The following is a 72089-nucleotide window of genomic DNA, read 5'->3' as shown; positions in this document are numbered from 1 at the left end:
GAGGTCGTTGTAAAGCCGTTCGAATAGGGTGGTCAGCGAGAATGAGAAAGTGAGAGAAAGGATCAAGAGGGAGGTAGTTGCAGCTAGAGAATGAGAGCGAGAGAGAATGAAAGAGTGAGAGAGAGGGTCGAGAGAGACAAGAGTTCTACTCTCTGTTTTTTTTTTTTTAAATTGAATATAAGGAGGTAGCATTAATTATTAAAAAGATGAAGGATGGTGCTGTAAATATCATTTAAGTTATAACTTAAATGCAACTTTTAATCTCAAGCATCCGTGTGCGTCATATCCAACATTTTGAAACCGTTTGTTAAAACGTCTATTAAAAATGTGAGGCGCCGAACGCCTCCATATATATATATAGGGTCCCGTTCCCCACCCTAAGCTTTACCCTACACTTTAACAAACGTGTTTTGTCCTACATGCGTTAGAAGTTTTGGAATGGGCTGAGTTTTGGTGAGGATGATCTCTATGGTGAGGAGATCATCCTCACCAAAAATCAGCTCATTCCAAAACTTCTAACCCCATCAAAAATGGTTTACAAAAAATGGACGGTCCACAATTTTTCAACTTGTAAACATGGGGCTAAAAATTTCAGAATGGGCTGATTTTTGGTGATGACGATCTCCTCACCATAGAGATCATCCTCACCAAAAATCAGCCCATTCCAAAACTTCTAACCCCATCAAAAATGGTTTACAAAAAATGGACGGTTCACGATTTTTCAACTTGTAAACTAGGGCTAGAAGTTTTGAAATGGGTTGATTTTTGGTGAGGATGATCTCCTCACCGTAGAGATCATCCTCACCAAAAATCAGCCCATTCAAAACCTCTAACCCATGTTTTGAAAAATGTTTTGCCAAAATGTTTGTTGCTGAATATTTCCCATATATATATATAGGGAAATGTTCAGCAACAAACATTTTGACAAACATTTTGGCAAAACATTTTTCAAAATATGGGTTAGAGGTTTTGGAATGGGCTGATTTTTGGTGAGGATGATCTCTACGGTGAGGAGATCATCATCACCAAAAATCAGCCCATTCCAAAACATCTTACCCATCAAAAATGGCTTACAAAAAATGGACGGTCCACGATTTCCCAACTTGTAAACATGGGGCTAGAAGTTTTGGAATGGGCTGATTTTTGATGAGGATGATCTCCTCACCATAGAGATCATCCTCACCAAAAATCAGCCCATTCCAAAACCTCTAACCTATGTTTTGAAAAATGTTTTGCCAAAAGTTTGCCAAAATGTTTGTTGCTGAAAGGGACCCATATATATATATATATATATATATATAGGGGGGCGTTCAATGGCCAACGTTTTAGCAAACTTTTTGGCAAAACATTTTTCAAAACATGAGTTAGAGGTTTTGGAATGGGCTGATTTTTGGTGAGGATGATCTCTATGGTGAGGAGATCATCATCACCAAAAATCCGCCCATTCCAAAACTTCTAACCCCATCAAAAACAGTTTACAAAAAATGGACGGTCCATGATTTTTCAACTGGTAAACATGGGTTAGAAGTTTTGGAATGGGCTGATTTTTGGTGAGGATGATCTACTCACCGTAGAGATCATCCTCACCAAAAATCAGCCCATTCCAAAACCTCTAACCCATGTTTTGAAAAATGTTTTGCCAAAAAGTTTGCTAAAAAGTTTGCCCTTGAACGCTACCCATATATATATATATGGGAAATGTTCAGCACCCTAAGTTTTACCACACACTTTAACAAACGTTTTTTGTCTTACATGGGTTAGAAGTTTTGGAATGGGCTGATTTTTGGTGAGGATGATCTCTATGATTAGAAGATCATCCTCCCCCCAAAATCAGCCCATTCCGAAATGTTTAGCCTCATGTTTACACGTTGAAAAATCGTGGACCGTCCATTTTTTGTAAACCATTTTTGATGGGGTTAGAAGTTTTGGAATGAACTGATTTTTGGTGAGGATGATCTCCTCACCATAGAGATCATCCTCACCAAAAATCAGCCCATTCCAAAACTTCTAACCCATATAAGACAAACACGTTTGTTAAAGTGTGTGGTAAAACTTAGGGTGCTGAACGGGACCCTATATATATATATATGGGTCAGGTTCAAACGACAACCATTTCAACACACATATAGACAACGCGTTTTGTCTTATATGGGCAAAAATGTTTGGAATGGGCTGATTTTTTGTGAGGATGATCTCTGTGGTGAGGAGATCATCCTTGCCAAAAATCAGCTCATTATGAAACTTCTAGACTGTCCAATTTTTGTTGAAAAATTATAGACCGTCCAATTTTTGTAAATCAATTTTGATGGGGTTATAAGTTTTGGAATGGGATGATTTTTTGCTAGGATGATCCCCTCATCACAGAGATCATCCTCACAAAAAATCAGCCCATTCCAAACATTTTTGCCCATATAAGACAAACACGTTGTCTATATGTGTGTCGCAATGTGTGTTGCAGGAACCCGACCCTATATATATATATAATATATATATATAGGGGGGCGTTCAATGGCCAACGTTTTAGCAAACTTTTTGGCAAAACATTTTTCAAAACATGAGTTAGAGGTTTTGGAATGGGCTGATTTTTGGTGAGGATGATCTCTATGGTGAGGAGATCATCATCACCAAAAATCCGCCCATTCCAAAACTTCTAACCCCATCAAAAACAGTTTACAAAAAATGGACGGTCCATGATTTTTCAACTGGTAAACATGGGTTAGAAGTTTTGGAATGGGCTGATTTTTGGTGAGGATGATCTACTCACCGTAGAGATCATCCTCACCAAAAATCAGCCCATTCCAAAACCTCTAACCCATGTTTTGAAAAATGTTTTGCCAAAAAGTTTGCTAAAAAGTTTGCCCTTGAACGCTACCCATATATATATATATGGGAAATGTTCAGCACCCTAAGTTTTACCACACACTTTAACAAACGTTTTTTGTCTTACATGGGTTAGAAGTTTTGGAATGGGCTGATTTTTGGTGAGGATGATCTCTATGATTAGAAGATCATCCTCCCCAAAAATCAGCCCATTCCGAAATGTTTAGCCTCATGTTTACACGTTGAAAAATCGTGGACCGTCCATTTTTTGTAAACCTTTTGATGGGGTTAGAAGTTTTGGAATGAACTGATTTTTGGTGAGGATGATCTCCTCACCATAGAGATCATCCTCACCAAAAATCAGCCCATTCCAAAACTTCTAACCCATATAAGACAAAACACGTTTGTTAAAGTGTGTGGTAAAACTTAGGGTGCTGAACGGGACCCTATATATATATATATGGGTCAGGTTCAAACGACAACCATTTCAACACACATATAGACAACGCGTTTTGTCTTATATGGGCAAAAATGTTTGGAATGGGCTGATTTTTTGTGAGGATGATCTCTGTGGTGAGGAGATCATCCTTGCCAAAAATCAGCTCATTATGAAACTTCTAGACTGTCCAATTTTTGTTGAAAAATTATAGACCGTCCAATTTTTGTAAATCAATTTTGATGGGGTTATAAGTTTTGGAATGGGATGATTTTTTGCTAGGATGATCCCCTCATCACAGAGATCATCCTCACAAAAAATCAGCCCATTCCAAACATTTTTGCCCATATAAGACAAACACGTTGTCTATATGTGTGTCGCAATGTGTGTTGCAGGAACCCGACCCTATATATATATATATATATTATATATATTATATATATATATATATATATGGATTAGGATCCGTATACACATAAAGCTACTTATAAAGCTACAACGTGTTTTGTCTTATATGGGCAAAAATGTTTGGAATGGGCTGATTTTTTGTGAAGATGATCTCTATGGTGAGGAGATCATCCTTGCCAAAAATCAGCCCATTATAAAATTTCTAGCCCCATGTTTACAAGTTGAAAAATTTTAGACCGTCCAATTTTTGTAAATCACATTTGATGGGGTTACAAGTTTTGGAATGTAATGATTTTTTACAATGATGATCCCCTCACCACAGAGATCATCCTAATAAAAAAAATCAGCTCATTATGAACCTTTTTAACCATATAAGACAAGCGTTGTAACTTTATGGTAGCTTTATATATATATATATGGTTCCGTTCAGCACCAAACATTTTGGCAAAACATTTTTCAAAACATGGGTTAGAGGTTTTGGAATAGGCTGATTTTTGGTGAGGATGATCTCTACGGTGAGGAGATCTTCATCACCAAAAATCCATTCCAAAACTTCTAGCCCCATAAAAAATGATTTACAAAAAGTGGACGGTCCACGATTTTTCAACTTGTAAACATGGGGCTAGAAGTTTTGGAATGGCCTGATTTTTTGTGAGGATGATCTCCTCACCGTAGAGATCATCCTCACCAAAAATTGGCCCATTCCAAAACTTCTAACCCGTGTAGGACAAAAAATGGTTGGCTAAAATGTTGGCCAACTATATTGGTCTCGTTCAACACCAAACATTTTGGCCAACATTTTAGCTAACCATTTTTGTCCTACACGGGTCAGAAATTTTGGAATGGGCCGATTTTTGGTGAGGATGATCTCTATGATGAGGAGATATTCCTCATCAAAAATCATCTCATTCCAAAACTTCTAGCCCCATGTTTACAAGTTGAAAAATCGTGGACCGTCCATTTTTTGTAAATCATTTTTTATGGGGTTAGAAGTTTTGGAATGGGCTGATTTTTGGTGATGAAGATCTCCTCACAGTAGAGATCATTCTCACCAAAAATCAGCCCATTCCAAAAATTTTAACCCATGTTTTGAAAAATGTTTTGCCAAAATGTTTGGTGCTAAACATTTCTCTATATATATGGTTCCGTTCAGCACCAAACATTTTGACCAACATTTTAGCCAACCATTTTTGTCCTGCATGGGTTAGAAGTTTTGGAATGGGCTGATTTTTGGTGATGATGATCTCCTCACCGTAGAGATCATCTTCACCAAAAATCAGCCCATTCCAAAACTTATAACCCATATTTTGAAAAATGTTTTGCCAAAATGTTGGGTACTGAACATTTCCCATATATATATATATATGGGTCAGGTTCAAGGGCCATATGAGAAAACATATGTAAAAACTTTCGCTTTTAATAAAATTTTAAAATATGGGTTAGAAATTTTGGATTGAGCTGATTTTTTGTGAGGATGATCTCTATGATGGGAAGATCATCCAAAAAAAAAATCAGCCCAATCTGAAACTTCTAACCCCATTAAAAGTGATTTAGAATGTGGACCGTCGATTTTTTATCAATTTTTATTACTAATTTGTAAATCACTTTTGATGGATTTAGAAGTTTCTGATTGAGCTGATTTTTTGTGAGGATGATCTTTTCATCATAGTGACCATCCTAGCAAAAAATCAGCTAAATCCAAAACCTCTAACTCTTATTTTGAAAAACGAAAGTTTTTTCATATGTTTTCTCATATGGCCCTTGTACCGCCCCCCTATATATATATATATAGGGTCAGAATCAAGGGACATATGAAAAAACATATGTAAAAACAATGTACCATTAATAAATTTTCAAAATATAGGTTAGAAGTTTCGGAATGAGCTGATTTTTTGTGAGGATGATCGCTATGATGGGAAGATCATCTGGAAAAAAAATCAGTCCAATCTAAAACTTCTAACCCCATTAAAAGTGATTTAGAATGTGGACCGTCGACTTTTTGCCAATTTTTTTCAATAATTTGTAAATCACTTTTGATGAATTTAGAAATTTCAGATTGAACTGATTTTTTGTGAGGATGATCTTCTCATCATAGTGACCAAACTCACAAAAAATCAACTCAATCCAAAACCTCTAACCCACATTTTGAAAAACCATTGTTTTTACATATGATTTTTCATATGACCCTTGAACCTCCCCCATATATATATATAGGGGACGGTTCAGCAGCCCTAAAGTTTGTCAAGTTTGGTGCCAAATATTTTTTAAAATATGGGTTAGAAGCTTTGGAATGAGCTGATTTTTTGTGAGGATGATCTCTATGATGACGAGATCATCCTCACCAAAATCAACTTATTACAAAACTTCTAACCCCATTAAAAGTGTTTTACAAAAATTGAACGGTCCACGATTCTGCAACTTGTAAACTAGGGTTAGAAGTTTCAAAATGAGCTGATTTTTTGTGAGAATGATCTCTTCACCATAGAGATCATCCTCACAAAAAATCAGCCTATTCCAAAACTTCTGACCCCATAAAAAGTGATTTACAAAAAATGTTTGACACCAAACTTGGCAAACTTTAGGGCTGTCGAACCGCTCCCATATATATAAATTTATTATGAATTATTTTAGATTGTTCATTCAAAAGTCTAACTAAATTTTTTTGTTTGAAACTCAATATGGCTCCTTTTGAATATGTGAAACCCCGAATTTCTGATTTGTATCTCGAGGAAAAATAAATAGTGAAATTTTGAAAAAATATTGAAAGTGGGACTTAGGGGTAAAATTTTAGGATGTTTCTGATCATTTTTAATGGAATCTGACCTCACCATTAGATTCAAAATGATCGAAAAACATAGTTTAGCCTGTAACCACGCTCAAATGCGAGTCCGAATATAAAAGTTGCAAAATCCTCGATTACCGGGTCGGACCAGGCTAAAACAATGACTTTTTGTTAGAGGAATAATTTTTAAAATTCGATCATACCATTGGGTTCATAACGAAAAATTATTCAATATGGACTATTTATTTGTCATTTTTGGAGATCAGGAAGTCGAATTATCGCCAAAAAACGAAAACGACATCAAGTTTAGGGGTCACGTCAGGCCAAAAATGTAAATTTCTGTTAGAGAGAAGATTTGTAGAAATTGGCTATACCATTAGATCCGGAACGAAAAATTAGACGAAATAGAATATTCATTTGTCAGTTTTGGAGTCCGGATGATCAAGTTATCATCGATCAAAACAATAGGCGAAATACCGATTTCGTCCTAACTTTTATATAAAAAAAAAATTTTAATTTTTTTATATAACTCATCTTCCCCAAGTCGTCCTTACAGCATAATAAACGAAAAAAAAAAAAAATTTGTTTTTTCCTCCGATTCTTCCACCTTAGATCTCTCACAAACAGCTCGCCGTCGACGATCGACGCAGAAGGGAGAAATGTCCGCAGCTACGTTCTCTACAAAACCCACCCAACCTTTCTTCGTTTCACTTTCTATTTCATCCAATATCGTAAAAAAATCAGTCGTATTTGGATACGGAAATTTTGAAACTTTGACCTCGGATTTCGTCCATTTCGGGGTCAAACCGTCTTTCGACGCAGAAGGGAGAAACGTCCGCAGCCTCATTCTCTACATAACCCAATCAAATTCCTTCCGTTTTCTCGTATTTTTCACCCCGTATAGTCAAAAATCAGCCGTATTTTTATACGGAGATTTTCGTAACTTCGACCTCGATTTTCATCGATTTTGGGGTCAAACCGTCTTTCGCCGTAGAAGGGAGAAGAGACGAGTACATCGAGATCTTCGAAACCACCAAGCCAGTTTCGAAAATCAGCCGCTTCGAAGTTCGGTCCGCCTCGATTTTCGCGCCAATCGTCTCGATTTCCGCGCACGTGCTTCAATTCCGTCGCCTAGTGATTGTAAGGAACTCTGAATTTCTATTAATAATCATAGATTGTGAAAATTGCATTTAGGATTTTATTGGAAAATTTTGGATGTACTTTCGAAATATAGAATTCTTTGTTTATTTCAAAATTCACGCCAGAAATTGCATGTTTGATATGTTTAATTGTATTTTAAACAAATTATACGTGGGTAGAGTATTTTAACGGGTTATTGCCATAAATTGGGTCTTGTGCACTGCTCGGACCCCGTTTTGATATGAAATTTGTATTTTTTTTCAATATTATTGATAGAAATAAATTGTATAGTTGAAAAATGTGATTTAATATTCAATGAACTCATATTGAGTTGATGAATATCAGAAAATGGATATTTTATGAAGAGATTGAAAACTGTAAAAGTCGAAAAAAAAAAGGAAAAAGGATATGAAATGGTAAAATGTCAGAGTCACACCCGAGGGGTGATGTCTGCATTTTACGTTGTTGTGTTGTATGCAGGTTGGTGAACGGATATCCAGGGATAATGTTACTGGTTGCATGTTTATTTACTTTCTGTTAGCGCGAGGCGCTCTGTTATGTTATTTATTTTAGGCCGGGTGGCCACACTTGCATGGTAGGAAACTGGATATCTATTCTCAACCTTGTATTGTTAATTTCTCTTTTGTTTTCAAATGAAAATAATATATATAAGTAGCTATTTTGTGAGCTGTTAAAGAGTTTGTGAATGCCTGAAGGGATAGTGCATCATATCATCCGGAGTGGTGTACTATCCTGGGATGTACGGTAGGGACCACCAAACTCATACGTGGTATGGGACGCGTATGAGAGTGGAGTCACAACTGGAATCCGGGTTTATTCCTCTCTATCTTTACCAGTAAACTTGTAATGTAAAAGTGGTCGTATACGAATGGTTTGTATCTTTGGGAATCACATGTACGCCTGATAGGCATAGACGAAGATGATTAGTCAGTGATCACTAACAATCTATAGTAGTCGAACGTTCTGACACATCGAAAAGAGACCCATTGCTTACGGTCACGTCAAGCGGCCAGCCTGAGCCAGATAAATGGTCAACCAAGCGTGGTAAACAGCGACCAGCCACAAAATCAGGAACTAAAAGCCCGAGAAGAATTGTAACATCATGTCCCAACTGGGAGCGATCCAGTCGTGAATCCCAACTCTCTAATTCCAATACTCCACCATTGTGTATTATGTATCTGTTGCTTATTTTGATATATAAGATGAAATGAATGTTTATTGTTTCCATTTGATCAATTAGATTTGTATAAAAAGAGAATGTTATAGTGAGTACTGCTGATCGATGTAATGTGAGTTTTAAAATGTTTAGTTGCTCATCCCTGACTATATGTACCAGTTAATCGTAGTTTTCTTCTGTAAAATTTTGTTTATTTTAAAATGATTCAGTATGTTTATTCGTTCATGTTAGGAGAGGTTATTGGCAGAAATTGTTGCTTCCTTACTGGGTAACCCTTGTTACTCACCCTTTCCTTCTCTATTTTTTTTAGTTTCAGATCTAAAGCTTGGCGAGACAAGTATAGAGCACGAGTGATAATCATCTGGGGTCAAATAGATAGCCAGACTTTGTCACTTGGTAAGTATTGGAGTTATACTCCATTTGTCTAGGAGTATTATAGATTTGTATTGAGCGTTAGGATTCTTGTTAGAGTGAGAAAATTTTGTATATCCCGTAAATTTTCTTCTTCCGCACTCTGATATTCGTACGTTATTAGATTTATATAGGCTTCCGCTAGTATTATATTTTGTATATGTATGCAGGATTTATGTCGTTTATTAGGTGCAGGTTGAACGCCTTGGAATGCTAACATAAACAGAGGAGACCATGCCGAAATTTCGAGGTGCTACATAATACCTCGAGATCTGACATGGGGATTTGTGTTAGCGTTCGGCGGGGCGCCACAGAATAAGTTACATAAAGTGATCTCTACATTTGAGGATTTTTTTTTTTCCTTAAAAGAACGTTTGAGTTTTGATGGATAGATTAATGACTTATTTTATGAAAATTCATGTTTACTATTTCATTAAAAATATGTTGCTTCCAACCATTTTTATAGGATATTGGAAACCCATAGAACCAAACTGAACTAACGTCAGTTTGGTTTGGTTCTATGACCATTTGGTTCAGTTATGATTCTTATTTAGTGGAACTGACCTATATTGATTCACTTCTGATTTGAGCCCAAACCAAACCAAGTTGCACCCCTATCCTATAGTACATGAATTGGAATGAGTCATAATATTATGACACTGATCTGTATAGCTTTGTTCGAGACCCACTTAAGATCGGATCAGGTATCTCAGTTTCGCTTGCAGTCCCAAGGTTGACTGTAGACACATATGCTGGTTAGATAGAGGTCCATCATTCCCAACAAAACCTAACCTTTGGATGGTGAAGATAGTTCCATAGCTTATCAATTTCCAATATGTGGCATTAGGTCACATAACTAACTAATTAGAAGATGTTAATCATTATTTTAATAGTAAACATACTCATAATGATTGAATAAGACACACTCTAATTTATCTCTTTGTTGGTAGCCTTTATACATATATATATATGGGAAATGTTCAGCACCCTAAGTTTTACCACACACTTTAACAAACGTTTTTTGTCTTACATGGGTTAGAAGTTTTGGAATGGGCTGATTTTTGGTGAGGATGATCTTTATGATTAGAAGATCATCCTCCCCAAAAATCAGCCCATTCCGAAATGTTTAGCCCCATGTTTACAAGTTGAAAAATCGTGGACCGTCCATTTTTTATAAATCATTTTTGATGGGGTTAGAAGTTTTGGAATGAGCTGATTTTTGGTGAGGATGATCTCCTCACTATAGAGATCATCCTCACCAAAAATCAGTCCATTCCGAAACTTCTAACCCATGTAGGACAAAACACGTTTGTTAAAGTGTGTGGTAAAACTTAGGGTGCCAAACGGGACCTATATATATATATAATAATGTCTTAAGGACAACATAGGTCCATGAGAGCGACAACACGCTTTGGCTGGCAAAGTGGCAAACGAGTGATCAAGTTGATAATCGACAAGATCAATAACTCTTGCATTTCCAATTTATAAGTTTAGATTCATGAGGAAGGTCCCCGACACATGAAGCGATGACTTAGCGATTGGGTGTATAAGGCTGACCATCTGCACGAATTGGACCTGTGATAGTATGATGAGATCATGTGTGTGGAACTGACAAGCTAATTGAATTAATGTGATTCCAACTTATCACATTTTGTACCACTAATTATTCAATTAAAGTTAATTTTATGGTTTTAATAAAGGAAGCATATAAGAAGACCCGTATCTTCGTCTCTAAAGTCAAAAGTAGGAGGACCCCCTTTTTCCATTCACATTCACATGGTCTAAGGTCAGGATATAACATCCCAGCTTTTCTTACAATCTCTTTATCAGCTTTTTTTTTTTTTTCCTTTGAGGACTGCCACATTCTTTTCAAAGGCCTTTTAATTTTTGGTTGCCCCTAGTGGGTTATGGACCCATATTATATTTTTATTACTAAAATACATATTATAGATATAGGTTACAAGAAAATTCTCCAACATCTTAAACAGAAGTTCCTTTGCTGGCAAGCCAATCAAAGGCTTCACAATGTATTTCTACTAAGAATTCCTATAATTTTCATGGTAGTTATAAGAAGAATGGATTTTATAATGTAATAATGCAATCTAGTCACTTTAAAAAACCCTACTTCAATAGGTGGTTTAGACATACACCTCAATGTCTTGCTGAATATATGGGAAATTCTGTATTTCACCATTGACATTTCCCCACTTCAATTTTATCTCATCTTCTAATAAAACTGATCTAAATGTCTTCATTTCCAATTCGATTTGTCTTTCTTATATCAATCATCTTTAAGTTATTTGATAAAATATAATTTATCCTCGTCTTCAACCTTAAAACTGTGTTTGGATTGAGAGAAATGGAGAGAATATAAGAGAAGGGAAAGGAAGAGAAAATAAAAGAATTTCTCTTTATTTCTCTTGTTTGGATTGTTAAGTGGGGGGAGAAAATAAAAAAGTGAGTTTTCTTTCTCTTCAAAAGTGGATAGAAGAGCAGAGAAATAGAGAGAAAGCCTTTTAAAATATTTTATAATTCTAACTCTGCCCCTAGATCTATTTTTAAGCTATTTTAAAATTTTAAAGTTGTCCCAAATTCTCTCTTGTCAATCCAAACATAGTGGAGCGAAATTGAATTTCTCTTCTCTTCTCTTCTCTTCCCTTTTCTTCTCTCAATCCAAACATAGCCTAAGTTAAGAAAAGATTTTTGGGAAAAATGAGTGAAATTAAATTTTGACTAGAAAAATAAAAGATTTTCTACCAAGGGATAAGGTGAGTTGAAAAAATGAACTAAAGGTAAGGTTGACATGGACTAAAAATAATTTACCATAAAGTTTGAAGAACTTGAAGATGATGAGCTTTTAAAGAAAAATGAAAGATTTTTTTTACTAGAAATTAAAGATGAGAGTATGTAGGTCATTTTTCATTAAATCATAAGAAAAGACCAAGGCAAAGAGGGCATGTCATCGGATTAAAAAAATAGGCATCTCAAAAGTATTTACTAAAACTTAAGTTGTATGTCTAAATCACCCATCATACGAACAATATAATTAATTGATACTATAATTTATAAAATTCCACCATGGACACTATTATTTAATACCCTTATTATTTAACTTCTTCAATAAGGTGGAATTTAAAATTTTGATTTATTTATTTATTATTATCAAAATGCTCTTCAAATATTTAAATTATTAAATCAAACTTTCAAGGTTAAATCATTGAGAAAAAGCAACATTGACTTAAGCGGGGGTTTAAATCTAATTTATATTTTGTAAAGGGATAAACTTAATATCACCAATTTAACATGGGTGCTTTTTAAATATCAAAAAACAAAAAAGAAAAAAAGAAGAAAAGAAAAAGGAGGCATGAGTTGGAAAGCACATGCACATCTCCACGTTTCTCACCAAAGAAATGAAGCTGGAACGTGGAGGTGGTCCTAGAATGCCACCGTCATATCCTTATCAAATAGCCAATTATGGACTGCCAGGTGTAAAGATACCATCCATAGCCAGTCACACACACTCACACAGGTGCACTGTTGGGAACATTCAGCAGTGGCTCTGAATTCCAACACTGATTCTCTCACTTCATTAACAAAGAATAAATCAATCCTTCATTTATAAGATTTTCATTTTCTTTCTTTCTTTCTTTTTTGGTTCAGTTATTTGTGTTTGAAGTTTTCTGTTTCCAGTCATACCAGCTCATGTGAGCAACTGTGTTCTCTGTGTTTTCTAGTTTGGTTGTATTCTCTGTGTTCCCTTTTTTGGTTGTTACAACCCACTTCACTTGTCCTACTTTTGGGCTCATTTTTTTTCCTTTCTTTGAATCTGAACTAGAAGGGTAGCTCTGATCTTGAATCCATGGCTAGTACTGAGAGTGCTATTCCAGATCAAAGCACTGATGAGGTAAATTACTCTGTTTATCATTTTTTTTTCCTTCAAAGACAACCACAAGATTTGATATTTTGAGTACCATTGTTTTGACAAGAAAGATTTTGATGGGTTTATGGCTGATAACAGTAGAAAAGGTTCAATATTTATGTGTTTTACAGTTATATTTATGGATTTTGAGCAAGACCACTTTGGATCTGATTTAAGGATCATCTGGTTTTAGTTCCCTTGATAAGCATCTATGAGTTCTGACCTTAAACAATTGTGAAAGATTTAAGCCGTTAATAGTTTCATCTCCTAAACTAAGGGTTTTCAGCAAAACCCATTTGAGATTTAGTTTGAAAATATTCCTTCTTTTTTTCAATTGCAAAAGCCTTTTTAAGATTTTGTTTGAAATTGTACCTTGAAGGCTTGAACATCTTCTTTTAGAAAATTAGTAAGATTAATATAAGATTCTCTTCATATCAGTAGCATGGTCATCTGGTTCCTGTATTTGTGATTGTTTCTTTAGTTAACCTGATAAAACTATGTAATATTGAAAACTTATAAGTTTCTTGTTATGTTAAGGATTTTCTCAAAGACCCATCTGAAAGTTGCATATGTAAATGAGCTATTCATGAGTTTCACATGAAAAGAGCCAGAGAGAATTCAAATAGTTTCCCTTCTGTTACAGATGATTATTCATCCCATCTGGTTTTGTTATCTTTCAGTCAACTAGAAAAATTCCATTTGATCCATACACTAAAGGACTTCCTTTTAGGGGCCACTTCAGATTTAGTTTAGTACGTAAACGAAGAATGTTTTTCATAGTATTCATGATAGATATGTTTATTGAGCAACCTTTAATATGTTGCTCAATTCCTCTATTCTCTTCTTGTCTATTATTTTGCTTTTAGGTGAATCCCACGATCAATTTGGGCAACGTATAGGAACTAAGGGAAAAAAAACTTACTTTATGTTTTCATTCTCAAAATTTTCGAGAACACCCGTATTTGATAGAATGGCTTGAAAGTTTGATCCATCTGCTCATACTTCCTTTCCATTTTATATTTTAAATTTGCTTAAGTATGGGTTTCTGTTGTTGTTCTTGATCCTTCTGGCTTCTAGCTGATTGCTTTTGAATTATTGCAGCAAATCGAGAAGAAAGGAAATGAAGAACTAAAAGTTGTCAAGCAAGTAGGCGTTTCTCCATCCAAGGAAGATGGTGAGTTGACAGATGCAGAACAAAAGCTCAAATCCGAGGAATTGGCTAGTCCTGAGGCTCCTGTAGTCGAATCAGAAGGAAAGATAGATGCCATTATAGAGGTTGAGAAGGCTAAAAAGGTTGATGATGCCCTTCCAGCCAAGGATGCCCCAAAAGCTACTGAAGAACCTGATGCAAAACTGGATGTTTCGTCTGTTTTAGAACCCGTTGTGGAAGTTGTTGAAAAAGAGCCACCAAAGGAACAACCAAAGATATCTGATGCTTCTGAAACAGAAGTAACTCCTATTCAAGAAACAGCACCTGAAGTAGGAAACAAACCAGAAGAAGCCTCAGAAGCAGACTCAACAATAGTAGACAAACCAGAATCAGCTGTGGAAGAACCTCAAGTAGGAAAAGAACCAGAAGTCACTGAATCAGTCTCTCAAATAGTTGAAGAACCAGAACCAGTTGTGGAAGAACCTCAAGTAGGAAAAGAACCAGAAGAAGTCACTGAATCAGTCTATCAAATAGTTGAAGAACCAGAACCAGTTGTGGAAGAATCTCAAGTAGCAAAAGAATCAGAAGAAGTCTCAGAATTAGAGAGTAAGTTAATAGAAAAACTAGAATCAGCTGTGGAAGAACCTCAAGTAGTAAAAGAATCAGAATCAGAATCTACATTAGTAGAAGAACCAAAATCAGCTGTGGTAGTGGAGGAGAAACTACATGAGAAATCAGAAGTTGTTGAAGAAGTTGAGAAAAAATCTGAGATGCTTGAGTGTAAGGAAAGTGATGAGGGTGAAATACTTGCAAAAGAACCTGATGTAAGAAAAGAACCAGAACAAGTCTCGGATTTAGAGTCTAAAGAAGTAGAAAAACCAGAATCAGTTGTGGAAGTGAAGGAGAAACCACAAGAGCAAACTGATGTTGTTGAAGAAGCTGAGACAAAATCCGAGGTGCTTGAACCTAAGAAAAGTGAGGATGCTGAACATATGAAAGATGAAGGCGTCGTGGTTGATAAGGCCAAGGAAATTATGGAAAGCAAGGAGGGTGAATTTGTGAAAGATGAAGGAGTCGGGGTTGATAAGGTCGAGGAGGTTACTGACTCCTTGAAGGATTCGGAGACTGTTCTTTCCACCAATCAGGAAATTCCATCTGATCCGAAAGATGGAGTGTCTTTTGTTCTTCCTGATTTGGAAAAGGTCGATGTGGAAGATACAAAGAAAGATGAAAGTGGGGTTGATGTCATTGAAGGGTTGTCAAAAGAGGCTGCTCTTGAGGTTGAAAAGGCCGAAAAACAGAATGTGAAAGTTGAGGAATCAACACAGACTGAGACTACCAAAACTGAGGATGCAAGTGATTCCATAACCGCTGAAGAAGTTGTTGAAAAGAGTTTCAAAGGAGAGAAAGCTTGTGGAGAGGTTGAAGTTGTCACTGAAGAGAAGAAAGAAGCGAATGTTGAAGATTATATATCAGCTTCAGCTGAAACCACCAAAGATAGAGATATCAAAGAACCGGTTGAAGAACCCAAGGAGTTAGAGTTGGAGGCAAAGGCGAATGACACAGTGGAAGCATTGGTTGAGGTGGACAAGGCGGTGGAAGTAGTTGAGGAAACTGTAAAATCTGATGCTCCAAATATGGAGTCACCCAAAGACGTTCAAGACTCAAAAATAGATGGGGGCCCACCTAAAGAAGTTCCAACCAAGTCAGTTCAAAAGCAATCGAATAACATCATATCAAAGGTTAAACAGTCGTTTGTTAAGGTGAAGAAAGCAATCATTGGGAAATCTCCAAGCTCGAAAACCATCACTTCAGATGTCAAGGGTGATATAAAAGTGAAGTAATGTGACGAGAGTTGAAGAAACTTTGGTTGACGGAGTTATACTTGCCGGATGTGATCTGTTTAGTTGATTGTGGTGTCATATATTTTGCAAATGTTGAGTCCTAGGATGTTTTGCTGTGTCTTCCATGGGGTGCCTTTGGTTCAGAAGATGGGTGTAAATAGAAGGTATGGATCTTGCTCTTCCCTCTACATCCTTCAGGATTTGGAGAGTAATCTTAAACCTATTTGTTTTAGTTGTAAGTATTGTTTGTGTTGGTTGAGGATTTGTTTTGGTCAGTTATTATCGATTTGTGAGATGTTTTTCATTTGATTGGGTGATGTAAGGTTTTCTGTTACAGTTATGATTATTATAATATTTTTTATGTAATTAATTCCCTTGTGACAGAAATGTTGAATATCTTCTAGGAGTTTAATTTGCATTTTGGTATCAGTTCTGCTATTATTATGTGTTTGCAGAAATGCCTTGAGTGATTGCCTGTCTTCTTGTCCTCATCAAGTCACATAGGACCTCTTGATGGGTCGTACCGTGCAAATCTATTAACTGAAAGACTCATGACCAAATGATTACAAGATTTTGATGATCGAAAAGAGTGTGTTAGATCGTTTGGATGAATAACAGTAAAAGGACCTTATACAGAGGCTGAATGATTTGTACCTCTTTATGTGCCCTACTCATGTTGACCATGTATTCGATGAACACGTACAAAAGGAGAAGATAACTACAAAAAACTATAGACACATATTGCAGAGAAGCACCAGGACAGCAAAATCTCCCTTGCAATTGTCTTGGAAGAATTGGAAGGCCAAAGTGTGGTTGTAGAGTTGAGTAATCTGTGGGTGCATGTTTTACTTGGGGAACATTGCAAAATTCTGCCTAATGCATGATACATTATGACCCATGGAAAAGGTAAGTAGAGCATTTGGGTTTTGCAACTTTCGAGATCCCATATGAGAATTTCCCATTTGAGCAAGTTTGTTTGAATGAAAAATTATCATTCCCATAATCCCATAATACTTTTTATCTGATCCTCTCTTGCCATTCCAAAACTAGTCTAAGCTCACTAAGAATACGAAATATTATATGAAAATTAAACTATGAATTTTACAAAATTTTCAAGGTCTCGTAGAAAAAACTCTTAAATTTCTTAAATTGTTTACGTTAAAAAATAACAAATCCATGATATTGGCAGTGATCTCACATATGTCCAATTCCTTTTGATCCAATATCTATGTATTTCTTTTTGTATAAATTCTCCAACATACAGCATATGAAGAACGATCTAAAAAATTAGATGTGAAGGATTTGAATCCAAGTCTTGGGAAAAAGAGAACACAAAATTATGGCGAACCCATTCAATCGTCATCCCAAAGAAAAAGTCAGATTAAATTATAAAGTCATGATAAAATGACTCGCCAGGTGGCATGCTCAATCGACTCACTGAAGTGGACAAGTTCGGGAACCGTAAATCCATATGCCTTGGTGAAAACCATAAGAACTTACAAGAAGCCTCTACACTTGACAAGTCAGCATGTGACAGCTCATCATGATGACTTGGATCTAGTTGGAGTTCTACAAGATTGTAATTAACTAATTCTGTTATAGTAGTTTGTTATGTAATTTGTTTAAGAGAAACAAAGTAGTTTATCCCCTTGTAATAAATTATATATAATGAAGTTGTTCAGAACTCTCTCACGTTTAAAGAAGAGTATTTTTCCAAAAATTTCATTTGTTTACAAAAGTTTTCTTGGTATCAGAGCGATGTTCTTTCACTTTCTCGTTATTTTTCTAGAAACCAATCACTTTTCTTCTCTCTTCCTGGTGATTCAATCACATTGACCTTTGCATCTTGATCGACCTCTTCTTTTTCCTTCTTAGAATCGATTGGAGCGTCTCAATCTTCCTCTCTTGCTCTGACTTCAGGTTCGTAGTTCTTCAATCATACTCTTCATGTAAAGCTAGATCGATCTAACTATGTCCTTTGGAGATCGCAAATGGATAATGTGATCTATGCAAATGGATTTGAGAATTTCATTGAAGGTTTATCAACTTGTCCTGAGAAAACTGTTCCTACTACTGGAGCTGTCAATCCAGAGTTTGTAACTTGGAGTCGACAGGATAAATTGATCCTAAGTTGGATCTAATCTTCTCTAACTCCTGAGATTATGGCTTAGATTGTAGACCATACCACGTCACATTTTGCCTAGAATGCTCTTGAGAAAATTTTCTCATCTTCCTCGCGAGTTCGAATTATGCAGTTGAGATTGTAGTTACAAACAACAAAGAAAAACTCAATGTCAATGATTGAGTTTATCATTAAGATTAAATGTTTCGTGGATAGGCTTGCAACAATAGGGGAACTTGTTTCAGAACAATGGGTGGATTAAGAGCTGATTATAATGTTGTGGTAACATTAATCAGTGCTAGAGACAACCAACTCTCTCTTGAAGCTATTCATAGCTTGCTTCTAACTTTTGAGCATCGTTTAGAACAACAGAACTCCTTTGATGAGACTGGAACAATGACTACAAATCTTGCTCAGAGCAACAAGTATGCAAGTGGAAAAAACTATGGCAAGAACAATCAAGGATATTAGAAACCATCAAACTAGGGTACTGTTGGGCTTTGTGGAGCCTAATTATGCTTGATCCGATTGATGACTCGACCCAAATAATATTGCGTGGTTTTTTTATGGGAGATATTTTGAGGCTTAGTCCATAGAGCGGAGGCTTAAGCTGATAGGCCTAAGTCGGAGTGCTCATAGACAAAAGCTTCCTGGGGGTCCAGGGGACAACGCCCTTGGGAAAAAAATATTGGCCCGTTTTGTAGCCCATTATGAATCCTGTGCGCAGTATATATAAACTACTTTTGGTGATTAGGTTTTTTTTTTGTCTTGGTTGTCGTTTTTGAGACTATAGCCGCACTTTTATTTTCTTCTTGATAATAGTGAAATCCCTACAACTCCGTGGACGTAGGCAAATTATCGAACCATGTAAATATTGTCTTGTGCGTGTGATTATTTTCTTTTTCGACATGTGTTTTTTTCTCTATTTTTGTTTCTCATAGGTTGGGAATTTTATGTTGAATTCCCTACAGGTACTGGACAATGAAGAAATTCGAACTATATCTATAGAGGTAGAAGTCGTGGTGGTCGTGGAGGCCAAGGTGGAAGAGACAACAACAATAATACAAAGCCTTAATGTAACTTTGTGGTAAATTTGGACACATTGTTCAAAATTGTTATCACAGGTTTGATATTACCTTTCATATTCAACAATCCACTAACAATAATCAAGCTTAGAGTCAAATGTCAGCAATGGTTGCTACTCCTAATACTGTATCAAATGATTCTTGGTACCTTGACTCTGGAGCTACCCATCACATGACCCAAAATGCAACTACTCTTTCGAATATGACTCCTTATACTGATTCAAATGCGTTACAATTGGTAATGGTAAACAGATCCCTATCTCAAATGTTGGTACTAAATCTCTAGTTTCTAATTCCACAGTTCTTTGTCTTAACAAGGTTTATCATGTGCCTTCTCTATCTAGCAATCTAATCAATGTTGCTAAACTATGTGCTGACAATAACTCTATGATTGAGTTTTATTCAAAATATTTCATTGTGAAGGATCGATATTCGAAGAAGGCTCTAGCTCAAGGCAGACTTGAGAATGGGTTGTATAAGCTTCCAGTCATCAGTTTACAAGATTCAAAAAATAATAGTGCTTTCTTTCTGAATAAAGACTCTGTATCAGCCTTTAATATTTCTACTGATAGCATTAAGTTTGGCATGATCGCCTTGGACATGTCTCACCTACTGTTGTACAAAAGATTCTGAGTGATTGTAATATTTCATGCTCAGTTAATAAGAATTTGGTTTATTCCTCTTGTCAACATGACAAAAGTCATAGATTGCCATTCCAAATATCAAATTCTCGAGCAGCTTCACCATTTGAGCTTGTCCATACTGATATCTGGGGACCAGCTCATGTTTTATCTACGTCAGGCTCCATATATTTTATCATTTTTGTTGATGATAATACAAGATTCACATGGTTTTTTTTCCTTTGCAGATTAAAGATCACACATTGCAAGTTTTTATTCATTACAAAATTCTAGTTGAAAATCAGTTTAATAATAAAATAAAAACTCTTCAGTTTGATAATGGAGGAAAATTCAAGGTATTTTCTCAATACCTTTAGTCCTATGGCATTGCTCATAGATTCTCATGTCCTTACACATCTGCTCAAAATGGGAGAGTGGAGAGGAAGCATAGACGTGTCATGGAGACGGGTTTGGCTTTTTTGGCTCGTGCATCTTTACCCTTGAGATTTTGGCTATATGTTTTTCAAACAACAATTCATTTAATCAATAAAATGCCAACAAAAGTATTGGATTTTGCCTCTCCATACTCAAGTTACAATACATATTCATAAGGGTTATTTGCGTCTAAATTACAAGTCAAGAAGAGTGTATATAACTCGCCATGTTTTTTATGAAAGCAAATTTCCTTTAACCTCTTATTCTTCTCCAATTGTTGCTGTTACACAAGAACTTGCTTAGACACCTGCTCTTATAACACTCCCATCAAAGTCCTGATCCTGAATCTTGTCATGCTCCTGTTCTTACACAATCTACTCAGCAACATGTTGCTATTCCATTAGAACAAATTGATCCACCAGCAATTTCTCTTTCATCTTCAGTTATCCAACAACCTGTTCAAACTATTCTTGTAGAATTTGTACCAAAAACAAGAAGGATGGTAACCAGGTCTCAAAATGGGATAGTAAAAAAGAAACAACTGTTTCTAGCAACACGACAAAAAGAGCCAACTATAGTCAATCAAGCTATGAAAGATCTTGATTGCATAACAGCAATGCAAAAGGGAATTAATGCATTACAAAGAAACAACACATGGGAATTGGTTGATCCTCCTTCAGATGTTAACATCATAGGATGTAAATGGGTGTTTAAGCTCAAATACAAAGCGGATGGGACTTTAGAGGGGCACAAGGCACGATTGGTGGTTGTACTACGTAATTTTCGTCATTACGATGGCCACATCTACTACGATTTGGAGTCGCCACCATTCATATTATAAGTGGGTGTGAATGGTCACCCGATGTACATTTTTCAAAAAATATCATTTTTAGCATTTTAGTGACTCACGATGGATAAGGAATTGATCAAACCTAAGGATTCAGGCAAGCGGCTCGGTTGGAGAAAAGGGAAGGTGTTAGGAACCCCTTTCTCCCCGCCACGTGGCGGTAACCTCAAATAACTCAGTCATTTTGATTTAAAATAAATAAATAAAAAAGGTGTCACGTGAGTGCATTTGTACCCTAGATAAGGATTCATTTTTGGCTTGATCATAGGGTCATTTCATTGATGGAAATGACCCTTATGAACCTTTAGCCTTGGGATCCACTCATTTAAGATAAAAATGAAATAGAAGAAGGAGATATTAAGAGAGGGAGAAGGAGAGGATAGAGAGAGTGAGAGGGGGGGTGTGCTTCAAACCCACCTTGCATTTTTTATCTCCTTATCTTCTTCTTCTTCTTCTCTTGAGTCCTTGATGAAATATGAGAGTAAACTTATTTTTTTTAGAAGATGATATGAGAGTAGTAGAGTAGAGGAAAGAGGAGTAGAGATTATATTTTTTCTTTTTTTAGTAAGACTTGGTAACCATTTTTAGAAGGAGGGGAACTGTATTTATAGGTGTTGGAAGGATGTTTGGGGGTATAATGGGGTTAAAGATTGGAAGGATGGATAATGGCATAGGTTTTAGGGGTGAAAGGTGTGAAATTTAAAGTGGAATGAAGGGTAAATGTGTAATGAAGGAAAATGGGTGAGGTTTAGATCCAAATGGGTTGGATCCTACCCAAATCCATTTGGGTAGAGTGTTTGGTGAGATGAGATGAGTGATGGTTGATGAGAGAATAGGGGTGTAAGGTGTTAGGTGTTTGATTGAGTGTTGGGTTGATGGAAGAGGTAAGGTGTTAGATTTGGGGGGATGGGTAGTGTAAGAGGTTGGTAGATTGGTTTTTGGGAGGATTAATTGGATGAAGACATGTGGCATATGATGAGAAGGTGAGGTGATGAGATTGGTTGATGGTGGTTGTTTGATTAAAGATAAGAGTATGGGTTGGTTAGTTGATGATGAGGGGAAGTATGGGTTGGTGTGATTTTGTTGGAGTGTTTTAAGGGAAAGTGATGTGTTAGGGTATGGGTGGTGATTGGTTGAGGTGTGGGTGGTTGATGGTGTTAGAGAATGAGGATAGGTTAGGGTATGTAGGATATGGGTTGTGATGTGGGTGGTTGATGAATGGGGATAGGTTAGGTTAGGGTAGGGTATGGGTTGAGATGATTTTGGAGAGAAGTGATGTAGGTTAGATGATTTGTTTAGAGAATGATGATGGGGGTAGGTGATTAGTAAAAGGGAGGTGGAAGGGGATGATGACATGTGTCATCTTTTGATGTTGTGAGGGTGATTAGTTGATGTGGGTAGTGGTTAATGGGTTAGGGTTGTGGGTTGGATAATGAAATGGGTGTGGATAGTGGTTTGTATGCTTTTAGTGTATTGGGCTTGGGTTTTAAAGATTGTTTATATGTGTTTTGGATGGGGTAGGGTTTGTTTTTTATGAGATTTTTTATGGTGGTTAGGTTTTAGGGTTTAAGGGATACGTGATAAATTTTAGGTTAGAGGGTAAGGTAGAAAATTGAATTTTGGAGAATTGCGGGTTCGTGGGCCTTTAATGGGTTTAAGGTGTCTTGTGAATTTCGAGGCGGAGCGGTGGAGGGTAGGTATCCCAAGTCTTACATTTTTCTATTTTTTATCTTTTTATGATTTTTAAAAATTATTAAATCGATTAAAATGCCACGTGTTGGCGAATTGGGCTTTTTAGGCCCGTTGGAGAATTTCACGAGCGTTCGGTTATTCTTAAATATAAAGACGGAGCAGTGATGTTGAACACGAGTAGGACGGGTCACAACCCTTTTTGTAGGTCCCCTAGACCATTGGGAGGTCTTAGGGGCCTCAGTTCAATTGAATTGCCACATTTTAACTTTTTGGGCCTTTGAGGCCCGTTGGCCTGTTTTGTTGGAAAGTCGGTGTTTCGAATGGAACGGGGTAGATGGGAGCATGCCGAATCCTTTTGGTGGACCTACTAACTCATTGAGAGGTGTTAGAGGCTTTGGTTTTGGCAAAAATGTCATATGTCGACGATTCAGGCCTTCGAGGCCCGTTGGCCAAGTTTATTGAAAAATTACTGTTTTTGGGCCCTTTCGAGTGAGGGCCCGTTCAAATTGGGGTGTCTACAGTGGTAAAGCGCTATAGTCAGGCTCAAGGGCTTGATTTTTTTGATACTTTCAACTATGTTGTTATGCCAACAACAATAAAAATAATACTAACTCTTGATCTTACTTTTGGATGGAAAGTTAGGCAACTAGATGTTCAAAATGCCTTCTTAAATAGAGATCTAAAGGAAACCGTGTTTATGTCTTAGCCACCTGGGTTTTCACATCAGTAGCTCCCACACAGAGTATGCAAACTAAATAAAGCCTTGTATGGCTTGAAGCAGGCACCAAGGGCTTGGTTTACAAAACTGAGTCAAGCTCTGTTACATTGGGGATTCACATGCTCAAGGTCAGATAGTTCAATGTTTATTCATTTTGGAAAAACAGATACTTTAGTTGTGTTGGTTTATGTTGATGATATCCTTGTCACTGGAAGATCAAAAACTCAGATTGATGCTTTAATGATGCAACTGCACTCTACTTTTGTAATAAGGGGTCTAAGTCAGTTATATTACTTTCTTGGAATAGAGGTGATTTATGATGTTCAATCTATACACATATCTCAAACCAGTATATTGCTGATTTGCTTGAGAAAACAGAGATGCTTGCCCATAAACCAGCAAAAACCCCAGGAGTTATTGTCAAAAGTTTGTCTAAGTATGATGGAGAACCATTTGAGGATCAAACCAAGTATCGAAGCAAAGTAGGAGTCTTACAATGTCACTCTAACCAGACCCGACATTGCTTTTGTTGTCAACAAAGCTTATCAATTCATGCATAACCCAACAACGACTCACTGGCTTTCTGTAAAGAGGATTCTAAGATACCTAAGGGGTACTATGCAACAAGGCTTAAGGCTTAATCCTTTTACTCGTTTTCAGATACAAACCTATAAAGATGTTGATTATGCTTCGACTCCTGATGACAAAAGAAGATCTAGTGGTTACTGTTTGTTTCTTGGAGATAATCTAGTGTCTTAGTCAACCACAAAACAGAAGGTGGTCTCTAGAAGTAGTGCTGAATCAGAGTATAGAGGACTAGCCATAGCAGCAGCTGAGATTATCTAGACTTTATCACTCTTACAAGAATTGTGTGTTCCTCAACAACAAGTACCTATTCTTTGGTTTGACAACATCAATTCCATCTATATGGCAGCAAACCCTGTGTTTCATGCTCAATTTAAAATAGTAGACTTGTTAACAAAGTATTTATCAAGCTCAAGGTTCGATTATTTGAAGTCCAGACTATGTATAGTACCTCGACCCTTCAGCTTGCGCCGAGGGGGGATGGGGGGGGGGGTGAAAGCCATAAGAACTTAGAAGAAGCTTCTACACTTAACAAGTCAGCATGTGACAACTCATCATGATGACTTGGATCCAGTTGGAGTTCTAGAAGATTGTAATTAACTAATTCTATTATAGAAGTTTATTATAGAATTTGTTATGGAATTAGTTTTAGAGAAACAAACTAGTTTATCCCCTTGTAATATGTTATATAGAGTGAAGTTGTTCAGAGCTCTCTCTCACATTTAGAGAGGAGTATTTTTCCAAAAAATTTATTTGTTTACAAAAGTTCTCTTAGGATACACATTTTTATGGGGAAGTGCAATTGTGTATACCAAGGCATGCAAATCTACAATTCCCCAACTTGCCACATTAGTGAGTCGATTGAGTATGTCACTTGACGAGTCATTTTATCATGACTCTAAATTAAATTACTCTAAAGTCTCTGTAATGCAACCCACTAAAACCCAACAAAAAACAAAAAAGAAAGCCAGTATTAAATTAATTATTACACCCCAATTAAAGACTAAAATACACCTTTCAAACATTATGATTGGGCTCATATAAAAGAGTCGTGCTGGAGTAACATTAAAATTGACTTCGATTCTCACATTGCTGATGTGGAGGGGCACACATAGCCATAGATGTTTTTCACTTGTATCCTGATGAAAAGCATCTATGGTTTTGTCAACAATATGAGAATCGATGTCAATTTTAATGTTATTTCAGCATTTTCCCACATAAGAGTGCAAAGAATAATAAACTAAACCCTCCCCCCCTCCCTCTACTATCCTGAGGGCGTGGCATGTGCATAGAATCAAAGTTTTTCCTCAAGATACACAACTGCACATCCCCATGAATATGTGAAATAATGTATCCCAACGAAAAAAATCTATGATTCTATGCACTTGCCACTTTAGGAGAGTAGAGGGGGGTAGTATGTCAGAGGGGGAGTAAGAAAATCACGACTCAATCCCAAACCCAAATATAGAAATCTAGTCAATAAAAACAACAAGAGAGCTTCTATTGGCACCCCAACTTTTACGTATTCTCAACCATTCACTTATTTAATTATTTTTAATTAGAATGTAAAAAATTAAAAGTTTGGGTGCCAATAGCTGCTCTCAAGAATAATACTGTTGAATTAAATCCAAACCCAATTTAATATGGGCCTAACCCATCATGTGAATTAAATCCATTACTAATAATTCGAGACTATTGGGCCTTTAAAATAGTATAAAACGGAAACAAATAGAAATTGGATCAATTGGATTCGGATTCACTCAAGCTCTCCTTTGTTAGGGTTTTGTTTCTTCTTTACATGTTCATCGCAAGTCTGCTTACCTGTTTTTAAGTCTTTCGCGGGAAATTTGAATTCGACGACGATTTCCACTACTCACCCTTCTCTTACCCTTTTTAATACCAACGTTCAAAATTTAAATTTTCTTGACGAAAGCATCACCTGAAGTTTCTTGATTTTCTTCATTTGAATTCGATTAGAAAAATTTGATCTTTTTGGGTATGCATGGATTCCTTGGTTGTTGAATATATAAGGCGGGAAGTGCCCGATTGGGACGATGAAGTTGTTGCGACGGCTCGATTCAAATCTTTTAGTGGACAAAGATCGGATTGGGAACCCAAGTTCTTGTTCTGGAAAGATTTGATTCTGAAAGTGGCTCGGCATCTGGGCATCTTCATCATCCAAGCATCCGAGGTTTTCAGTTCTTCCAGTTTTTCGTTAAAATGAAATACATCTGAGATTTTTTGCTACTTTGCACAACATTTTGGGCGCTATCCATTTCTTAATTTGATTGATTTGGTGTACAAATCAGTTAAGATTTGTAATTTCTGTTGATACCCAATTAGGAGTTTTTCAATTCTGTGTGCATTGAGTTTCAATTTTACTAACTAGTTTTTAATATGAGAAGTTTTTAACGTTGTTCTATTTGCAGACTAGGCATAAGTGGTGTCTTGCTTTCTTTTTGTAGGTGAAGAACAATTGGTTCAATCGAGGAGGCTTGGTACCTTTGTGCATTGATCATGTGCTGGTGAGATTGAGATTTAGAAGTTTTTTAGGTTGAATGCTTAAATCATGAAAGAATGGAAAAACTCGATTTATGTTGCCTTATCCCCAAATAATTGAGGTCTAGTTGTAACAGAAACCTGAACTATTTTAGGTAAATTGAAATGAGACTTTATAATTGATGAGTTATGAATATGTTCATACTTCCTATGTAATTTGGTTCAATGACAAGAGTGTGTCCATTGACTCACTTGTGGGAGGTATCAGCATTTTAATGCTAGCCTAAAATGTCTCTTGGACCCACAATTGGTACTTGGATCTTCAAATCCCTAATGATTACCCGTGGGCATGGGTATGGATATTTTGAGATTTCTGTTGAATACAACGTGTCCATACCCAAATATTTTACGTTACTTCAATCAGTGTATGAAAATTACAAGCTAAAATAAAAAACAATTTCTGATATTATTCAAAATAAATGGTTTTTCTATATTGTTGTGCCCCTAGATATTGGAAAAAGGTAGTCAATCAAGTCTGATACCTAGACCCATACTCATAGTATAATCACAAACAGGTTAATGCATGAATCACAGTGGTTACTGTTGTCTCTTGTGATGAAATCCCGTACAGGAGTTCTCTATGATGCATATTATCATCAACCTTTTCAAGTCAAATTATTTGTATTCATTTTTTTTTTCTCATTGTTCTTTCCTTTTCAGCTCGAAATGTATAATACTGGTGACATTTTACTAAGTGGGGATCTTGTTGATCCAACTATTGGAAACCTGTCCAAGTTGTTTAAAAGAGTAGTGCATTTGATGGGTGTTTCCAGATCATCAGCTCCTGGGCAAATTTTTGAAGGTCGTCTTATCCTAAGAACACTACTTCAGGCATGTGTTAGATAAATTTGTTTTTCTTCTTCATTTTTGACACTGTTTATTGGGTCCTTTGTTTCGTGGTTTCAATTTTTCAAAGGGGAACTTAGGGGTTCAACAGATAGGCCTTATATACAATCCATTCTAGACATGACATTGTGGTGAAAACATTCATTATTAAGTCTTAATTTTTTGTTTTTCTTGATTTCAGTATATGTACACATATTTTCTGACATACCTTCAAGGGTCTATTCAGTTTGTTTTTATTTTGTAGGAGAGAGCTGCCGAAGTTGTCAATCTTCTATCTGAAAGCCATTGGAATTCCTTTTGTATTATCACAATGGGGAAGTTTCATAGCATCTGTAATGGGTCCAATGAAGCTTCCACAATCTTGAGTTACTTATCAGGAATTGGAAAAGCACGGTTCATTTCGATCAGTAAAACAGACTTCATCGAGGTACTGGATATGGCTCTTGTGTTCCAATTTGATAATCTTAATCTATATAAAACAGGTCTGGCTCTCTGAGAAACTGAATCATTCTAATTGGAGTTGAAAAAACTTGCTTATGTTGAATTATTTTCTTGAGTGCAACAAATCAATGAAATAGCCATGGATAATGGTAGACAACCTACTTCAAATCTTGCTTAACTGATTCAGAGTTCAGAAAAAATTGTCCAAGCCAATCAATCACTAAGCCAGGTTTTTCATAGCTCTACGAGTTAATGAAAAACCAGGGTGAATCAGGTGCCTTTGACAAGTTTTGAAAAAAATCATATTTCTTGTTGAGCTTCTAAAGGTTCTGCTTGGTCAAACTAAAAGTGAGTTTCTTCCCTTCTGCCGAGTCTTCTCAGCATAAGATTGATTGTACTTACTGAATTATTTTTCCTAACACTGTCTAAATTCTACGTATTTCCTCATAATTATTTCACCAAACTTAGGTCAGTTTTTTACAGGGTGTGAAAGTTTCTCTTGTGCCAGCAGCTGTTCCCACTATCTCAAGTCTTGACTGCGATATTTTGCACTTAATTTGGACGATGGAAAAGCTTCAGCAACAACTTGATGTGATCGACAAACGTTATGAGACGTAATATTTTTCACCCTTGCTACTGGTTTCATATGCCAGGAGCTCTAGCTTGAGGCACAGGCACACATAAACATGTCTGATCCAATATTATTTAGACCCCCACGTAGTCTGAAACATTTGTAAGATGTTTAAAACAGTGTAAAAGCTCATGAGATATAACCGATTCTTTGAAAAAGGTGACTGCTTTTCACCTTATTTTCTATGGCCTTTTGTTAGAGTTATGCTCCATATTTTCATATGCTAGTGGTGGTAGGTTGTGGTAGATTAAGAAGGTAAGTTGTTATAATAATAAGCTATTCATGATTAAATATAAAACTACCTGTATGCACATATATATTCTTTAAAATTATTTGATTCTCTAGACCATGGTCTCTTTCAAACACCAGTTTCCTTTCTCCCACACCTCATGTTCTCCCTTCCCATTTCATGTCATAATCCAATTTTTTTTCAATCCAGGGGGTATGCTCCCTATCCTATTGTATTGTATCATATTTTTCCCTTCAATAGATTTTTTACGTGCTTAACTAGGAAAAACACAACAAAAAAAAAGTATATTTAATGAAGTAGGCTTCCTTTTTTTCACTGGTGGATTCTTTGTGAAGGTCAAGAAAATTGGCATTAGTTGCTGTGAAGTCAGGAAACAAACAAGTTGCGCTGAGGCATGCAAGGAAATTAAAATTGACCTCTGAAAGCAGAGAAAAATGTGTGTCTCTATTGAACCGGGTTGAGGAAGTTCTGAGTGTCATTGCAAATGCTGAATCCACAAAAAAGGTTAATCATTATTTGATCAGAACCTCGTAGAATAATTTATGCTGATGGGTATGAAACATATTATGACTTGGATGAACATGAAGTCATGCCAGAATGCCCAAAACTTACCTACCTTTTTTTTCTTTTCTGGCCCAATAAAGGTTTTACTCGGTCAAATCAGAGATTCCCTTTTCCAACTATGTATTTATCTTTAATATTCCGATCTAAATGTGGTTTTTTCCTTCAGGTCTCTGAAGCCGTCCAAATTGGAGTTCGAGCAATTAAAGAAAGTGGGATCAGTGTGGAAGAAGTCCAACTTAGTCTACAAGAGCTTGATGAGAGTGTCGCTTCTCAGAAGCAAGTGGAAGAAGCCTTAGGTACTTCTGTTACTTTTCCAGAATGATTTTACACTTACAATCTTATTATTATTATTATTATTATTATTATTTTGATAAATAAAATTTATTGATAAGATGACAAGGTCTCCTCCAGAAAAGATACAAGCTAACTTCTCTCTTCACTCACCAGATCCCCCCTAAACAGAAAATCTTCGAAAAACATCCCTTTAAATTTCTTGAATTGCTTACACCACGAAAACAACAAACCAAGAGTACCAATAATTAACTCAGGCAAAGAACTTTCCTTTCCAATCAAAGACGCGCTGTTTCTTTCTTTCCAAATGCCCCAACAAACCAACTCAGTTGCACTTCAAGTTTATGCTTAAGGTAAATTAGTAGAATGAGTTGACATTGATAATTACCACCTATAGAGAGAATGACACATGGATGCAGGTAGTTAGAACTAACTGAATGATGGCCAAGTATTTAAGTTAGAATTAATATGACCAGATGCTCAAATTATCTGATTTATTGCATTCTTTTGGACATGATTAATTACTTCTTTATGGGAGAAGTTTATTATTTTTTATTTTTATTAAGATAGCTACCAGCTTAGTGGCCTCTATATATTGAACCTTATAACGATGGCCTTCTGGGTCTTTGTGGCTCTTGTAGAATCAGCTCCAGTTCAATACACAGGTGTTGAAGATGAAGATGTTGAAGAGGAGTTCAAGCAACTGGAGTTAGAAATTGGAGATGAAATACCACAAATTGAAATCTCTGTAGCAAGGACGAAGGAGAGTGAGGAATCTGCTGAATTGGTAAGCTTAGCCTTGTCAAATCTCAAGATAGCAGATGGTGCTCTTGGGAAATCTGACAATCGAGAATCTGTCAAATCAACTAGCAATAACTCTTCAAATCTCAGGCTCGAGGCTGCTTAAATTATTTTGAATTCTCCTGCCAGTGCAATCTGACCTGGATTTTTTTTTGTTCATGATGTATGTAAAGAAACATCTGTAATTTCTTTTGTAATCAATGAAAGGCTTATGATTCTGAAAACATTTAGATCAATGTCCTTAATATCCTTTCATTGATGCCCCTTGTGCATATATAGACATTCATGCATATTTGATTGTTTATATCAGGGCCTTCAATTACATGAAGTTTTACTCGCCTTTAATCAACTAAGACTAAGAATAATTTTGCTTGGAATACGATTCTTGGTTATTTGGTTAATGGGGGGTCAGTTCAAGGAAACAATAGGATTTTTTTTTTCCGGTTATGCAAGGGACCACACAAAATGGGGAGTCAGTTCTCAGAAACAATAGGATTTTTTTATCCGATGGGAGAGAAGGATATCATAACATATGACAACATATTGATGTGCCTTCATGGACACAGACAGCGAGGGCCTTCACATTTTTTCTCTTTTGTTTTTGATAAATGCCTTCACAATTTTCAGGCAAATGAAGGATGCTGGCATTAAACCTGACAAAATCACTTCTATAGCACTGATATCTACTTGTAGTCTTGCATATCTAGTTGAAAGTGATTGGTTTGTGGATAATTCCATGATAAATAATTATGGCATTCTGCCAGGACATCAGGGTGTGCCTTGATGATAGATGAGAACTTCCAGAAAAACTGGAACATGTTTATATCCTTTTATATAATATTTAGGCTTCTTCTGGGAGATGGGAAGATGCATACAAGATCAGAAAAACAATGAAAGAGAAGAGCTCTATAATAGTTGCATTCAAGTTAATCTGTGTTCACTTGATTCATCTTAGTGTTCAGAACAATCATGAAAGAGAAGAGCTTGATGTAGAAACTCCAAAATAGTTGGCTGGATTCATGTTAATCTGTGTTCACTTGTTTCATCTTAGTGTTCAGAACCATGAAGAAAAAGAAGGGCTTGATATAGAAACTCCAAAATAGTTGGATGGATCCATGTTAATCTGTGTTTACTTATTTCATTCTAGTGTTCAGATGCATACAGAATTTAACAAGATCCAAGAGATTCCGGGATGAAAATCCACAAAGGACGCTAATTGACTAAATTGATCACCAAGACTTCGTTAAGGTTACAACAAATGAAAGAGGCGGATCATGGATTGGACAGTTTGATCATTACACACCCTCAAATATCTGAAAAGCCCAGCTTGTGGATTAGCCATCCTTATGAGTCATAAGTCATCAGTACTAGGATAATAACAATTGCATCAATTTTGGGTGTAGATGAACTTCAAAGAGAAACAAACAGAATAGTGACTCCTGTTCCATATACATGTGCCATGTCTATTTACATTCTTTGTAGACCATGGGTACGATCTATATACCATTCAAACTAGATCATCCCAGTCATAATGATTATTCGCACAGCTACAGAATTTGTTTCAAAGGCTTCAACTCCTCGACCTTTGGCACTAATTGCATGTTAGTATTAGTGCCCCCCTTCCATTAGGATACAGATATTTATTCTCAGGGTGGGTCACACCTCATGCCTTTTCTCTGGAGGTGGTAGAATTAATTTTTTCCAAGATTCTAATGAACGAATTGAATGAGTTTAGCTTCATCAAAGCCTTATTCAGAAATTTGGGGTCGGCTTAATGAACCTTGTTTCTCCATCCAATTCTATCTAGAGATGTCTTTAGTTGATCCAAGTGTGTTAATATCTGCTCTCACTACCTGAATCCACAGCCTTTATAGTCTTCCTCTTGCTTTTCTAGCCTGCATATACAATTCCAAGTTAAATTTATCATAACCAATCACTAAAAATAACAAATAAATTCAATGTTCATATGTAAATGTGGTTTTGCCAATATCCACTCACTAGTTTCTCCACTGGGTGGGGTTAATGGTTCAATCTCCGCTGACACGTGGGGTTTGATCATTTCTTTGCACCATGGCAGACTGTTCAGAACCTTCATTTGTTGCCTGGCACTGGCAGTAAGAACAGGAGAAACTTAACAGACTGGCATACAATTCTAGTATACTCTATCAAAGAAATATCACCAAGCATAGAGTCTTAAATTTAATGCGGACAAAGTTTTCGGTGAAAATGTTCTTCAGGAGACCGATATATAATTTTTAGATAGGTAAACAACTAAAGGAGGGGTCTGTGGTATTTCCACTCAAACTTTACCACCCCACTAAGGTGGCATCTTTCCTGAAATCAGGAGGCCAATGTTGTTGCCAACCTAATGCTAGATAAGTATCAAGTATCCATCTTTCCATAGTTCCTTCTTTCATCTTCAACAACAATTGTTATTTCTGAAACAGAAAATAAAAAAGGGTTTGCTCAGGAAGAGAAGTACATACCTGAGTATATGTCTGACTTCGTAAGCATTCGGTACTTGTATTGGGCGTCATTTGTGAGTTCAAATCTTCTGTTGGATACTTTGAACTTGAAGGCAGAGCTGGGCCTGGAACTTCCAAAGGAGTTGCAGCTCCTGAGAGAACCGGTAGTGAGACTGACTTCTCAGAAGGCCCCCCTGACAGAGGAACAAAGGGTGCACGAGACATCGACATGGGAAATCCTTGACCAGGAAAACTGAACATCTGAAGGCCCGATCCTGTCATTGGGGGCAAACTAGAGGGTCCTGAAATAGGTGTGCAAGGGAACTGTGCTCCATGCATGGGGGGCACACCACTCAAGTCGAGCATTCCCATCCCACAACCCATCCCCATCCCCATACCCATACCCATCCCCATTCCCATTCCCATGGGTGAGAAGTGAGCCATGTGTGGTGTGTGTATTTGTTGCATTCCAGTTGGTAACATCATTGGAGGCACACAGAGCCCAGTACCCATCGACATTATCTGTGTTAAAGAATCAAAGTTCAAGGCCATGAGAAATACAGCTACTTGACTCTTGTGTAAATGTCTTGTATTTTGTAGGCGGCACGCAGAATTGCGGGGCTGAGCAAATTTTTAGGGTTACGAAAAGGGAATTGTGTAATATGTTCTTAAGGGTTTTCTATTTTTTGGGGAGTAAAACTGTTTTAGCAACTGCCAGTTTTATAAATAGAATTTCTAGGGCTGTAAAACTTGAGAGAAAATAGCAATTGTTCTTAATCTAATCTGTGGACGTAGGCAAACTGCTGAACCACGTAAATCCTTGTGTTTTGTGTGTTTTTGTTCTCTTTGCTGTTTCGATTTTTTACATTGACATCTTGAAAATCTAAACCAAAATTTGCTTTACCTGCACTTGAAGCTGAAGAGTCTTCAGATACTCAATAGCCTCATCAAGCATTGAAGCTTTATCCACCTTATAATGGAAAAAAGAAAGTTAGCACGAAGAAGAAAAAGCTGTCAAGGATGATCTGGCAACAAATATATTGGATGAGGCCAAGGTTAGCAAGCATTAGAATATATATACTTATAGGTGGCCAACCTTATTGCAGTTTGGTATGAGTTCTTGTAATGCTCGCATCTTCTCATTGATCCTATCCCGCCGCCTCTGTTCATAATTTTAAATCAATTGGAGTTCAAACTTGATGCCCACACATGGCAAATCAATTAGGGGTACTCTTTTTTTTTCCTATTGAGTTGCTCACCCTTTCAGATAAATTATGCACTTCTGCAGCTCGGCCTCTCTTGGTACTTGTGTTTCGAGTAGTAGTTGATTTCCTTGCCATGGATTCTTCTTCAATATCCTAAATTAAACTTGAACTTTTTAAACATGAGAGAAACAACGGGGAGATAAAAAGCACAATGAAAAATGAGGTGGATTCTGCATTTTCACTTACTTCACTAGGGTACTCGGATTCCTCCATATCTTGAGATTTCCTCTTCAATACATGTTTGCGATCATTTGAAGCTCCCCCAGTACTGTTTCCTGAGCATACAGAAGAAGATGCAACAGCTGGTCTATCTATGATCACACTTGCTGCAAAGCTTGAGGTCTGGCCATTAACTTGAGGCGGCTTCGTATAGAATGACTCCTTGGAAGGCTTGCCTGTGGATGGATTTACCTCCACCTTGCCTGGTTGGCTTTGAAAACCTGTGATACTTCTAGAGCCACTATTAGACTCTATCACTGTGGATTCAACAGGGTTGCTACTACCTACAATAGACAGCTTATCATTACTTCTGAACATATCTATGTTTGATGAATCAGGACCAGTCATGCTGCCTATGCTCAGATGATTGGATTTTACGTGTGCCGATGGTCTTAAGAAATGGGAAAAGTTCATGAAACCTGAGTTGTTGGTCTTACTAGGCTCCGATGGTGGCACGGAGGGTCCAGTATTTTGCTTTTCCATCTTTGAGTTCATAGGCCTACTAGTTGAAGTCGGGTTCTGAGTTGAATTCCCAAAAGGAGCTTTGTGAGCACTTTTGGTGTTACTTGCTGTGAAATCCGAAACCCTTGATGTATGAGATGGGAACGAAGTTTGGGATTGCTGTAATGGTGGTGAACATAACTGGCTACTCCTAAGTATACGAGGCGGCTCATGACCTTCCCTATAAACCTTAGAGGCATTCCCTTGTTCTGGATTTCCACCTGAATACACAGGGACCATATGGGAATCCTTAACTATCTGATTGTTACTATTGTTCTTATCTATCATTATGGTATTATTGTGCGAAGAGTGCACATCCGAATTAACCCCGGATAATTCAGAGAAGAATTCCGAAGAGTAATCTTCTAAGGGATAATTCAACCAACGGATTAACTCGTCTTCCTGACCTAAACCCATTTGCCCTGCTGATGATCCTGACGTGGAGAAATCATTCAAGATAGAGTCTACATTCCCACCAAACTTTTCAATCTTTGCAGTAAGGGTGTCTCTTCCATCCTTCTCTTGATCTTTGGAAATGAGAGACATAAAACCAGTACATGGAGGGGTCTTTCGAGTTCTATTGGACTGACCTTGCATCAAAATCTGACCATTTTCCCATACTAGCTCGGCAAATTCATGATCAGGCCTACATCAAAATCAACAAAAGAACAAATAAGTTGGAAGGAAATCCTAATATGTGAACATAAACAAAATGAAGTATGAACTCACACAAAGGCGGGATCAGTGGAACAATTAGTCAGTTTGGGTTGGGTCAATTCAAGCTCCCCTTTTGCCATCTGATGAAATTGAGAGTAAGCCATGATGGATGGAAATAGGAACACTATTTCTCAGTCAGACCCTCAACTTAAACAATAGGCTATTATTGAAGCTCTCCATACCATACCCTCAATTCTAGAGCTCAATGCCCAAAGCACCATCAGCTTCACAGGGAAAAAAATAATAAAAATTAACATCATTGTGAGATCCCAAACAACCTTGGTAAACAAACCCTCCTTGCAGAACAAACTCACAGCTTAAAGGCTAAACTAAACAGCACTATGAGACAAATCCATTAAAAAAACTATATCTGCAATTGGGATGTTCAAACATTTAAATAACTATGTTTTTCTTAGATTCTATAAGATATAAAACTATATAAAAAGGTCAGTGAAAACCAGTTATTTAATAGCTCTGTAAGAACCCAAACAAACTCTACATTGGAGAGCACTTGAGATGAAAAAAGAGAGAAAAAAACAAAAAAACAAAACCCATTTTTTTTTAATCAATAAGAAAGATAGCTGGTGAAAAAAAAAATCAAAATTAGTCAAATTAATTAATAATCATACACAAAATCCACTGTCTTTCACTTAAATTCAACCAAATTGAACTTCAACAAAGTTCAGAAAACCCATATCCATAAATAAAACTAATCTCAATTTACACCCGAAAAAGTTCAAAATTCAGCTCAGTTTGTGGAAATCTCTCACACCCATGTACTAAAATGCACTAAATTCACCTAAAATTAAAAAACTCCGGTAACTGCATTTTCCATGCTCTAACAACACACCTAATGGGATAATTCTCACAACCCATTAGGGTCCAACAAGAATTTAAACATACGTAGCTGTTTTGGAGGTGTCGTACAAGTGAATTTCTGAAGGAAGTTTCGATTCAACTTCTCTTAGAAGACGGCGAAAGGCTTGCAGTTGCAGCCTAGCAGGAAGCCGAGAAAAGGAAAGAAGAAATTATTTAACACCCCAAAGTACATTATAAATTAACCATTACCCCATTTATTACATCACTTGAAATGATTGGGTGAGAGCCCACTACACCCATCACTACCATTTATAGAATCCACTTCCTACACCCACCACCCAACTCCATTTTCTACTGGTCCCATACTATTTTTATTATGTGCATGCATGTAGCTATCCTGTGAATGTTGGGCTTGGACCACCATCTCATGGGTCTAATAAAATAAAATAAAATAAAATAAATAAAACATACAAAAACAAAAATCTGTCCTATTGATTATTTCTAACCATTCGATTGAAGCATCTTTTTATCAATGATACTATAAAAAGCCAACATGACTGCTTGAATCAAATGGCCAAAAATCATCAATCAAGCATATTTTTAATGATGTGTGTCAGAGTATATATGATATGATAATAGGGTACATAAGATCATCTTATCCACAATGGAAAGTTGTTATGTATCGAAAGTTATGATAGAGATTATGAATAATATTTAGAAAATTAGGAAAATCATAAATTAATTATATTTTTTGACTTCTATAATTTTATATAAATCTATCAAGGGTTAATATATTATCATCCAAGAATTCTCAACAAATCATTTCTTTCAGGATTGTGGTTTGTGAAGCTTCATGGTATTGATTAATGAGGACTTACCCATTAATCATTTCATAGTTTTTCACCTATCAAACTAAGGGTGCTTTTGTAATATCACTCATGATATACAAAATCCTAATTAAGTCGTTGTGGATCCATGAACATACATCAATCGTAAGGGAAGTGAACAACATAAATCTTTGTGGTTTCTACATGTGATTGTAATTTTATTTAATTTTTCTATGACGTCCTTGGATATTGATTGTGTTACACGAAGTTGGGCATCTGCCAACCAGTTTCTTGTAGTACACTATCTAGACTTGAAAACCATGACTCTTATGTAGGATACACAGCTTGTGACTGCAAGTTTATAAAATATAAGATAAGGTCTAGTGTCTCTATTATATTTATATTCTTTAATTTTAAAATAATGGAATTGTGGCGTTGGCGTATAATATAGTAAACAATATCTTGTCTAACACATATAATATGTGGGGGTTGGGGTTTTTTGGATTAGAGTTAGAAAATTAGGGGTTAAGTGATTAGGAAAGTGATTGACTTCCTCTTGATAGGGGGTTTTAATGTCTCAATCACCTTGATTGTTGGAGAGAATTTATATATGATTTGAGTGGTGTTAATTTATTTAATTTTACCTTGATAAAGATAGGACACAGGGAAGTAGATTGGGAAAAAGCTAGACAAGTAATAATAAAAGATAACTGCATGGGATTAGATTTGGGTGGAGAGGGTTTTCTGGGAGGTGTGAACGATAAAATGGGAGCAAGTGTAAGGGAATCTTATTAGAAGTTTTGAGGAGCAAGAAGACTCCTTAGAAAATTGACAAGTGGATGTAATAATGTAGAGGGCCCACTTTTAAGAAATTGGCATATTCCACGTGGACCACTGGTGGCCGAGTGGGAGGTGGCATTTTCCTCGTGGACCCACCTAGAGTAATCCTAGCATGTGTGTCTTGTTAACCGCATGTACCTTGTGAAGTTGATGTGATGGGGATTTGATTTGACTCAAAACCCGAGTTTGGTGGATGGGAAATTTTTTTTTAAGACCCGGAAAGCGTCTCATTGATGAGAGAAAATCAGAGGCTAGAATGCTTGCAATTCATGTGTTCGTGCCCCGTATCACGTACTTGAGTGTTGGTACTTTATGTCCCCATGATTTTCTTCAAGATTACACTTCGGATATGATTAATTAAGGAAAAAATATTTGTAAGAGCAAAAATATTTCTTCCTAAATAAAATTATCAAATCGAGGTAAACAAATATTATCAAATCAAATCTGACAATAAAGATTCGATCTAAAAAAGGTAAGTAAAGGTTCAGCCTATAGTCTATCCCTCCTTATGACATACATTAAAGGGTTCAGTCTCTTAAGTCTATCTCTCCTTGTAATACATCATCATGAGGTTCGTCCTCTTAACTCGTCCCACCTTACAATGTAACTCCAAGAGGTTCGGTCTCTTCAAGGAGCCGATCCCCTTGCTATTTCATCCAAAGGAGGTTCGGCCTCCTTAAGGAGTCGATCCCTTGTTATTTTATCCAAAGAAGATTTTACTTCATAAAAAAGTCAATCACTTACTATTTCATTCGAAGGAGATTCAGCCTCCTTAAGGAGCTGACGACCCCTTGCCATGTCATTAGACCCTTCTTCTCAACATTATATATTACATGATTCAACTACCCAGACTAAGGAGAAACTCATGCAGTAACTAAAGAGACAACCTTATGCCAAGCTACCCAAAAAACATAAATTACACACGGTGCCCTAAAGAACCACAACTACATAACTTGATTGAGTCAACTCGAGAATTGAGTAGTCACCAAGTCAAATGATTACACATTTACGGTCACTTCTCATGTAAGTTACAAGAATCATGAGGAGTGAGCCTTTATTGTCGTCAATGCATCACGTGCATTAATATCCATAAATGGTACACAACATGGGGTAGTGGTTACAACTAAGTTACCACCACCAATTAATGAGTTTACTCTATAAATAGGGAGGTTTTTTCCACTCAATCCAGAAGCATAATGCATAAGTCACACAATTCTCTTACTATTTTTGTTCTTTTAGTATTCATGTAATTTTCATTAAGTACTAACTTGATCGTCAGAAGCTCTTTAGCTGGCATTACACCGGTGTCTTTTAAGGTAAAGATTAATAGAGAAAATGATTTAGAAAAAGAAGGCTCATCAGAAAAAACGATCGAAAATAAATGAAGATAATCGGAGAAAAAGACTAAAAAGAAACATTAATTTCAGCACAAATCTCGAAGAATAGAAGATTCAAAAAATCCCCCATACTTTTTGGTATGGTTCGTGGGAAGCGAAGACTAAACCTAGAGATCCCATCAACCTAAAACCTTTTTTTTTCACTACTTTTTATAAACACCTCAATTTGAACAGGCCACTACTCGAAAGGGCTCAAAAATAAAGATTTTTCAAATAAATGGCCAACGGGCCTCAAGGGCCCAAGTAATTGAAAAGTGACATTTTGATCGAACCAAGGCCCCTAAGACCTCCGAATGGTTTGGGAGGCCCGCCAAGAGGACCCGGCATGCTCCCATCTACTCCACTCCACTCAAAACATCAGTTTTTGGATAAAATTGACCAACAGGCTTCAAAAGCCAAAATCACTAAAATGTGGTGTTTTAATCGAATCGAGGCCTCTGAGACCTCCCAATGGTCTAAAGGACCCACTAAAGGGGTTTGACCTATCCTCCACTTGTCCAACCCTCACCGCTCCGCCTTTGTATCTAAGAATACCCGAATGCATGATGAAATTCTCCAACGGGCCTAAAAAGTCCGATTTGCCAACACATGGCATCTCGATCAAACCAATGATTTCAAAAATCTCAAAAAAATAATAAATTAAAAAATGTGAGACTTGGGATGCCTACCCCTCATCTACTTCCACCACTCCACCTCCGAATCCGCAAACACCTTAAGCCCATTCAAAGCCCTCAACTCTTTCCCAAATTAATTTCTCACCTTACCCTCAACCTAAAAGCGATCTCATATCACCTAAACCCTAAAATGAACCTACCCCCAAAAATCCAACCCAAAACAAATCTCATCTAAGCCAAAATAACCCACAACCCTCCTAAAACTCAAGCCCAATACACTAAAAGCCCACAAACCACTATTCATACACAATTCATTATCCAACCCATAATCCTAACCCACAAACCACTACCCACATCAACCAATCACTATTTTTATCATCAAAAGGTGACACATGTCATCACCCCATCTCACCTCCCTCATCCAACTACCTACCCCATTAATTTTCTTTAAACCTCATCTACCCACACATCAACCCATCACCTTTTCTCTCAAATCAAACACATCTACCCACACCCCTAACCTATACCTCCCCTAATCTACCCACATCAACCCATCACCTTTTCTCTAAAAAAATCTAATCTACCCACACCCCTAACCTATACATCCCCCTAATCTACCCTCATCATTCCCTACAAAACCCACATCTACAACCTAAACCTACACCTATCATCTCAAGTCAAACACTCAACTTCTCCCATCAACCCATCTCAACCCTTCATCTCCACCCATTTTGACACATGGCATTATCCCCCACACCCTCCCAAAATATTATCAACCACCTTCTTATACAACCCTTCTTTTAATTAAAATCCCATCCCCTCAACTCACTTCACCAATTAATTACTCTCTTACACAATCCCATCTTCTCAACCACTCTCATTTATTTTATTCCATCTAATACTCAACCCAAATGGGTTGAAAGATCCAACCTATTTGGATTGTAAAAAACCCATTTACCCTTCTTACACAAATGTCCTTCAATCATCTTTAATTTACCCCCACATTTTTCTTAAACCCCACACCATTCTACCACTTCTCTTCATTTTATCCCATTATATCCCTAAAATAACTCCTCAACATCTATAAATACCCTCATCCTCTTTCCAAAATGGACCCCCAACTTTCACTACAAAAATTACCCCCCCAACTCTCACTACTTACCACTATTACCTATTCTATCTCACCAATTCTCCCTTACAAAAAAAAAAAAAACAAAAAAATCCATCTTCTCTCCTCATCTTTTTTCCAATCTCATATTAATCCTCTACAAAAACAATCACTTCTTTTTACATCACTAAGGACTCAAAAGACTTTAAGAAGAAGAAGAAGAAAAGGAGATTGAAGATACAAGGTGGGTTTAAAGTGCACTCCCCCTCTCTCTCTATCCTCTCCTTCTCCCTCTTCTATCACCCCTCTCCCCTTCATTTTATTTTTTAAGATGAATGGACCCCAAGGCTAAAGGTCTATAAGGGTCATTTCCATCAATGGAATGACCCTATGATCAAGCCGAAAATGAACCCCTATCTAGGGTACAAATGCACCCACGTGGCACATTATTTTTCACATCTTTTTAAATAAAAAAATGACCAAGTTTTTTTGAGTTTACCACCATTTGGCGGGGAGAAAAGGGTGCATAACACCTTCCCTTTTCTCCAACCGAACCGCTTACCCGAATCTCAAGGGTTGATTTATCCTTATCCATCGTGAGTCACTACGAGCCAAAAATGGTAATTTTTCAAAATGTACATCGGGTGACCATTTACACCCACTTACAACATGAATGGTGGCGACTCCAAACCATCGTAGATGTGGTCATCGTAATGATGAAATCACGTGTTTACAGCTTGGCGACTCCACTGGGGACTAAAGGCTCTACCCTCGTGTCAACTCGGTCGTTTTGAAAAAAAAATTTTCAAAATATTCTTATTTGCAAGCTAACATTATTTGTTGTATTTATTTTTTAGGTAGATTTCGTTTTATTTATTTACTCCTTTGAGTGAAAAAAAACAAAAAAAAATCGATTTTTACTTTATTTATCCGATTATATGTCTTTTTAAGCATGCATATCATTAAAAAAGTGAAAAAAAATTTCTTTTTTTGGCCCAAGCCAAAAACCAGAGGCAATGTGCCTCAAAATGGGTATGAAAAAATAAAAAAATAAAAAAAATAAAAAAAAAAGTCATTTTTTCTTTTTTTGGCCGAATGGACAGTCGAACTTAAACTGATTGCAACTTTCTCTTCTAATCTCCGATTAGCTATTAGTGCATATCGATTTGGGGTAGAACAAAATTTTCTTCCAAATAGGATAAAGTCAGTAATATTTTGTCAAGTCAGAATCAATTTTTAAGCTCGTTTACTATCGTTTACGCTAGCATTTATGTTTGACGTCTCGTCAGGATACAAAATGAGTAGGAAAAAAGAGCATAAAAAAAAATAAAAATTTTGGCCCAAGCCAAAAACCAGAGGCAATGTGCCTCAAAATGAGCACAAAAAAATTAATTAAAAAAAAAAAAAAAAATTTTGCTCAGCGTGTTTCTTACGTCAATCTTGGAAACTTTCCTCTTGGAATTTTTTTTTTCAAGTTTTAAAGCTTCAAAAGATCAAATAGATCATTTTTTTTAAACTCAGGGCGTACCGCTCGCCACTATTTGATTGATCAAAATGAAAATTCAAAGTGATCATCGATTATATCATAAAAAAATATAAAAATAAAAAGAGAAGTCCTTTTGTTATTAGTTCATTCGTAAAAAAAAAAAAAATTAAAAAAAAAATGATGAAACAAAAAAAATCGATTGGTTGATGCGTAACCATGAATGTGCTATCCTTGTGGACTGATTATCTAAAAGGCTATGGTCTCTATAGGTATATTTTAATATGCCTACATGATTGTAATGTGGATGTAATAGATTTAGTAGTCTTTGAGCTATGTGGTATCCATGTAGAAATGGTTTGATCTGGCCAACGGGCCCACTCATCTGGAAAATGCCCCGGGCACACCCTATCCTATTTGCACACACCACTAGCACGTTTACTTTACTGCATTGCACGCTTGCATGTCCCTAATAGCCAACGTGGCACTAGTGCGTGGCCTAGTCTCCTCGAAGATGCGACGTCATTCATGAAAATCACAACTCCAATCATGTACCGTAAGGTATATAAAACTGGGGCATCAATACCGTTTGATCGGGTTCTGAAAGGTATATTGATACACCCATGTTGGAGCGACCTGAGCCTTTGTCCTATTGTAAGCCGCACGGTCACATGTCCCGATTGCCAACGTAGTACTAGTACGTGGTCGGTCCCCTCGCGGGATGCGAAAACCATTTATGAAAGCTACAACTCTTGACTTGTACCCGTAGGTATATAAAAGATAATCCAAGTACATCAATTGCACTTCTTGGTCAAAACCAGTGCCTAAGCGAGATCCTGCCCCGTTGTACCCTACTGTACGAGGGGGATAGACTACGTATATTCTAGACGAGAGGTATTTAAGTTGGCCCTTGCTCAGCATCGTGCGCCACCTCTCAACTGGGGATCAAACTGGCTATTTTTTGACTTCAGAGAAGTGGGTTGAAGTTTTAGATTATCACTTATACGGTATATCAAACCAAGTCACACGTACCGTCTGATTGAGTACGCTTGAGAGGTATATAGGTGTGCTTGGGTAAGGGTGGCCATATAAAAATGCATTGCACGTAGTAAGCTTAAAGTCTAGAAACCTTCCCTATAAGTCACGACTCGAACTTATCGTGGGTGTTCCCGGGTTGTTTATTGAATGGAACCTGATGATAGATGTATGTGAATGATGAGATCAGATTTTATGATTGTCCTCAAGGATCAAAAATTTTATTTTCAGAAATTAAAATGGGTGCACCGACCCAATAAAGAATCCATTTCTTGCAAAAATTCAATAATGACCCAGTCCATCTCGATCCAACAATCATGATAGGCCGGGCCATTTAAATCAAAATGAAAATCAAATTTTCAAAGGAGAAAAGTGATTTACAAAAGGAAAATATTTTTCAAAAAGTATGTTTTCCAAAAGAAGTGTTCTCTAGGAAAAAATATTTTAAAAAAAGTGTTTTCAAGAAAGTGTTTTCCATAAGAACAAAAATTTTCAAAAGAAAAGTAATTTTACATGAACCTTGGAAATGTACTAAACTATTCTTTTATGTCAACTCAGGATGCTGGCTACAAGCAATAACCCAATCGACCAATTGGTCAAAACAATCATCACGGGGATGCACATCGTAGAGAAATTCAACTTTGGAAAATTCATGTTGAGATGCGCCATGTACTTCCACGAGGTTGAGATAGATTGGAACCTTTTGCGCGCTATGGCTAAGCGTTGGAACCCTTATCTTCACATCTTCCACATTGGACATATGCACTTGTGTCCTACTCATGAAGACTATTGTAACATTATGGGGATATCTACTTCAGGTCCTCTAGTCAGGCCTTCATTGAAGATAGGATATTCTGGTGACCTTGCCACAGGTCTAAACATTTCAAAAGAAGAAGCCAAGGCCTTAGTCCGTAACGAGAGATTGGATTTAGTACCCTTATTGAGTCCATACCACTCACACAGTCATCCCATCAATATAAAGCTAGAAGCTTGGAGAGCTACTAGAGACTATCGATTGTGTTTAGGAATCTTAGCCCAATACATACTGACCTCCAAAAGTGAGGGTCAAACTGTTCCTGAGTCTTTCATAGACATAGCTTCCCAGCTCTCTAGAAAAGTCAATCATGTACCTCTCATTCTAGCTGAAACCTTCTCAGGTTTGGATGCCATAAAAAATGGTGAGGAAAGGGATTTCAAAGGAAGCCCTCACCTACTTTATATGTGGCTTTGCGATCGTCTTAAAATTGTGGACATTCCTTCAACCCTCGAGTATAGGCCAGAGCATTTTTCCAAGAGAGACATGTTAGTGCATCACAACTCAGTTAAGGCTTGGGGCAAATGGTTGGATTCTTGCCTTGCCCGTCATATTGGTTTGAGATGCCCTTGGTGGATGACGGACTACCCTGTTTTAGGTACCAAAGGATCCTATTATGTCCATTTGATTGGACTGGATGCGATATCTTTTTATCAACCTGCCTTGATCTCAGAACAGTACGGAGTACCTATAGAGTTTTCGCTACCCCAACACAAAGAATTTTTTTCTCTCGAACCATTGACTGAAAAGTTAGTGCATCTCATTGAGAAGGCTTGGAACAAGCGCACCTTAAGATATCTAGAGGGACCAGCAGAGTTCAAAGAGCTAGTTGTTAGAACCAAGAGAAGCAAGTCTAATTGTCCTAGCAATCCTGATGACGATCAAAACCAATCCAAGCGTCCATGTAAAAAAGTCTAAGTCTGAGTTATTGAAAGCTGTTATTCAATGAAAATCCTATTTTTCAAACAATTTTCAATAGTTCAATAAAATTTCTTTTAGTTTCTTTATGGATAATCATTGCATAAATGAATTGTTTAATGGGTTGGTGTACAAAATTCAAAATGTAATCTTTCTTTTCAAAATGTCTTACCGACTCCATGTCGATGCCAGCCCCGTGCTGATGAAATTTCTTTTTCAAAATATTTTACCGACTCAATGTCGATGCCAGCTCCGTGCTGATGAAATCTTTTTAATTTTATCGACTCCATATCAATGCTAGCTCCTTACTGATGTAATCATTTTAAAATTTTATCGACTCCGTGTCGATGTTAGCCCCGTGTTGATGAAATCGTTTTTAAATTTTACCGGCTCCGTGTCTATGCCAGCTCCGTACTGATGAAATTTTTTTAATTTTACCGACTCCATGTCGATGTCAGCTCTGTGCTGATGTAATCGTTTTTAAATTTTATCGACTTCGTGTCGATGTCAGCTCCGTGCTGATGAAATCGTTTTTAAATTTTACCGACTCCGTGTCGATGCCAGCTCCGTGCTGATGTAATCATTTTTAATTTTACCGGCTCCGTGTCGATGCCGGCTCCGTGCTGGTGAAATCATTTTCAAATTTTACCGACTCAATGTTGATGCCAGCTCCGTGTTGATGAAATATTTTTAATTTTTTTACCGACTCCGTGTCGATGCCAGCTCCATGCTGATGAAATCTTTTTAACTCCGTGTCGATGCCAGCTCTGGCTGATGTAATTCTTTTTCAAAATATTTTACCGACTCCGTGTCGATGCCAACTCCGGCTGATGTAATTCTTTTCTCAAAATGTTTGCCAGTCCCGTGTTGATGCCAACTTCGCATTAATGTCGGCTCTGAGCCGAAGAACTCCTATTTTTAAAACTCTTTTACTTTAAAATAAATAACTTTACCCGACCAAATAAAACGTCATGCATTTTTCTTTGTGTAAACAAGATAGTAATGCTTGGTCTTCTGTACCCAAAGATGGCCAAGCGAAAGAAATACAAGCAACCAGAGGTACCTCCATACTTTCTGAGATCATCTACAGTCACCATGAGTTCTTCAGAACCAGCACAACCCCCAGTAGTTGAAACGTCAGGTATCGATCCACAAATAGTAGCACTATTGAAAATAATTAAGAGGTAAGAAAAAATGGTAAGTGTCGTGTTAGCCAACGCCAGCATCATGCAAACTCAAACAATACAGCAACATGCGTCCGGATCAAATCAGGATCTACCCGAACAACCTCTACAGGGACCACAGACCATCATGCCTTATGTAGTACCTGAATACCAGGGGCCCTCGCTCTATATTTCACAGAATCGACCACCCCCTATGGTCATTCCTAATGACGAATGCGAGTATAGGGCCACAGAGGCCAAGAGTACCACAAATCGAGTCTCTGCAGGAAGAAATGAGGAGGATGAAGGGCATCAACACTATGAGTGGAACTCGGTTCAAGGACCTCTATTTCTATCCCAATGCTCAATTACCGGCCAAGTTCAAATGTCCAGAATTTGAAAAATACAATGGGGTAGGGTGTCCGCTGTCACATCTAAAGTTATACTGTGGGTCTATGTGCCAATATGGCGAGGACGACAGGCTGTTGGTACAATTATTCCAAAGGAGTTTAACAGGGCCGGCCCTCAAATGGTTCTCCGGATTGGACCATACACTCATCAAGAATTGGCAGGACCTAGCTGAGATGTTCTGGCACAACTATCGGTTCAATACGGATGTGGGACTAGATCGAAACGACATGGCTAAGATGGTGAGAAAACATAGGGAAACAGTAAAAGAGTACGCCCAGAGATAGCTGGAGTCTGCTTCACAAGTAAGGCCTGCAATGACTGAACAAGAAATGAACACAATGTTCATCTCAACACTAGGGTATGCCTTTTATACTCATCTGGTTGGACACACCACAAGCACCTTCTCAAATTTAGTTTAAGTGGTAGACCGGGTCGAGGACGGGATACGAACTGGTTTAATATTTGACTTCACAGCCCTAAATGCAACAGTAGGGACATCGGCACAGAAGAAGTTAGTGCCTTTTGTCAAAAAGAAAGAGGAAACTCAAATCAACAATGTACAACCCAGCCAACCTCTTTTCATTCAGGCACCAGTTCAGAGGCCGCAGGCACCACAAGTCCCTTGGGCGCCAGTACCTCGAGCTGCTTGAGTTCCAGCACCGCAGAATCCCTTTCAGACAGTTCCTCCGTAAGCACAACCAGCACCATAGTATGGGCAAAATCAACAAGCAAGGCCCAACAGGGTAAACAGAGTATTCACTAGATTGCCTATGACGCTAACAGAATTACTTCCGCTCTTATTTAGGGGAGAGTAACTCACAAAATGACCACCAAATCCAGAGGCTGCGAAAGGACCAGGGTATAACCCTAGCTTATTTTGTGAATTTCATATGGGTGTACCGGGACACTCCACAGATCAATGCTGGTAGCTCAAACATCAAGTACAAAATTTGATCGATAAGAAAGCCCTCATCCTGGATGGACCTGCCAACCCGCCCCAACAACAGAATATCAATCAAAACCTCCTACCTACTCACAATGGAGAGGGGAGTGGGCACAGGGTAAATGTTGTCTGTGGAGAACTTGACTTCAATCCCTCATATTTAATAGCGCTTATCGGAGCAAAAATCAGGGTCTACTTAACAAAGGAACTAAAAACACCTACGATTAACACAGTCAACCACCACACAACAAACTCATCCCAAAATTCACTACCACCTCTCAGATTGTCTGACCTTACCATCCACCCCACTCATCAAAATACTACTACCCGACCACCTTTAGTTATACCTTACGGACCACCAAGCCATCAAAATTTGACCCGACCTCCTCTTATTATACCTTACACACTATCAACTTCTCAAGGATCAACCTGAACCCCCCTTCATATACCATACACTTCACCCTCACGTCCACCGCTCGTCATTCCATACACGTCATCAACTCTTCACGCAACTCCTCCTATCATCACCATATCCAAATCATCACCACCACCCCTCATTCTCAGTGTAAAACCTGACCCACCTCCAATGACCATCCGCTCACCTAAACCATTCCCCTATAGCTCCAACCAAGTAATTTCTTGGAGCTACGAGACCACCATCACCACAACCGCAAGAGTTGAGACCATGAAGAAAGCGATGATGACTGATATCGGTCATATGACAAGGGTAGGACGATACAAAAAAATATCAAAAAAGGGGGTAAGCATCAGGGAAGAGACTGAAGAAACAACAAAAGACATGATAGATGAAGAGAAAAGAAAAGTAAAAGGAAAGGACAAAATGAGAGAGAGTGACCAGAAAGAAGATAAAGTGAAGGTGTCAGATAAGGAGGCTGTAGATTTCATTATGCTTGTTCGCAAGAGTGGGCATAATATAGTGGACCAATTAAACAAACAGCCAGCTCAAATCAGTATTCTAGGTCTGATGCAAAAGTCAGAAGAACACCAAGAGGCATTACTGAGAGTTTTGGGAAAATTGCATGTATCTGCAACCACTTCGCCAGCACAGTTAGAACAGACAGTTGGCCAGATAATGGCCCCCAATCCCATTATTTTCACTGAAAATGAATTTGTGTCGGAAGGAACGGGACACGTCGAGCCACTAAACATCATGGTCATATGCAAGGGCATGATGGTTGTCAGGATACTGATTGATAATGGCTCAGCGCTTAATGTTTGTCCGTTTGAGACTTTCCGGAAACTCAACGTTGATTGGTCACATATAAAGCCAAACAACAAGGTTGTCCGAGGCTTCGACAGTTCAAGAAGAGATTCCTTGGGAGAAGTGGATTTATCGATCACAATAGGTCCTTACACCTTTGAAGTAACATTTGAGGTCATGGAGATACCGACAACCTTCAATTTATTACTAGGCAGGCCATGGATCCATATAGCAAGGGCTGTACCGTCTTCGTTACACCAAAGAGTCAAATTCATTATGGGGCAGAGAATGATATCGGTACTGACAGGAAATCTTATCCCAGTTGGGAGAGCTCCAGATGTGCCATTCATCGACATTGAGATGACGAAGGATAAGACAATGTACCACTCTTATCAATTCGCTGCTGTCAATCATATTGAGAAGAGGAAAGAGAAGGTAAGGGCAAAGCTATCGAGAACAAGTCTGATGGTTGGTCGAGTTATGAAAAAAACAGGTTACCGACCCAGGCAAAGGTTGGGGCCGGGAGGAAGAGGGAGAGCTACACCGGTCAAAGCGAAAAAGCATGATCCTTATTTTGGTCTGGGATTTAGGCCCACAAAAAGGGATATTGCAGAAATGAATGACAAGAAAAAAGAGCTTTGACTAGCGAGAAGGCAAAATCGTGAACCGAATGTCTGGAATCTAGGCAGAGTTTCACATATCAGCGTTAGCTTCCCAAAATCACATATCAGACCCGACAACTTATCAGAACCATCACCAGCAAAAAAACCAAAAATAGTAAATTTCGCACCGGTGCATATTTATGAAGACTCAGTTGTTGAGTCCCAATCATCTTTCGTAGAAGGCATTGATGTTTTATTCAATGGGGATTCCGATGAAAGTCTATCAGAAACGGCTCCAGATTCCACCAACGTGAAAACCACCACGAGCCAAGAGAAAAAATCACTATTCCCCACTGGCATCGACTGGGCATCAGTCATCATCCCACCAAGCATGGGAGGGACTATGCCCCAACTTGACAAAGATCAATCGGAGATAATGGTCATCTCCGAACCACTGACCAAATCATCCAACAAATCACTTGCTCATCTCATTCGCCCCCTCAGAGAAGGGGAAGCTCTAAACAATTGGGAAGAATTCCCGTTAACCCTTGAGGCTGTTGAGGCCTAAAAAAAAACACCGTTAAACGAATCTAGTTTGCCCGAGGATCATAACGAGCCCTCATCCTCGGGTAAAGACTGTTTTGAGGGCTCCCTATCTTTATTAATGAATTTGCATGATTGTTCTTCTTATTTCAGGTATTCGAAAAGTAACAAAAATAAATAAATATTCCTCAAAAAACAAAAAAATCAAAAATTTCTCAAAAGACAAAAAATCAAAAAAATAGATATTTTCCAAAAGCCAAAAAAAAGTTTTCAAAGGATCTGTCTCAATCAAATGAGTATCTAGATAAAACAGAATTTGAAAGGGACGAGTATGATTTCGATCTTGAACTCGACTTTGACCTCATGGGGATCGAAGAAGAGTCTGAGGATGAAATGGAGTACCCGCCTAAAGAAATCAAAGACTTGGTAGAATGTCACGAGAAAGGTGTTCAGCCAAACATTGAGGATACAGATTCAATCAATCTTGGTACCGAAGAGGACCCACGAATTGTCAAGATCGGAGCCTTATTAACGTCGCAACAGAAATAAGAAATGGTCGAACTCTTACGAAACTATCAAGACGTTTTCGCATGGTCGTACAGGGATATGCCGGGATTGGACATAGATCTTGTTGTGCACAAGCTACCAATTGCCTCTGGAAGCAAGCCGATCAAGTAGAAATTGAAAAGATTAAAGCCAGAATGGACCCTCAAGGTCAAGGACGAGGTCATGAAACAGTTCGAAGCCGGATTTCTTGCAGTCTCTACGTACCCTGAGTGGTTGGCTAATGTCGTCCCAATACCCAAGAAAGATGGGAAGGTACGCATGTGTGTTGACTATCGGGACCTGAACAAAGCCAGTCCTAAGGATGATTTCCCACTTCCACACATCGACACTCTAGTCGATAGTACAGTAGGGCACGTCATGTTTTAGCTCATGGACGGCTTTTCAGGCTATAACCAGATAAAAATGGCCGAAGAAGATCAGGAAAAGACTGCATTTATCACACCATGGGGTACTTTCCACTATAAAGTCATGTCATTCGGACTGAAGAACGTAGGACGACTTACCAACGGGCAATGACCGCACTATTCCACGATATGATCCACAAGGAAATGAAGGTCTACATAGACGACATGATTGCTAAATCCGACATTGAAGAAGATCATCTGGTGAATCTAAAGAAGTTGTTCGACAGGCTGAGCAAGTACAGTTTAAGGATAAATCTTGCAAAATGTGTATTCGGGACAACATCAGGCAAGCTACTGGGATTTATAGTCAGCAGAAGAGGTATCAAGATAGAACCGGTAAAAACTAAGTATATTCTCGAAATGAAGGCACCTATTTCAGAAAAAGATGTTCGGGCATTCTTGGGGAGAATATAGTATATTAGCTGTTTCATTGCTCAGATTACGCCTATTTGTGAGCCAGTTTTCAAGCTACTCAGGAAAGACACACCAAAAAAGTGGAACGAAGACTGTCAGGAAGTATTCGATAAGATCAAACAATATCTGCTCAATCCACCAGTCCTAGTCCCTCCTACTCCAGGACAACTTCTACTTATGTACATCTCAGTGCAAGAAACGTCAATGGGGTGTCTACTGGGGCAACACGATGAATCGGGATGGAAGGAACAAGCCATTTACTATCTCACCAAGAAATTTACCGAGTATGAAGCAAAATATTCGACACTTGAGAAGACTTGCTGTGCATTAGTCTGGGCATCTCAACGACTACGTCATTATTTACTAAGTTACTCGACTATGCTAATCGCCAGGATGGACCCCCTGAAATACCTATTCGAGAAACCAGCATTAACAGGTCGCACTCCAAAATGACAACTATTATTATCTGAGTTTAACATCACCTATGTCACTCAGAAGGCCATCAAAGGGCAAGCCATCGCCGATCACCTCGCCGAGCACCCATTGCTTGATTACGAGCTATTAAAAATAAACTTTCCTGATGAAACCATATTGATCACTGAGGTTGAAGACAATGATGAGAAGCCAGGCTGAAAAATGTACTTCGACGGAGCAGCCAATCAGAAACGAAACGGAATAAGGGCAGTTCTGATCAAGCCAGATGGATCCCACGTGCCAATCGCAATCAGACTAAAATTCCAATGTTCCAACAATGAGGCTGAATACGAAGTATGTATAGCAGGATTGAAGGCAGCACTGGATCTCGAGGTAGATGAGATCAATGTTTTCGGAGATTCAAGCTTAGTAGTCTATTAGACGACTAGAGAATGGAAGACTCGAGAGTAGAGACTGGTCCCCTACCACGAGTATCTGGAAGAACTAAGCTCGCGCTTTGATAGGATTTCATTCACGTATATGCCGAGAGCTAAGAATCAATTTGCAGATGCACTAGCTACACTTGCCTTTATGATCAACATCTCGGAAGACCTAATCATCGACCTTATTGAGATTGGAATTCAAGATGAGCTAGCCTATTGCTTACCTGTTGAAGTAGAAGAATTTGAAGAAAAGCCATGGTATTCTAACATCAAGGCATATCTTGAAGATCGAACGCTCCCCTCAGATGCAACGCCAAATGATAGAAGGACCATTCAGAAGCTAGCAGGACAATTTTTCTTGAGCAACGATATTTTGTACAAGAAGTCGCACCATGAGATCTTACTTAGGTGTGTGTCAGAAACAGAAGCGAAACGACTAATTGAGACTGTACATGGGGGAGTCTGCGGACCTCACATGAATGGTCATATGCTTGCGAAGAAGATCATGAGGATGGGATACTATTGGTCGACAATGGAGAGTGACTGCTATCAGCATGTCCACAAATGCCATTTATGCCAAATATATGCCAATAAGATCAATGCCCTACCTTCAGAACTACATAATATGACCACTCCTTGGCCCTTCTCACTCTGGGGCATGGACGTCATCGGTCAGATCTCGCCAAAAGTTGCTAATGGACACCGTTTCATTCTAGTTGCCATCGACTACTTCACCAAATGGGTAGAAGCGGAGTCCTATGCTAATGTCACCAAAAGCAATGTCTTGAAGTTTGTCAAGAATAACATCATCTGCCGGTATGGACTTCCAGCGGATTGGTAACTGACAATGCTAAAAACTTCAAGAATAAGGACATGGTTAAGATGTACGAAGACTTCCAAATCACTCATCACAACTCTGTACCCTACAGACCTAAGATGAACGGAGCAGTCGAGGCAGCCAACAAGAACATCAAGAAAATAATCGAGAAGATGGCAGTTACATACAAAGATTGGCACGACATGTTGCCCTTTGCACTACACGCCCACCGAACCTCATTCAGAACTTCGACTGCGGTAACTCCGTATTCATTGGTCTACGGAATGGAAGCAGCCTTACCCGTAGAGGTTGAGATTCCCTCCCTCCGAATCTTAAAAGAAGTAGAGTTGGATGAAACTGAATGGATTCAAGCTCGGTTTGATCAGCTGAATCTGATTTAAAAGAAACGCCTTGCAGCTATTTTCCATGGACAGATCTATCAACGATGAATAGCTCGTGCCTATAACAAGAAAGTTAAGCCTAGGGATTTCTCGCTAGGAGACCTGGTCTTAAAGAAAATTTTGCCAATCCAAGAAGACGCTAGGGGAAAGTTTCGACCAAACTACGAGGGACCATTCATCGTACAGAAGGTAATGACGGGAGGAGCTCTGATTCTCACAGAAATGGACGGACAAGTCTTCCCGCAACCAATCAATGCTGACACTGTCAAGAAATACTACGCCTAAAACTGATCCTGAGATGACGAAAGGCCATCTTCGCTATTCTAAACCAACTATCAACCTTAGTCAACCCTTTTGAGCCATCACGTTCATTTCTTAACCTAAGGCTGGGGCAAGTTAACAACTACGTAATGATACAAAAAAAAGGTGACAAAAGAAAAGAAAATCAGAGAAACAGAAAAAGCAAAAACATCGAAATACTCCTGGCCCGTATGAGGATAAACTGTGAATGGCTAAAAATACAAAAAAATCAAAAAAGTCAAAAATTCAGAAACTTGATTTAAGCTCGACCCAAATCTCCAGCCTGAACAAGTTCGAGAGACGTTGGGAGGAGACATAGATCACCTTTTCGAAACAAAATAGACGAATCCCATGCCTATCCCATTTTAGATAAACTAATACCCAGACCTTAACCTTTTGTATCCTTCCACTACCATTAGCCCAAGCCAACGTTTCGTCCCACCAAAAGTCCTTTTTGATCAGGGAATGTTCTAGCTCAACATAATGACAGTGGCGTCACCAATGATCTTGCGACTTGGTACGGACCTCAAAGTCTTATTAGTCGTTGGAAGACTCAAGAGGGGAATCCAGGTCAGATATTAGAAAAAAAATAGTACTCGAAGTGTAGAGTAGCCGATCTCGCAGCTCAACTTGAGTTGTCGAACCACGAATAGTCATCAGTAAACTCGAGAAGGGAATCTAGATCGATTACTTAAGAAAGAGTGCCACTACAAGAGTAGAGTTGCCGATCGCGCAGCTCAACTTGAGTCACCAAGCCACAAAGACATAGAGACTCCGAGCAGAATTGTAATGAAAAATAAAATAAATAAAATAAAAATACAAGCATAATCTGAAAGGGCATAGTGAAAACCTGAAAGGGCGCTATGAGTAAAAGAATCAGACTATGACAAGATCAAAGCCACTAGCACGATGAAAATCCCAAAAAGAACATCGATGCATAAAAATGTGAAAACCGGATCTGATGAAAATCGTAATTGGCATTAGGGGCAATAAAGGTTAACAACAAAAAAAAAACAAATTCCTGGCCCGCAAGAGTATAAACTGTGAACGGTAAAATCTCTCCAAAATCCCGAGACCCAAACAGATAATAGTTTTCCAATATTAAGGCACTGGGAATGACTCTAAAGGAATCAAAAGAGCAATTGACGTTTCTATCCTCTATGATTGGCAAAAACACCGAGATCGTCGCAATCAAAGATTTTACAGACTCTGAATTTATCATACTCATTTGATAAAGATATTTCATAAAATTTCAAAAAAGAAAAACTACTATTTTGACCGATGATGAAGATTCTAGGACTTATTCAAACTTCAAGTTTTCAAAGCATTAGATATACCTGAGGCCAAGTAAGTACAAAACCTATTTTCTTTACATTAATCTTTCAACATTTTGCATACATTCAGATAATGAAAAAAAAAATACAAAAAGAGTAAAAGAGTCAAGGCGTTCCTCCAAAACACTGATCCAGGCAGTCTGACTCAGTATTCGAAGCATCACGACTCACTAGACAAGACGTGAAGGCATCAAAGTAGGGACCCCGAGCAAGCCCCTCCGGGCATCATTCTCCGGGCCTACTGAGGCAGATAAACCATTGATCATCGAACTCATAGTTGTAGTAATGGAAGAGTTTATAAGAATGGCCCAACTAGGGAAATCATTGTGGGTGCATAGCCTTGATCGTGCTTATGAGATTCTAAGTGAAGATGAGTACAGGCGAACATTCCCGAGGGGAGTTGGGCCAAAATCATTTGGATTAAAGTCAAAAGCTTCTCGAGAAACGGCCATTGTTATCATGAAATCACACTAACCTTGTTGCAATCCTTATGGATGTGAATCAGTGGTCCACCGTGATTTCTAGCATTGTTTCAAGAGCAATGACTCTTAAGGTCGTATCAACAGGCGTAGCAGAAAACTACAATGGAGCCCTTCAAGTGATGAAAACAGAGTTTCAAGTCCCACCAAAGAGAGTTTTCAATTTCCTTCGCGATGAGAACTTTAGAAGTGAGTGTGACATTCTTTCTAATGGCAGTACTGTTCAAGAAATAACACATATTGCTAATGGCAGAGATCTTGGTAACTGTGTCTCTCTACTGCGAGTTAATACTCCAAATTCCAGCCAGAGCAACATGTTGATATTACAAGAGAGTAGCACCGATACAACGGGCTCTTTCGTAATCTATGCTCTTGTTGATATTATTGCAATGAACGTGGTTCTAAATGGGGGAGACCCAGACTGTGTAGCACTCCTTCTTCTTGGTTTTGTTATACTCCCCGATGGGCTAACAGTAAATAGAGGTAAAATTACTGAAGTTGGGTCTGGTGGATCTCTATTGACTGTCGCATTCCAGATCTTGGTCGATTCGGTTCCAACTGCAAAACTCTCTCTTGGATTTGTGGTGACTGCTAAACAACCTCAGTGCTTGCACTGTTGAAAGGATCAAAGGTATCATTACAAGGGACAATGCATGAATTGGGAAGGTTAACTTATGATAGAAATATGGCAAAATCAACAAAAGAAGGCAATGAAAAGGGATTAAAAAAAAAACATTCAAAAACCTTTCGAGTTGCACTCAATTCCAATTTGTTAAAACGCGACTCAAGAAATTTCTGAATTTCTAAACTCATCAAAATTTTATAAAATCCAAGATCTCACACGAGCTCTGTGCCATCGAGATCAAGGAATTAATAAGGCAAAACTCTGTCAGACCCCGTGCTTGAGTAGCCATTTTCCACCAAAATCTTCAATACAATCGGTAATTTAAGATCACGTTTTTACATAATTTTTCTGGCCCGTACAAATAGGGGTTTAGTCTATTCTATGCAGTTCTTTGCATACAATTCCTGCAACAAAGGGCAGCTGTAGACACCTCAATTTGAACGGGCCACTACTCGAAAGGGCCCAAAAATAAAGATTTTTCAAATAAATGGGCCAACGGGCCTCAAGGGGCCAAGTCATTGAAAAGTGACATTTTGATCGAACCAAGGCCCCTAAGACCTCCTAATGGTTTGGGAGGCCCGCCAAGAGGACCCGGCATGCTCCCATCTACCCCACTCCACTCAAAACATCAGTTTTTGGATAAAATTGACCAACGGACTTCAAAAGCCCAAATCACTAAAATGTGGTGTTTTAATCGAATCGAGGCCTCTGAGACCTCCCAATGGTCTAAAGGACCTACTAAAGGGGTTTGACCTATTCTCCACTTGTCCAACCCTCACCGCTCCGCCTTTGTATCTAAGAATACCCGAATGCTCGATGAAATTCTCCAATGGGCCTAAAAAGCCCGATTTGCCAACACGTGGCATTTCGATCAAAACAATGATTTCAAAAATCTCAAAAAAATAATAAATTAAAAAATGTGAGACTTGGGATGCCTACCCCTCCTCTACTTCCACTACTCCACCTCCGAATCCGCAAACACCTTAAGCCCATTCAAAGCCCACAAGCCCTCAACTCTTTCCCAAATTAATTTCTCACCTTACCCTCAACTTAAAATCGATCTCATATCACCTAAACCCTAAAATGAACCTACCCCCAAAAATCCAACCCAAAACAAATCCCATCCAAGCCAAAATAACCCACAACCCTCCTAAAACCCAAGCCCAATACACTAAAAACCCACAAACCACTATCCATACCCAATTCATTATCCAACCCATAATCCTAACCCACAAACCACTACCCACATCAACCAATCACTATTTTTATCATCAAAAGGTGACACATGTCATCGCCCCATCTCACCTCCCTCATCCAACTACATACCCCATTAATTTTCTTTAAACCTCATCTACCCACACATCAACCCATAACTTTTTCTTTCAAATCAAACACATCTACCCACACCCCTAACCTATACCTCCCCTAATCTACCCACATCAACCCATCACATTTTCTCTAAAAAAATCTAATCTACCCACACCCCTAACCTATACCTCCCCCTAATCTACCCTCATCATTCCCTACAAAACCCACATCTACAACCTAAACCTACACCCATCCTCTCAAGTCAAACACTCAACCTCTCCCATCAACCCATCTCAACCCTTCATCTCCACTCATTTTGACACATGGCATCATCTCCTACACCTCCCAAAATATCATCAACCACCTTCTTACACAACCCTTCTTTTAATTAAAATCTCATCCCCTCAACTCACTTCACCAATTAATTACTCTCTTACACAATCCCATCTTCTCAACCACTCTCATTTATTTTATTCAATCTAATACTTAACCCAAATGGGTTGAAAGATCCAATCCATTTGGGTTGTAAAAAAACCCATTTACCCTTCTTACACAAATGCCCTTCAATCATCTTTAATTTACCCCCACCTTTTTCTTAAACCCCACACCATTCTACCACTTCTCTTCATTTTACCTCATTATATTCCTAAAATAACTCTTCAACATCTATAAATACCCTCATCCTCTTCCCAAAATGGACCCTCAACTTTCACTACAAAAATTACCCCCCCAACTCTCACTACTAACCACTATTACCTATTCTCTCACACCAATTCTCCCTTACTAACTCTACACCAAGTCTTACAAAAAAAAAAAAAAAAATTTCATCTTCTCTCCTCATCTTTTCTCCAATCTCATATTAATCCTCTACAAAAATAATCACATCTTTTTACATCACTAAGGACTCAAAAGACTTTAAGAAGAAGAAGAAGAAGAAAAGGAGATTGAAGATACAAGGTGGGTTTAAAGTGTACTCCCCCTCTCTCTCTATCCTTTCCTCCTCCCTCTTCTATCACCCATCTCCCCTTCATTTTATTTTTTAGGATGAATGGACCCTAAGGCCAAAGGTCTATAAGGGTCATTTCCATCAATGGAATGACCCTATGATCAAGCCAAAAATGAACCCCTATCTAGGGTACAAATGCACCCACGTGGCACTTGTTTTTCACATCTTTTTAAATAAAAAAAATGTCCAAGTTTCTTTGAGGTTACCGCCATTTGGCGGGGAGAAAAGGGTGCCTAACACCTTCCATTTTCTCCAACCGAGCCGCTTACCCGAATCTTAAGGGTTGATTTATCCTTATCTATCGTGAGTCACTACGAGACCAAAATGATAATTTTTCAAAATGTACATCGGGTGACCATTCACCTACTTACAACATGAATGGTGGCGACTCCAAACCATCGTAGATGTGGTCGTCATAATGACAAAATCACGTGTCTATACTTTTCCTAAAAAAATATACTCATTCACCGTCAAAAGCTTTCAATCGTTCAATCCCTTAATTTCTCTTTATTAACTTTTCTTTCAAGGAAACTCATGACACACACTAAGCACACACCATGCATGATCAATCTAAATGTCTACTTTACAAAGTAAGACTCTCAGCTAAGAAAACTCTTAGTTTCTGACAAGGTAGCTATCTTTTTAATTGAAGTCAAACAAACAAGATACCTTTCTTAGGCGATCTTATACGAGTAGAACAATATTCAAAAAATCTTTCACTTTCTTTTTCATATTATTTTATGGCTAATCTCTCTAACCTACCTCGGAACTAGGCATAGATCTTTTATACTATATAGCATCAACTTCATAGAGTGCAAACTCACATGCAAGAGCAACAAGAGACTGTTGCAGCGTTATGCCAAAAGAATACAATGTTAAAAATTCAACTCAATGGTCCGAGGGCAATAAACCCTCAAGATGCAGGAAATATGCCAATTCATGATGCACAATAAATAAGAGAGAATAATCAGCCTTAAGAGAATCCCAACGTTCCAATTCCACAAACAGATTAAGATGGAGAGGCAGAATAAAAAATGATAACGTACCAAATAACAGAACAACCAGGAATTAGGTGAAACGACGACAAATTTATTAACCAAAATAAACTAAACTTTATGTTGAAAAAGCAAAAGGTTGAATTTAATGTTCTGGTGGTACTTGGGAAGGGAAAGTCGATTGATCAACTTGCCTACTTGGCAATTAAAGATCTGAAGGAATCTTCATTCGCAGTGATGATCATGCCAAAGAACTACCTCAGAAATATTTCATTCTCAAGTTCAATCTCTACAATGAATCTGTTAGAATATTTTTACCATTACATAAAAGTAGTGACACCCGAAGAAGGGAATGATGCACTCATATGTCAAGTATTTCCCTCTGTATTACATAAAAGTAACCTTAACATGGTTCCACAGACTAGCTCCAAGATCGATCGACAGTTTTTCTAGTATTTGCATAAGCTTTGGGGCACAATTCATGTGATGTCGAAGGTAGTAGATTCCCTATTTAACTTCAAGAAGAAAACTTGAGAGACTATAAGGAAATATACTCACTGATTCAAGACAGAACTTTTTCATATTGATAATTGTAACGATCTTACATTAATCATCGCTTATCGAAAAAGGCTTTCCAACAATTTAAAATTATATGATTTTCTGATGAAGAGCAATCTAGAGAAAATGGAGGATCTCTTGTTAAAGGCACAAAAGTATGCAAAACTGGAAGAAGACAAGTTAAGCACTATTCCAACACCTGCATTCATCAGATAGTAGAGAAGATATCTCAACAGGGATAAAAGTGATTGGACAAGCCAGAAATGATAGAGGAGTAGAAGAAGAGAAAGAGGTTGGGATCAAAGTACGCTCAAACTTATAATCCACTTAATAATTCATTGGATCACATCTTCTAATAATTTCAAAACAAATCATTCATCAGATGCCCGAAACCAATGCATTCAGATCCCTTTATGAAGGGACATGACCAAAAGATGAGCCTTTTACAAGGACTATGGGTACCGTACTATAGAATATAAATCCTTAAAATTCATGACCCAAGATCTAATATATCGAGGATATTTATAAAAATTTATTGCTCACCCAATGTAGACCTATGCCAATCAACAACAATAACATCTTCCGTCCCCCACCACCAAGAGGGTAGATAAAACAAAATCTAAAGGTAAATGTCATCAATGTAATTCATGGAGGTACGATTACCTAGACAATTCATAAGAAACAACTGAGAAAAAAAGAACTTGGTCATGAAAGCCATTTAGGTTTGAAAAGTATATCAGATCCGACCTCAACCACGGTGGACTCAACCTCTGTTAGAGGAAAGGCAATCAGTCATCTACTCCTTTGATCAGGATTGGAAAGGAAGGCACGGACCTCATGAAGGCACTCTTATTCTTACGCTTTTGATAGACAATTATGATGTCTACAACATCTAGGTGGTCTCAAGAAGGAACAATAGAAATACCTCAGGGTGTAAAAGAAATAACACCAGAACCATGGTCTTCCAAGACTAAATCGAGACTTCTAATGGATGGATTTTCTAACAACAAAGGCTTAGGAGCAAGGATAGTTCTAATTACCCCCAAGAATCTCGAAGTAGAGAAAATAATCCATTTTAGACTCAAAGTCTTCAATAATGAATCAAAATACATTGCAATCATCTTGGGATTGGAAATGGTTTCCTATTTACCGAATAAGCGATCTATATTGACTCATAGTTGGATATCAAACATATCAATGGGATCTATGGAATTAGAGGTGGATCAAATCCTCAAGTATACTTAAGGTGGGCAACATCAACTATAATCCAAGGTAATCCTAAATCATGATAATTAATCTTCACTCTTCATTCTTATAAGTAAAAAAAATAAGATGACAACTATAGCCCAAGACACATTAAGGAAGAATGACTTCTAAAAGGGTTGAAGAGTCATCCAGGGACAACTTAGCTTGAATAGTCAGCACGACGAAAAGTTTACGACTTCAAATATGATTTGCATGGAGTTATCCCAACTTGAAGAGTTAGCATGGTATCTAATCCTATGGCTTCAAATCCGGGTTGCATGGAATTATCCTAATTCGAAGAGTCGGCATGGTAACCAATCCTAACACTTCAAATTCGAGTTGTATGAAAGTATCCTAACTTGAAAAAATTGGCACAATCAAAAGTGTACGACTAAGAAAGCTAAGTTGAATGGGAGAAATTCTCAAATTAAAGGGTTCATGATAAGTTAAAAATCAAGAATACAAACTTTATCTCAAACGAGTTGAGTGTGAACAACTCTCAACTCAAAAAGTCGTGAAAAATGCTAAGCATAACATTTTATAATCCCAAGGAATGACAATTATTCTTATAACCTTGGATCTTATTAAGATCCAAGGTCCTAAGAGGGGGCATTGTAGGAACGAGAAATATTTTTTCATAGGGATTAGAAAAATGACCAAATCGAGGTAATCAAATATTATCAAATCAAATTCAATCCTAAGGATCCGATCCAAAAAATGGCAAGTAGAGGTTCGATCTTTAGTCTGCCCTTCTTATGACGTACATCAAGAAGTTCGACCCCTTAAGTCTATCATTCCTTATGATGCACATCAAGAGGTTCAGCCTCTTAAGATAGTCCATCCTTATAATGCATCATCATGAGATTTGGCATCTTCATTCATCCCACCTTACAATGCAACTCCAAAAGGTTCGAATTCCTCCAAGAGTCGATCCCTTACTATTTTATCCAAAAAAGGTTCGATTTTATCAATGAGACGAATCGTTGTTATTTTCATTAGAATGAGGTTTGACATCCTCAAAAAATCGATCCTTTGTTATTTCATCCAAAGAAGGTTTAGCCTCTTCAAGGAGTCGACCCCTTGCTACTTCATCCGAAAGAGATTCAGCTTCCTCAAGGAGTGGACTCCTTGTTATTTCTTCCAAAGAAAATAAAGAAAACACAAGTGATGATACTAGCTTGATTCTCCACACTTGCCTCAAAGATTATGCAAATTTCACAATTCAAAAGAAAACTTTAGAAATTGAAACAGTCTAGATTTTCAACCCAAATGTCATTCAACCTCACCTTGAACCATCCACATACGTGCAAACAACCCCTTATCACTTAATCAGTTTTCAACTCAAATTAGTTTATGCAATCAAGAGTAAACACAAGTGATCTCTATATATTGAAATTGATGAACTCCATAGGCTTACTTTTCATGTTATTCTCCACTAATGTAGGTTGTCACTCAATCAAGAATCAATAGGACTTTTATTCAGCTTGTAATGTGTGGCTGGGTTAAAGGTAGGATAAAAGGAAATTTTGTGGCTCAGTTCACCCCTTAGACACATCAATCTCTTAGGATTTTCACAGAGCGCAAACTTACATTTCAACATCAAGTCACTCCGCATTCTCAATCTTGTTTCACTTCATTCTCACTTCATTCCCTTGACAACCTTTTATTCACCTTTTTTTTTTTTTTACTTCTTTTTTTTTTATAGCCCACTGCACCCCCAAACTTATCTGATTCAATGCATTCTTTTACAAGAAGGGATGTAGTAATAAGATTTTTTTTTTTTTTTTTTTTTTCAACATAAGTACTTTCTAGACCCTCAACTAAATATTCTTGAAACTTTGCCTTCCACATTCCATGAACTTCACCTTCAACCCTTATTTGCATAGCTCAAAATTATCCAGTAGCAATCAATATGCCTAAGAGGTGATGGGTCAAATCTTGGAAAAATTAGACAAAAAGGCTTGGTTAGAGTTGTGGGTGCCAAAGAAAATTGGAAACAAGGCTCAATGGGGAAGACTAGTGATAAAATCAACATAGGTAAGCTTAAAAGGCTCAATCGATCCAAGAATGGCCTAAATCATGTCCCTAATCAAGTGCAACCTAGGATTTCGCCTCGAGTAACAATCAAATAAGTTCTAGAGTTCATTGAGATCATGGATTACTTTCAAAAGCATAAACATTCTCCAAGTGTATCAAACAACCAAGTGCATCAAGATTATAAACTCAATGTAAAAGAGTTCAAAATAAGGATGAATTTCATCAGAGTTAAGCACACAGACAAGTTAAACCTCCATCATTTTCTAAGAATCATGTATGTACTAAATCAAAATCATTATCATTGGCTGCAGATTATCAAGCAAAAGTCATCACAATTTTTTTTTTTTTTTTTTTTTTTTTTTAAGAATAGAAATTAAAACTAACTTAAACATGCCAAACCTAAACTTAACACGCCAAACCTAAACTTAAACACAAAAAGCAAACACAAAAATCAAAGAAAAATTTTCAGAAAAATACTACTCACACCCCCAAACTTAGTTATTGCATTGTCCCCAATGTAATCAATTAGAATCAAAGGTAGGTGAAAGAACTTCCCTGAAATATTTATTGGTGGTCAGGAGTCATCAGCATCATCCGCGCCATCTTCATTGTTGTTATCATTCAGTCCTGGTGGTAGTGATGAAATGTTGAAGTTCGTGTTCTGTTACTTTTCACAATCGGTGGTTAAAAATCATGACTCCACAATAAGTAATAGTAACCCAATCACCCACAGTCGAAATGAAAAGTATAGCAACTACACTTATTTATATCCAGCAAGCACCATGTATATCAAACAAGCACCAAAATTTGCAACAGCTTAACCTTCCCAACCTCTCTCATTGTCATTGAACTTTTCACAAACACCTGGTGTGCACAAAAATTTAATGATCTCCCCAAAATTTAGTAATACCAGCTACTGTCACAAAAGACCGTACATATTGCAACACATAGTACTTCAACAATCAAACAATCCACACACCCATTCCAACATCAATCACTCCATCAATCACTCAACATCAATCATTGATTAAATCCATCAAACACTCTCAAACAACCACAAGTGTAATCAAAACTCGAATTTTTCAATTCAAATAATCAAATATTTATTCACAATATGCCACATAGGTTAATTGAATGTAAGACTTACAGACAAAACCTGATGGTGCTTCACTTGATTTGGTCAAATTGGCAAAGAGAGTAGTTGGAAGATCCGTTCAAATTTGGTGAAGTCGTACTCATGGATTTGATCTCTCTTTAGCCACCCTTGGATATTGAGAGGGAGATATAAGAATAATACTGGAGAAGAGAGAGAGAGAGATGAAGAGTTTTCTATCGTTGAGGCACGAAGAGACTGTTGGTTGTGAAATTGTGTAACAATAGAAATAGTAGGGCAAGTGTAACCCTTTTCTAATGGGGTACGAGTTCGGGCCGAGGCCTGTTAGAATATCATGCTATGGCCCGCATTTTTATGTTTCTGATCAGTTCTGTCACGGACTCGTGCCTTAGCCTGAGAAGAGTTAAGCCATGGCCTCCATTTTAATATTTCTGATCAGTTCTGCCACGGACTAATGCCTTGGCCTGAGAAGAGTTAAGCCATGGCATCTTCGAACTGTAAGATCAAAACTTGCTGTTTTCGTTAGATGCTACGGCTGTAAATGAATAGATGCCACGGCCTCTTCAATTTGTACTTCCACAGCCTTGCATCATGTTGCCAATGCCCTTGAATTGCTTAGAGACTCCCAACATGTTTCAACACAACATAAGAAAATTAAAAAGAATTCTAAATATTTTAAAAAAACAAACTAAATAATTTTTTTTTTTTTAAATAAAAAAAAAAAACGAAGAATAATGAAAATCAACATAAACGAAGAGAGAGTTTAGAATGCTTGGGTTGCCTCCCAAGAAGCGCTTGTTTTAAAGTCTTCAGCCTGACTTTCTCTGAAATCACGTCAAATTTGCTAGAGTGGTGGTGAATTTTTGACGATCAATTCTCCACACATCATAGATCTCCACCTCCTTCATGGTTGGGTTAAGTCGACGTTGGTACTCAATAAAAGGCTTATGATATTCCTCCATACGGATTTTCTGCATGCTGGTAGAAGGACAAATCCCCTTAATATCCGTTATGGACCATCCCAATGCTTTCTTGTAATCTCTCAACTCCCTCAAATGACTAGGAAGAGATTTGAGCTTTAATGATGACGATTCTTGAGTTGACAACTTCAAATGAGAACATAATGGTGGTATTTCTAACAACTCAAATTCTGGTTTAGAACGAGAGAATTTTGGTGCAGTCTCCAAGTATTTTACCAACTCAAAATACTTAAAATCTTTCTCATTGTAAGTATTAATGATTGCTAATTCAAGTTGGTTAAATGGGAGTGTTTTTTCATGGTCATGTCGAACACATGTGTCCACTGCATCAATTCTATAGCAATCTTCAGGCTCTTCAGTGGGAAACTTCGTAGCTTTGAAAACATTAAACGTCACCTCTTGATCTTGAACTCTCATAGTAAGCTCTCCCTTTTGAACATCAATAAGAGTTCTGCCTGTGGCTAAGAATGGTCTGCCAAGAATGATTGGAACATCCTTATCTTCCTCCATATCAAGAACAATAAAATCCACAGGGAATATAAATTTGTCAACCTTAACAAGCACATCTTCAATTTTTCCCCTTGGATACTTTAGTGATCTATCCGCTAACTGGAGTGTCACAGTAGTAGGCCAAGCTTCTCCCAATCCCAATTTTCGAAATATAGACAGCGGCATTAGATTAATACTAGCTCCCAAATCACACAAAGCTCTACCAGAGAATTGGTTACCTATTGTGCATGGTATAGTGAAGCTCCCTGGATCCTTAAGCTTTGCTGGAAGTTTCCTTTGAATGATAGCACTGCACTCTTCAGTCAAACCCACTGTTTCAAATTCACTCAATCGCCTCTTTTTAGTTAAGATATCTTTCAAAAACTTGGCATAACTTGGCATTTGCTCTAAAGCTTCCGCGAATGGGATATTAATATGCAACTTCTTGAAGATATTTAGAAATTTTGCAAACTGCTCGTCATGTTTTTGTTTCTTGAAACGTTGAGGAAATGGTGGGGGTGGGTTGTAATGAGTAATATTTTCTAAGCCCGGCTTGTTATGATCTTGGTTTGTAGTTTCTTTTTCTTGCTCACCCTTCTCTTTAGAGACTGTTTCTTCTGCCACTAAAACATCTGGTTCCTTTGGTTCCTTGACAACATCATTCAACTCTTTTCCACTCCTCAATGTGATAGCATTGCAGTGCTCCTTACCATCTCTTTTTGGATTAGTCTCGGTATTGCTAGGCAAGGTTTCTTGAGGACGGCTATTAATTGTTGAAGCAAGCTGACCCAATTGAATTTCTATATTGCGAATAGAAGTTGCTTGGCTTTGGAGTTGAGTTCTAGTCTCTGTCATGAATTGATTAGTGTTTGTCATGAACTGATTAGTGTTGGTTCCCATCTGATGTACTAGATCTTCCAAAGAAGGCTTCTTTTCTCTAGGGAGAGTTTGAGGGTGATAACTTGGTTGAAACATGGGCTTTGCAGATGAAGAGGCTCCAACTTGATTGTTGTTACTCCAAGAGAAGTTCGGATGATTTTTCCAGTCCGGATTGTTATAGTTGGAGTATGGATTATTTTGCCTACTACCAACAAAATTTAGAGACTCTGGATTATTAGGGCACATATCTCCTGAATGATTGTCTCCACAAACCTCGCATGTAACGGTAGGAGTTTGAATGGCATGAACTCCAAATGAATCAAATTTCTTAGATAACGATGTCACTTGAGCAGTCAAAGCCGTAAGAATATCTAATTCATGCACTCCTGCTGTTCTTCTTGGATTCATCCTCTCTGTATGGTGTTGGAAGTTGTTAGAGGCCATCTCCTCCAATAAATTATACCCATCCTCAAATGTCTTCGCCATAAGAGATCCACCTGCTACAGCATCAACAATCGTTTTAACAGATCCAACCAACCCATTGTAGAAAATTTGGATGATCAACCATTCCGGTAAAGCATGATGAGGACATCTCCGAAGTAAATCTTTGTACCTCTCCCAAGCTTCATAAAGAGATTCACTGTCCAACTGCACGAAAGTAGTGATATCATTCCTCAACTTTGCAGTTTTTGACGGTGGAAAATATTTAGCGAGGAACTTTTTCGCCAAGTCATCCCAAGTGGTATAGATTCCTTGGCAATGAGTTCAACCAATTCTTTGCCATGTCCCTCAATGAGAACGGAAATAGTCGCAATCGGATGGCATCATCATCAACACCGTTATACTTGAAAGTAGCACATATCTCTAGAAAATTAGCTAAATGTGCATTGGGATCTTCGACATGTGAACCCCCAAACTGAAATGCTTGTATCATCTGAATAGTAGCTGGCTTGAGTTCAAAATTGTTGGCTTGTATCGTTGGACGACGAATACTAGTGTGAATCCCATCCATTAATGGAACAGCATAGTCCCGCATAGACTTAGGACCTTCATTACCATTAGTTTGGTCGGCCATTGTATGGTGTTGAGAAGCTTCTCGCTTATTCTTTTTATTTCTTCGACAAGTTTTCTCGATCTCAAAATCCAAAGGAACAAGCTCTAAATTCTCTGTACTACGCATACACTAGCCAAACACCTACAAAATAAAGAAAAGTTTGGTCTAAAATCAAATATGATTGAATTAATATTAACAAAAAGATTAATAAATTAGTCCCCGGCAGCGGCGCCAAAAACTTGTTGTCTAATTTTACGCACGCAAGTATACGTATTGAAACAAGTAATAAAGTGATAAGAAAGTATCGTTCCCACGGAGACTAAATATCAATCTATTATTAATTACCAATTTATCTCAATCTAATTTTATCCAAACAAAAGTAAAAATAGGATTTAAGACTAAACGAGAAAACTAATAGAGGAAATAAACTTGCAGATTTAAAATCAATGAGTGATAAAATCTAGGTTTATAATTTCCCCCAAACAATCCACTTGATTTAATTCTCCTTCCCTCTATGATAAATTAATCCACTATGGTTGTCATCCAAGAACACTAAATTCTTTACAAGCCTCTTCCGATGGTCATGTAAAAATACCCTTCTAGACTAATTCCCTATATGCCTATGAGAATCAAATCAAGAAGAATTCATTAAGAATAAGTTCTCATAAGGAATGCACATGCAACCTGAGTATATTCCTATCTCAAATTAGCATATGTTAATCTATCTAGGTCATGAACACAAAATAACTCTGCCGATATTATTAAGGTTCACCAAATCAATTTAATCAATGATCAGTTAATCAAATCGCATTAAACATTGGATAGAATAAACAATCACATGTGGATCATAGAAGAAAGAAAGAAAACTAATCAAATATCATGAACGGGTTCCATTATAACCCTAGAATAGAAATTAGTTCTTCATTGAAAAGAAAACAAAATCACAAAAGTATTTAGCCATTCTTAGATTACAAAATTAAGAGAAGAGTTAAAGTTAAAGAAGATAAAACTCAAGAGCCGATCTCTAATTCCCGTCCTCCTTCTCAATCTTCTGCCTCCAAGAAAAACCCCAAAACTTCTCTCCCCAAATAAGGGTTAAACTTTCCTATTTATAGATATGGAGTCATTAGGGTTTAAGAGTCCTAAAATCCGTCTCTAATTCGGTCACCACAAATTAACGTGTAAAGCTGAAAACGTAAGCAGGCCATGGCCTCCCAATATATCATGCCGCGGCTTGTATTTCTATATTTCTGTTATGCCATTCTTGAATTCCCGCCGCGGCCTCGTTTTCTATCAAGCTGCGGCTTGAAGACTTTTTAGCTTGTATGCTTAGCTTCCTTCTTCCGAGAGTGAACCAATTTGGAGTCAGAATTTCTCCTAAACGTATGCACCTATCCCAATGTTCCATATTGTTCCTAATCTGTAAAATAAGCATAAAAATCAAATAAAAACATATAAACACATAAAAAGTATAAAACTAACTAAACTTAAATAAAAACAACTAAAAGACTCTAAAATTAACAAAATATTACATTTAAAAGTGGTTAATTCGTAGGTATAAAACCTACTCATCAGAAGGTTTGACTTCCTCAAGAAATCGACCCTTTGCCATTTCATCCAAAAGAGGTTTCATCCTCCCCAAGGAGTAGACCCCTTACCACGTCATCAAAACATTATTTTCAACATTATATGTTATATGGTTCAACTACTCAAACTAAGGAGAAACTCATACAGTAACTAAAGAGACAACCTTATGTGAAGCTACCCATGTAGCACAAATTGTAGATAGTACTTGAAGGAACCACAACTACATAACTTGACTGAGTCAGCTCGAAGACTAAGTAGCCATCGAGTTAAGACAATTATACATTTAAGGCCATTTCTCATGTAAGTTACAAGAATCATGATGAGTGGATCTTTATTATCATCAATGTATCATGAGCATTAATTTTTATAAATGCTAGACAACATGGAGTAGTGGTTACAACTGAATTACCATCCTATTAGTGAGTTTACTTTATAAACAAGGAGGCTTCTCCCATTCAATCCGGAAACACAAGGCATAAGTCACACAAAATTTTCTTACTCTTTTTTTTTCTCATTGCTCTTCAATTTTCATCAAATACTAACTTGATCATTGGAGGCTCTTTGGCAGGTACCACATCGATGTATTTTCAGGTAAAAATTGACAAAAAAGACGATCTAGAAAATGAAGGTTCATCGGAGAAGACTATCGAAAACTCAAAAGATTACTACAAAAATAAGGGGCTTTTAGAGGTATTTTTTAGGTAATTTAGCGAAATGCCACCTAAACAGCAACATCAATGGTGATTAAGCACCTCCCAAAAGACTAAATTAGTGGAATTTGATGAGAAACACCTCAAACAATAGGAAAATAAAGGTGATTTTTGGTTAAATGCCTCCAAAGAGACGATTAGCGAAGCAATTTTTGTGAAGCTGCTGACGAATCTAAGTCTATTTTGGTGCAAAGATTTTTGTGTTTGATTTTTGGGGGTAACTTTCTCGCGGGAACCCTAGAGATTCTCGATCTCCCTCTCTTCCTTTGCCTCATACTCTCTCTCTTTATCTCTTTCACTTTGAATCATGTAAGACTTGCGATTCTCATTAGATTAGGGTGGTTTGATTTTTGGGCGTGATTTTTCCTTTCTCATTCTTCGATCCTCCTTCCTACAACCATCTTCCTCTCCCACTCTTTGATTTCTCTTTAAATCTCCAAAGTTCAAATAACATTAAAGATTATAGGTAATTTTAGATCCTCATTGATGGTCTTTTCTTTTTATTTATAAGATTTTTGGTTTTAGTTCTAGATTGGATGTTTTATGATTTTATTCTAATCTTTATTTGAAATTTGTGGATTCGAGTAGTTTGGGATGGATTGAATTCCAGAGTTCCATTATCATCGAGCTTGTGTGAACTATTCAGTTCTTCACCGATTGTAAGTTCCACTCTTTTACTTTTCAAACTTGGCTCTTAAAGCATTTTTTATTTTCAAATACTCTTAAGGTGGGCTCCATGGCTGGTGAAAAATATTTATGAATATCTAATTTTCTTATTCTCATGAAACTCTAATGGTTGACTTCAAGAATTCTCAATTACCTAATTTAACTCAGTAAAGTTTCCTTAGAAGGACCAACAAACATAATTCCTTACTAGTTTAATTTTTTTAATTAGAAAACAATCCATTTAATATTTTTAAGTTGGGTCATGAGTATTCTGACTTTACCCTTGTATTCTTATTTGAAGATGTTTACATGAATCTGATTGATTTTTGAATGTTTAAGATAGGTTTTAAGAAGATCTTGAATTTCATTTAGTTTGAATATTATCTACTTTATTTTTATTATTCTAAAATAATGATTATGTAAACCTGATTTTGAAAATTACTAAGTTGGAGCTCGTAGTTTGCAATGAATGATTTAATAAGTGTTTATCGGTATGTCACTTTCATGGTTTAATTAATTATTTATTTAGTTTGCAATGAATTATTCAATTAATTTTCATTTTGATTCTATACTTGTGTTTTAACATTGTTTGTAAATGCAATGGAGCTCAAAAGTATCTCGTGACAATCTTGTGACATTGGAGCTTAATCAAATGTCTAGTTCATAATTAAACCATTTTTGATATTGGTGAGTTCCCTACTTTATGCTTAGCTGCAATTTTTTAATTAGTTTAGATTGCTCTAAGTATAAATGTCATTTATT

The 72089-nt window shown here is 37.5% G+C and overlaps 3 protein-coding genes and 1 non-coding gene across 15 annotated transcripts; 3 read left to right on the top strand and 1 right to left on the bottom strand.

Moving 5' to 3' along the window:
- Positions 1-12728: 12728 nt before the first annotated feature.
- Positions 12729-16478, top strand: LOC147396266 (neurofilament protein-like protein). The gene is made up of 2 exons (XM_086450361.1): positions 12729-13099; positions 14216-16478. Exons 1-2 carry the CDS (start codon positions 13055-13057, stop codon positions 16106-16108), a joined length of 1938 nt encoding a protein of 645 aa, XP_086306487.1. The 5' UTR covers positions 12729-13054; the 3' UTR covers positions 16109-16478.
- Positions 16479-25961: 9483 nt separating this feature from the next.
- On the top strand, positions 25962-30825 carry LOC147396265 (SNF7 family protein). 2 transcript variants are annotated; one of them, XM_086449982.1, is made up of 8 exons: positions 25962-26403; positions 26678-26737; positions 27432-27602; positions 27862-28044; positions 28542-28672; positions 29275-29443; positions 29670-29799; positions 30442-30825. In XM_086449982.1, the coding sequence occupies exons 1-8, from the start codon at positions 26215-26217 to the stop codon at positions 30699-30701; spliced, it is 1293 nt and encodes a 430-aa protein (XP_086306108.1). In that variant the 5' UTR covers positions 25962-26214; the 3' UTR covers positions 30702-30825. The 2 variants fall into 2 exon arrangements, with proteins under 2 accessions (XP_086306108.1, XP_086306107.1); XM_086449981.1 differs by having other exon boundaries at positions 30436-30825.
- Positions 30826-31778: 953 nt separating this feature from the next.
- On the bottom strand, positions 31779-36836 carry LOC147396264 (transcription factor PHYTOCHROME INTERACTING FACTOR-LIKE 15-like). 11 transcript variants are annotated; one of them, XM_086449975.1, is made up of 10 exons: positions 36666-36817; positions 35775-35986; positions 34982-35691; positions 34512-34828; positions 34320-34418; positions 34157-34222; positions 33965-34030; positions 33082-33582; positions 32594-32703; positions 31779-32490 (listed from the first exon to the last, which is right to left on the bottom strand). In XM_086449975.1, exons 2-9 carry the CDS (start codon positions 35864-35866, stop codon positions 32623-32625), a joined length of 1932 nt encoding a protein of 643 aa, XP_086306101.1. In that variant the 5' UTR covers positions 35867-35986; positions 36666-36817; the 3' UTR covers positions 31779-32490; positions 32594-32622. The 11 variants fall into 11 exon arrangements, with proteins under 11 accessions (XP_086306101.1, XP_086306102.1, XP_086306105.1 ...); XM_086449976.1 differs by having other exon boundaries at positions 34512-34765; XM_086449979.1 differs by having other exon boundaries at positions 35636-35691; positions 36666-36816.
- Positions 36837-67884: 31048 nt separating this feature from the next.
- LOC147396263 (small nucleolar RNA R71) lies at positions 67885-67991 on the top strand. Its single transcript, XR_015181245.1, has one exon. It is a non-coding gene; the product is annotated as a small nucleolar RNA R71 (small nucleolar RNA).
- Positions 67992-72089: the final 4098 nt, after the last annotated feature.

Source organism: Akebia trifoliata, chromosome 8 (genome assembly GCF_017979445.1).
Source record: "Akebia trifoliata isolate Shusen 1 chromosome 8, ASM1797944v1, whole genome shotgun sequence".
In the NCBI taxonomy this organism is placed as follows: domain Eukaryota; kingdom Viridiplantae; phylum Streptophyta; class Magnoliopsida; order Ranunculales; family Lardizabalaceae; genus Akebia; species Akebia trifoliata.
Note: the sequence above shows the minus strand (reverse complement) of the source record. Positions and strands in the feature narration are given on the sequence as shown.

Coding starts and splice junctions, on each gene's coding strand:
- LOC147396265 (XM_086449981.1), top strand. CDS start 26,215: ATGGATTCCTTGGTTGTTGAATATATAAGGCGGGAAGTGCCCGATTGG. Junction 27,603..27,861: donor TCCTAAGAACACTACTTCAG/GCATGTGTTAGA, acceptor TTTATTTTGTAG/GAGAGAGCTGCCGAAGTTGT. Junction 28,673..29,274: donor ATCGACAAACGTTATGAGAC/GTAATATTTTTC, acceptor TTCTTTGTGAAG/GTCAAGAAAATTGGCATTAG.
- LOC147396266 (XM_086450361.1), top strand. CDS start 13,055: ATGGCTAGTACTGAGAGTGCTATTCCAGATCAAAGCACTGATGAG. Junction 13,100..14,215: donor CAGATCAAAGCACTGATGAG/GTAAATTACTCT, acceptor GAATTATTGCAG/CAAATCGAGAAGAAAGGAAA.
- LOC147396264 (XM_086449972.1), bottom strand. CDS start 35,866: ATGGCTTACTCTCAATTTCATCAGATGGCAAAAGGGGAGCTTGAATTG. Junction 34,419..34,511: donor AATCCGAGTACCCTAGTGAA/GTAAGTGAAAAT, acceptor AGTTTAATTTAG/GATATTGAAGAAGAATCCAT. Junction 32,704..33,081: donor GAAGTCAGACATATACTCAG/GTATGTACTTCT, acceptor TCTTACTGCCAG/TGCCAGGCAACAAATGAAGG.